The 68697-nt window shown below is 32.0% G+C and overlaps 3 protein-coding genes and 1 pseudogene across 4 annotated transcripts; 3 read left to right on the top strand and 1 right to left on the bottom strand.

Moving 5' to 3' along the window:
* Window positions 1–12949: 12949 nt before the first annotated feature.
* On the top strand, window positions 12950–13261 carry LOC110867250. The gene has a single exon (XM_022116374.1). The coding sequence runs from the start codon at window positions 12950–12952 to the stop codon at window positions 13259–13261; it is 312 nt and encodes a 103-aa protein (XP_021972066.1).
* Window positions 13262–25036: 11775 nt separating this feature from the next.
* Window positions 25037–29121, top strand: LOC110869259 (annotated as a pseudogene).
* An 11428-nt stretch (window positions 29122–40549) lies between these two features.
* LOC110869258 lies at window positions 40550–44184 on the top strand. 2 transcript variants are annotated; one of them, XM_022118550.2, is made up of 5 exons: window positions 40550–41060; window positions 41170–41297; window positions 41851–42349; window positions 43292–43677; window positions 43888–44014. In XM_022118550.2, exons 1-5 carry the CDS (start codon window positions 40865–40867, stop codon window positions 43888–43890), a joined length of 1212 nt encoding a protein of 403 aa, XP_021974242.1. In that variant the 5' UTR covers window positions 40550–40864; the 3' UTR covers window positions 43891–44014. The 2 variants fall into 2 exon arrangements, with proteins under 2 accessions (XP_021974242.1, XP_021974241.1); XM_022118549.2 differs by having other exon boundaries at window positions 40551–41060; window positions 43883–44184.
* Window positions 44185–55499: 11315 nt separating this feature from the next.
* Window positions 55500–58422, bottom strand: LOC110869256 (probable fructokinase-7). Its single transcript, XM_022118547.2, has 7 exons — window positions 58317–58422; window positions 57049–57239; window positions 56755–56967; window positions 56484–56681; window positions 56119–56259; window positions 55906–56022; window positions 55500–55831 (listed from the first exon to the last, which is right to left on the bottom strand). Exons 1-7 carry the CDS (start codon window positions 58336–58338, stop codon window positions 55688–55690), a joined length of 1026 nt encoding a protein of 341 aa, XP_021974239.1. The 5' UTR covers window positions 58339–58422; the 3' UTR covers window positions 55500–55687.
* Between the last annotated feature and the right edge of the window lie 10275 nt (window positions 58423–68697).

Raw genomic sequence — 68697 nt, 5'->3', positions numbered from 1 at the left:
ACTAAAAAGTCGTATCTTTAAAAAACCCGTGTATAGTCGGGTTGAAAAATCTACTAAATAATAAAAAAATTATATCCTAAATAAATGTAATTTTGTATATTAAATACTAAAAACGTCGTATCTTTAAAAAAACCCGTGTATAGTCGGGTTGAAAAATCTACCAAATAAAAATATATATATATATATATATCCTTAAAAATCTCGCGTTTTACTCGAGTTGAATAAACATAATTTTGTATACCAAATAATAAAAAAAGTTATGTTTTTAAATAATTAGGATAACATTTAATATTAATTTATTATTTATATATTTAATATAAGATAATGAGATAAGAGAGGTATTTCTTTTAAAAATATATTAAATTAACAATTTAGATTTGAGGATAATATTTTATTAAAGTATGATAAGATTTAATATTAATTTATTATTTATTTATTTAGATAAATATAAATTTGAGGATACTTCAATGAATGACATGTGTACAAAAGTTGGTTTCTTTTATTATAGTAGTTAGATTGAGCTTTTGAATTTTGTTACAAAGTATTATATCATAAGTGCATTTGAAGTCTCAGCTTTAATGATCCTGCAATCCAAAGTTAAAATTTCTTTGAAATATCATCACAATTATGACTTTAACCCGCGAAAGTAAATGATTAAACAATTCATGAGTAATCGGGTGGGAACTCTGAATATAGATTTATAATATAGTAAACTGCCATAATGGTACCTGAGGTTTGGTCACTTTAGTTCAAAACTCAAACCTTTTTGAATCTGGGTCCATGTGGTTTCAATTTTGTTGTCATTTTTATCCAAAATCAAAATTTGGTCAAGTTTTCAGTTAATATCCAGTTTTTCTGTCGTTTTCCTCCCTTTTAATGAAGTGCAAAATGGTTTTTAACGTTTTATTATAACAAATCAAAAAATCTGACCATTTTGCCCTTTATTAAAAAGGAGGAAAAGAACAAAAAAAACTAGATGTTAACTGAAAAATATGAACAGATTTTCCTTTTGGATGAAAATGACAACAAAAGTGAAACCACAGGGATCCAGATTTAAAAGGTTTGTGTTTTGAACTAAAGTGGTAAAAGTGACCAAACCTCAGAAACTATTTTTATAGTTTACTCTTTATAAATGAGTTTGAGTATGTTAACTCAAACTCATTTCATGCATATCTAGCAGGGCAGAAGTGAAACAAAAAAAAAAAGTGTTTTAGGCTGTTACTTCCATTAATCTCCCGAATTCTATAATAAGAAAATTTTGTACGTATATAATTTGGGTTTTGGGATTATAGACGAGATTGGGTTTGCGATCATGGAATCAAAAGCAAAATAATTTATGTTTATTTTTCAAAGAAAAAAAAAACTTCAAGCTTAAGAAAATTCTTTTTCCCCACTAAAGTTACAGGAATCACAGCAAGATTCGATTTTGATTCTTACGATTTTGTAATGTTCTAACCATTAATTATAAGATTCTCAATTATTTTTTTGTATCAAGTGATTATGGGTCATATATGATTGAATATCAAGGTTTTAACATAGTTGATGCTCATGCAGTTGTCTTTTATCTTGTTGACCTTGAAGTCATTTTTGGTGTCATTTTGTCATAAAAAATATATGAAAATTCGGCGTATTACAAGGCTGGAAGGTGTGGTAGGGGCTTTATCACCGCCACCTCACACAAGGGCTTTAAAGCCCACTCCTTTAACTTAAAGGGTGTGGGATAAAGCCCCCTAATGCCTATAGCGTCCCTTTATCTTGACCAATCCCTCCTCGTTCTTCGCCACAAAAGCTCGTTAACATGATGGAGCTCCCTCCTATGGCGCCCCCTCTTCACTTGCTCGGTATGGGTGTATAGCGCCTAGGGGCGCTATAGATGCTGATCTGGCCTGGGTGACGCCCCCACACCCTCCGGCCTAAAGGACATCCTAAACACTAAAGTTTATCAATTTGTTTTCTAACATAACAATATCAAAACTTGAGTGATTTTTATAATTAGATAATGTATTAGTGACTTTGTTGAAACAATATTGAAACTTGATTACAATTTCATGATTTTGTCCTTACAAAGTCATGTTAATGTAAGATGTGGAAGATGATACAAATAAACCATGTATGAAGAAAATTCAGTAATTACAACTGAAACATAAATAAAATACAAACAATTTTGTGCATTCAAATTCAATATAACTCTAGCAAACCACATATAGAATATTCTTTCTAAAAATATCGACACTTGAGCACTACCCAAGTACCAAAATGTTATTGAATATAAAGAAATTAAACAGCGAAGGGTAGGTATGGAACAAAATTCATTATGAATTAAGTTGTGTCTAAAATAGAGGTGAGGAGAACACTGATCAATGTAAGGATTTTGTCAGAAACAATAGAGAAGCTCATCCACTTGGGTCTAAAATAGAGATGAGCTCGGTCATGTAAGTCTCTAGCATCACTCGCAAGCTAAATTGTGAAGCCTGGACTAAAGACAGTCAAACCGTGTCAAAATTAACCCGTGAAGAAACGTTACAGTTCAGAAGATTCATTAATAGGATCATATCACAAGTAATGTGCAAATAAATTACAAGGTTTCCTAGGCTTGCGAAAAAACCGAATTTGCACCTAGATATGTGGTTTTCTTATTGTCACACCATGGTGTGTGGTGGACAAAGATGAGCTATACGTACCTCATGTAACAGAGACGCAATCCATGGTATCTCAACTATAATTTATGCCAATGCATAATACTCGGTTTCAGTACCTAATCTAACATTAGTGCATGCATTGCTTTTTGGAGCTTTGATTCATAGTGTTGGGCCGAAGAGAAACACATTTATCTGGTAGTAGACTGACGATCACTATGGCATCTAACTCAATCATCATCTAGTATCACATTTATCTAGTAGTAGACTGACGATCACCTTGAAAAGTGACACATCAACTCTCCTGGTGTTACAGTTGAAGTAACCCAACAATTTTGTTACCTACACCAACCCATATAAGAAACCAAAACCCATTGTAGTGACATGCTATAACACCATGACAATCATTGTACTATAATAACTATAATAATAAAATCCAAAACTTAAACCTTGAAACATGAATGGAGTTATTGTTGCATACAAACTTAATCGTTAAGTTTCCTCATAACCCTAAAATAGGGATGTTCATGAGCCGAGTTATTGTTGTATTAATCTTGATCAAAACTTGAGCAAATAGTACTAACACGAGTTGAGTTGGCTCGGTTCGATATTTCCACCAAAGCCAAAAACTTAGCTCTATCCGGCTTGACTTCAACTTGAGCCAACTTATAGCTTGACGAGTTGACTCATCTTCCTTAATTTTGATCCTTTTGTATGGTACCCTTTGTAGAAATATTAAATAACAAGTTAACAAATAATCTTAAATCATACAATACTGAACTTTCAATACACACAAGGTAATGGCCAAACTTATTCAAGCTTGATCGTTGAATTTCTTTATAACCATAAAATAGGGATGTTCATGAGCAGTTATTGTTGTATAGAGCATGATCGGCTCGAGCAAGTAATAATATGGGTTGAGTGGGCTCCAATCGATATTTCCATCAAAGGCAGAAACTTGGCTCTATTCAGCTTGATTCGTCTCAAGCCAACTCATAACTTGACGAGTTGATTCATTTTTTTTCCCAATTTTGATGCTTTTGTATGGCCCTTTTAATATAGAAATTCAAATATAAAAATTGTACAAACAACCTTGAATAATACAATACTAATCTATTAATATACGCAAATGAGTACAAACAACCTTGAATAATACAATACTAAACTATTAATATACACAAAAGAGTACAAACAACCTTGAATAATACAATACTAAACTACTAATATACACAAAAGAAAATGAGCCAACTTATTCGAGCTAGCGAGCAAATTAGTTGAGCCGAGTTAGCTCATGAGCCAAATAGATCATGTTTTATAACAGTGAGTTAACTTCGGCTCAAAATAACCAGCTAAAAAAGCTTATGCATATATATACTGTATTCATTAGATTGTTTACATGTGTTTCAAACAATATTATTAATAAACTTTCTTCTGTTGTTAGCATTTAGTTCTAGTTTGATGATGGTAAAAATAGTTTAAAAGAGAAATTATATTTTATAATCTATATATCAAATTAAAAATGTGAGCAACCCATAATATCATACCCATATAATATCTATATATGACTTAGCTACACTCACATAATATTACATAATTACAAGTTTCATTGCTTTGTGTACGAATTTTTCTTATTACTAAACTTATAGTTAATTTTATACGAATTTTGTTTTTTCTATTATAAATGTTAATGTTTTCATACATTCCGAATATAATGTTGCGACGTACTCATTTTTATTTGATTTTTGGTATAAATTTTACAAATATCATCTACGTTTCAATGTAAATTTTATTCAAAACCGTCAGTTTTCAAAATCGAGTTGTCGCAACCTCATGTGCTTCTCTTTACATGCAACGTAAATTTTATTTCAAATCGAGCTAGGTCAAATATGATATATTTTTACTTATTTTTTTTTTTAAATCCGCTTTCGTGTTTCGTAACGTTCACTTTTACAACACCATCATTTTTCAGTTATTTCTTAATACCCCGCAATAACGTGCTTTTTTTATCTACATTTCCGTGCTCATAATCAAGCTAACCATAAGTACTATTAGTAACCTACTTAAGCCTCCGTCAACTTTCATATTATGTATTAGTTTCGGTAAGTTTCCTTTTTGATGAGTTTGATGCATGACATAATATTAAAAATCTTGATTTGGCCGAATAGGGTCGGCACCATATCCTATCCTCACCCAACAACTTTGTCAACTTTCATCAAATTACTCTATTTTTAACTTGACACATTATTAATAATCACACTAATTATAGTCTTGTGTACCAACATAACTATGATCAATAAACTTCGATGAAAACGACATTGTATCCAACTAAATAATAAAAAAAAGCAAAACACGTGGGCTAAGGAACACCTCTAATGACATAATTTGTTGATAAACATAAACTATTTATAGTCAATTTGTTGATATAATAATGGCTGCTCATTCTCTTCACGCAATCCTTTTTAGTCACCTCATTAACATATATAATTCAATAACTTTATTACTTGTGAGAAAATAAAAGAGAGAAAGTAGATTCTTAATATCAAAATATGGAAATAAAGCAAATTTCAAATTTAACTAGATATATGAGAAAGATTAAGACTTCCAATAACCATAGGTGATAGGACTTGGACCAGTGGAATGAGCATGCACCGTTAGCTAAAAGTCTAATAATCGCTTTAGCCATCAGCTTTGACAGTATTATTGTTATTCTTATATTCCTTGTTATAAGTTATACATAAAATAATATTATCTTCTTCTTTTTTGTTGTTTTTAATCTAATCTTACAATAAAGAAACCAAAAAGGTTATGCTTCACCAACTTCTTCTTTTTTCGAACACCAAATTTGGATTACTACAGTGTAATCGTGCCATCAGTAGAACTATCTGATTATATCTACTATGCAATAATGCTTATAATATATACCGTGTCATCATGTCACCGATAGAACAACTACCTGATCATATCCATCTCTACTAGTCAATAATGTCTATACATCAATTCAGGAGGAAACCTAATAAATCTGGGAAAAACTCCCATTGTGAGAATCGAACACAAGACCTTATAATCCCAAGTCTTATCCCACCCCAAGACCTAGGGCTGTAAACGAACCGAACGAACACGAACAAACCCTTGTTCATGTTCGTTCATTAAGGAAACAAATGTGTTCACGAACGGTTCATGAACACTTACCGAACAAGATTTTATGTTCGTGTTCGTTCATTAAGGAAATGAGCGTGTTCGCGAACGGTTCACGAACACAAATAAATTTGGCGAACGCGACGAAGGATAAAGATAGATGGCCCAGAGAGTAGCACTCGAACTTGAATCCCTTATTGTGAAACGGAGGTCGATCGTATTCGCCGATGTAAATAATGAGAATTGAAAGGGAAATGATGCATAAACAAGGTGAAAGTGAGTTTCCTCATTTCATTGTTAGGGTAATAAAACAAATAAAAGTTTAATAATATAAAAAGTATAAATAAATCAATTAAAACACAAACATACGAACATAAACGAACGCAAATCAACGAATGTTCACGAACACCTTACCGAACGTTCACGAACACAATCGAACGAATGAGACCTGTGTTCATGTTCGTTCATTTAACTAATCGAACGAAATTTCTTGTTCATGTTCGTTCGTTTATTAAACAAACTTCCCACCGAACGGTTCACGAACTGTTCGCTGAACGTTCGCTTCGTTTACAGCCCTACCAAGACCTATGCTAGAATGTTATGGGCTTCACCAACATCTTACAAATAATATCTATAGGTCAAAAGATTTAACTTGGTGACCAGGGTTGGAAGAGAGTCTAGTCGAACTTGATTTAAGACTCTAAGCTAAGCTCGATGACTGCTTGATTGTTTGATGATCTTCCATGATGTAGGGTCAACAAGCTAGCTCGAATATATGTATGTATCTTGAGACTCGCTCATCAGTCGTATATATTTATATTACTTTAAGAATATTGATGTTTAACAATTTATAAAATAGACATGTATATTACATGACAAAAAAAATTAAATACAAATATCTTTAATGTACAAAACGTATGAACTGAAGGTTTTCCTGAAAAAACTTGGTGGCATTTTCGTAATTATTTTACTCGTAAAGTAATTATCAAAATTACTCTACAAATGATCTTGTAGGGTGATTTTATAAAATGATCTTCTAGGGTAATTTTGTAGAGTATCATAATTACTCTACAAATGATCTTATAGGGTAATTTTAAATTGTATGTTGTTTGATAAACTTGTAAAATAATTTTGATACATGTGTAGATTAATTTTGGTAATTACCATTTTACAAAATTACCCTACAAGATCATTTATAGAGTAATTTTGATAATTACGGTATGATAAAATAATTATGAAAATGCCACCGCGTTCTTTTTACTTTTTTTCATGTCTTTTTGTAATTTTGTACGTTAAGCATATTTGTCCGCGAACTTAACTCTATATTACATAGTGCGACAAGTGTAACACTAATTTTTTAAATCAATGAATTTTAAATTTATTTTTGACATAAACTCTACGCAAAATCTCTTTTCTTAATCTAGATGTTTACACTTATCATTGGCACATTGACATGTGTACTTTTACTTTGTTGTTCATAAGCAATCGTATTTTAACATAAACCAAGTTTGAAATCCAAGAGTTATATATTATAGCTAAGTAAGACGAACAACCACTCATACAACAACAAATAAGTATATCATTAATCATTCTTTACTCAGTCATTTTTATAATACGATTATGTTGGTGATTTTAGTTTCACTATTATTATTTTATCATAATTGGATGTACTTTAAACCAAATGAGAAATCATAATAAATATTGATATAAGTTAAGGTGTGTGAAGTACATGTTTGGTCAATACTATTCTGATTTAGGGCACCAAGAAACCTCTAAACTCCTAATGGGCCATAGGGATTCCAAGGGGTACCGCTATGGTGGGGATGGATAAAAAAATGATGGTGAGTTCTGAGTTGGTAGTGATGTGACATGACGTTATGCATTTTTTTATTAAACCACAACACACAACCTTACAACTAAACAATACCAACGTAATCCTTAATATATAGTACGTTACTATTGAGAAGTGGTAACTAAGCTCAATGACTAGTATTAAGTTGCAACTATGCAGCGATAAATGATGGATCAAACGTGAATCAAACTAATTACCATACCTAAAACCGTAAACCAAATGTCTAAGAATTTTACAAGTTTTGAAAATAGACAAGATACAAATCTTAAATGGCAAATTAACATTCTTATTCACTTTCATTATCACACTTAAATATTAAATTAAATTAAAATACTATAAATAACCAACATATTTGTGTTTATAGTTGTTGTACTCTTGACTTTGGGAATTTTTTTAAAAAAATGGATTTTTCTTTTTTAACTCTAAAGTTTTAATCTTTAGCAACTTAAGTCTAAAGTTTCAATCTTCGGTAATTTAACCCCTTTAATTAATTTGATTTTCACTTCTAATTCAAAAGCTTCCATCTTTTGCAGTTTAACCCCTTTGATTTTTTTACTTTTAATCCAAAGCTTTTCATCTTTTCCAATTTAACACCAACATATTTTTACTTTCAACATTGGTCTCTTATACTTTTCATCTTTCGCAAGTTTTCCATTTAATGTTTCGCTTTAAATTTTCTGAGTTAAGACACCACAACATGCGTGTGGGCTTCAACGTTTTTTCATCTATTTTTTCCCATTTGACAGGCCCGTCGCAACGTGTCTATTCCCCCCCCCTTTGATAGGTATGTTGCAACGCACGAGTCAGATCGACTTAGTTATTCTTTTCTATGTTTTGCACACATGCTCACGATCATGTAAGAAACATTTGACTTTCATCTAATATGATATATAACTAACAAATTCCCGTCGCATTGCGGCTGATGATAATTCTAGTTAACTTCAATTTACAAATACACAAACTTGGCATTGGAGCCAAGTTTAAGATTTTGATAATGTGATGGTGTTACACACAAACCCAAGTGCCTTCTATGACACAATAAAGATCTTACCCATGGTAATGGTGTTATGTGAGAATAGAGTTAGTTACATTAGTTAGTTGGTTAATAGTACACAAACTTGGCATTGGAGCCAAGTTTAAAACTTAATAATATGATGGTGTTACACACAATTCCAAGTGCCCTTTATGGCACCATAATGATCTTACTTATGGTAATGGTGTAAGTTAGAATAAAGTTAGTTACAAGTTAGTTGTTACTAGTAGTGTTTAACTGCTCTAAATAAGTGTTGCGTTGTATCAAATCATTAAGAAAATACAATATATTTTTATATCGTGCTTTCTCTCTCTAAATTAGGTTCCCAATTTATTTAACCACAACTCATGATGTCATCCAAGATATTAGGATAACACTCACCTCATCCATGGTAATAGTGTTATCCATAACATAGGGGTGATACTTACCTCACTTATTGTAATGGTGTTGTCCAAAACACTTGGAATCATACACTACACTCATTCTCTACCCATGGTGATAAGGTTGTCTTTAAGCATAAAAAAAATCACCTTTCAAACCAAAATATCATAACTTAATGTTCAAGAAATGGAATTCAGGTCCATCATATAAGCAGTGTAAGAATACCCCTTTAAGAATACATAATATCAGTATATAACAATTTGTGTATCCCTATAAGAATACGTCTTTTGTACATGTGATATGCTTTTGTGGACAAAAAGTTGTCATTTTTATTTAACACATGTGATATGTATTTAATGGTTTACGGGAGTGCTCAGTGGGCAACAACGAAAGTGTACTCAGGGGGCAAAAGTGAAAGCGCACTAATTTTAACGTTATTTTACTAATTTCGTGAAAATAACGTTAAAGGAGAGGGATGGTTAATCATGCATCATGTGGTGACGTTGATAGCCGAAGACAAGGGAGTACATGCTAATCAGCCTTTGTCTTAATTGCTGAGTGTTATGTGCCTTTTATCTAAGGCTTAATGCAAAACTACTTTCAAGCCGAGGGTCTCATTAGAAGCAACTTCTCTATTGCTATGGGGTAAAGGTAAGGCTGTCTACATCTTTCTCCACTCAGACCATACCTTAGCTTTGCTATTTGATGAGATTTACTGAATATGATGATGATGATATGTATGTAATGGTTGTAAAATCATGAATTCTTATCCCTTTGGAAGAATATCCACATAAAACCAATTTAGTTGAAAGCGTTTTGGCATGTCTTTGTTTTGGAAACTTCCGAAAAGATTCATATACTTTTGTTTTGAATTCTAGGCAACCGAAAATATCCTTATACTTTTGTTTTATATTCTAGGCAATAATTCATTTAACACTTCTTAGTTTTTCCATGACATTATAGTCTAGTGTTATCTTAAGGGTGAAATAAGGCTTAATACCATTAGGTCTTGTGTTTGATTTTCACGAGGGGTTTTTTCCAGATTTATTGGGTCTCATCCGGAATTGGTGTATAGACATTATTGCATATGGATATGGTTATGATCGTGTGGTTCTGCTGATGCATGATAATACTTAAGTGGTCCGCCAGTTATCCAAATTTACCGTTTAAAAAAACACGTATTAGCTTGTAAGATGTATATTCCAAAATCCAACCTCTAAGAGCATTCTCATCCAATCCATCAAATTATACATACATTCCATTAAAAAACAACTCCTATATCAATATATTTTCACTAAAAACAAATATTTTTTCTCTCTCATTTTCAATTAAATAATATTATCATTACATTTTTCTCTCTCCTTCACTCACAGCCACTTTTAATATATATTAAAAAATTATACTGGGTGAACAGTGTCCCCCCAAATATACAGATGAACAGTAACATTTTCTCTCTCCTCCACTCACAACCAATTTTTATACCCTTTATAATATAAAAATTACCCCTCACATCTTTTGATGGTTTGGATGAGAATGCTCTAAAACATCAACCAATTACTATGAAAAATATTAAAAGGATCAAACTTTTATTCTAATCGGAGTTGAAATGCATATTTATAACCATTTTCAATCAAAAACAACAAATAAATATACGCAAACTTTACCTCTATATTAGGGAATAAAAAAGCTACCTCTATCCCATTTTCTATCAAAAGTAGTTTTACTGGATTGGGTGCAAGTTAAATTACACATACATTTGGTTCTAGCACTGTATGATTTATAATACATTTCAATTTCTCCCAAAAACTAAAAAAAAAGCATATTATTTTGAACCAATTCTATCTCTTACTTTCCAAACGATTTCCCATACTTTCACTACTTGAGATTCAAAACACTTTTATTAAACAAGTTAAACAACTTTGAACCAATAATACTAACATCATCATTCATCTGATTGACTATAATGTCACATAGTCATCTTTTGAGGCCTTGTCCGGCACCTCCAGTTGCATGAGAGCTGGCAAATTCGTCTCGTTTATGATCAGAGTCTAGGGATGAGCTCTATATCGTACCGGTGTCGAAAGTACCAATTCTAAAACTTGCAAAAAATTAGATACAATATTCGAAGGTAAAAATTGATAAAACACCGTACTGGTAAGTGGTACCGAAAGTACCGATCCTGAAAATCGCAAAAAAAAAACCGTACCGGTATTGAGGTGTACAAAAAAAACCCGGTTTAGGACCGAAACCGGGATAAACCGAAACCAGTTTTTTTTATCACGAACCAAACCGACGGTTAATATACTGGTTAGTATTCTTGAAAAAAAAAACGGTTTAAAAACCGAAACCGGTTCCCGAATCGGTTTTTAACCGAACCGAATCGATTAATACCAGTTATGGTTCCCAACATGTAAAACAAAAAACCGAAACGGTTTTTTTTTTAAACCGGTTTTTTTCTTCACCAAAAAATCTGGTTCAGTTAAAAACCAGACCGGTTAAAAAAAAAACGATTTGTACCACTCTAACTGGTACCAATACCTAAAGTGCTTGGTACGGTACCGGTGATCGGTTTTGGTATCGGGTACCATTTGCTCATCCTTATGAGAGTCACTGGTTTTATCCCACCGTGGAGTCATCAGGCAGTCAAAGCTTCGGACCATTGATGTGTTCGCCATGTAAATACATCTAGGCACGTACACTTTACAAATCACTGAAGTCGTCCCCGATGAGACCCAAACTAGCTATATAAACCAAGCGTTCAAGCAAAATTGAGTTAATCTCGATCTTTAAAACGTTTGACTCGTTACAATAAGCTCCCTTTTTTCTTCAAATTCATCAACTAATTAACTTGCATTAAAAATTTCTTACTTGTGTTTACTTGCTATACAAAGTATAAATCCAAAAAAAAAAAAAAAAAAATAGTATACACTTAGAAGAAAATATTCTTTCCCAAAAAAAATAAAATAATAATAATAATAAAAGTTTGGCACTGGTGGGCAATGATAGGAGACTCAGGGAAACCTGGGTTGGATCCTTGAGTCAAACGGGTTTTACCAGTAATTTCACTGTTGTGCCTACAGGCGGGTGGGTTACCGGGTTTTCCCCAGAATTGGTGGTGGACACGGGTTACTGTCGGAGTATTCCGTTTGTCCAGTGGGTACCCCGAGAGTGCTCAGGATTGATTCTGTTGACCGTTAAAAAAAAGAAGAAAATATTTTTATTTTAAAAAAATGGATTTAGGGATATGCCGTTTACTTTGGGACTAAGTGTTAAGGGTGGGCGGAGTGGGTTCGGTGAGTGGAGCGGGGAGAGGAGTTTATCGCGTGAGGAACCATTGCCACCCCTTCGGTGAGTTCAGTTCGGTGAGTGGTGAGGGCGAAAATTGGTGGGTATTTACCGAGGGTGAAGAGGAGAGATGTGGGTGAGGGAGAGTGATAATGGTGGGTTCCAACCCCTTCCAACCAATAACAAATTTATCTTTTTTTTTTTTTAAATAAATTGTTTACCACTCTCCATGTGTTTAACCATTAATAGTGATTGAGTGCAAAATAGAGAATGGAGTGGGACTTTTTTTTTCACACGAAAAAGAGCAATTACAAAGCAATGGAGTAGGACTTGACATGACATGATGTTATTGGTTAGAAAATAGTTTAAACACTTACCGTTTGGTGACCACTCCCTCCACCCTAACTGTTAACCATAACTAACGGCAGGTAAGTAAAGCCAAAATAGCACGGCATGGTCTACTCTTAACGCCACATACACGGCCACCCAACTTCCTCTATTTCATTTGTGTATATATATACACGCACATAGTTATCAAATTACACAAAAACATCAAATTCACAACAACCATCATCATCATCTGTATATATATTTATATATATATTTGTATATTCTCTGATTTGCTCCATGGCTTCATCAAGAACCCCAGTGAGCTACACCGATGCGGCTCGATGGTATTGCATCATATTCCTTTTTCTTATTGTGTTACTAGGTTCTTTAACCGCAGAAAACTCTCTTATGGATAAAATGAATCCGGAGGTGGGTTCAACGTGTGACGAGATATATGTCGTTGGAGAAGGTGAAACGCTACACACCATCAGCGAGAAGTGCGGTGACCCCTTTATCGTCGAAGAAAATCCGCATATTCATGACCCGGATGATGTGTTTCCTGGGCTTGTCATCAAGATCACCCCTTCTGGTCCCCTTCATAACTTCTAAAGAAGTTTTAGTTTTAATATGTAGCCTTAAAAAACAAACACACAGACACGTTTTGTTCTGTTTTCCCTTGATATTAACATAGTGTAGATTATGTGTTAGAAACTAGTTTTTTTTATATCTTTTTGGAAAAAAGGAATTTCAAACTTTTATAGAAGATTGGATATAGAAAAATTTGTTTGATTTTGGTTCTTGGAATATCTTGTATTGATGGATGTAAATATTGTTGTTTTCATAAAGTTGTGAAATGATGTTTTAGTGTATTGAAACAATAATTAATCACTTTCTAGATGTTTTTAATTTTTAGTGTTATATATGGTCCTAAATTGATCATTCAAAACCATGTTTAGACCATTATGAAAGTTTAAAGGTCAAGTCACACAATAGTTGTATGCCTTTCCTATATTATTGTGACACCTATGATTAAAATTAATTTCTATTGTTGGAGAGCGGCAAAAACATAATCCCAACGTAGGTGGCCCTTGCGAGTAGAGGTGTCTATTGGCAATGAATTATGCACACTATGTGAGGAAGAACCCAAGATTGTGGATTACCTACTTGTGCTTTGCCAGTCTGTGTGCGAAGTATGAAGACAAATCAGCGCATGGTGTAGGATAAAGCCCTAACCCGGTAACCCCATGCACAGTGTGTGAGGTACTCGACTCCAACAAAACTTTTATCAATCAATACATTGAAAAAGAAGGCTATTTAGATGATGTTTTTCAATACTTGTTGCTTTATATGGAGAGCGTGGAATGAGAAAGTTTTCAACAATTGTTTTTTCTCTATTTACAAAGTAAGAGAGAAAATTAAGGCGATATTGTTTATTTGGATAAAAAGTAAGGACAAGATTTTTTTCTCTAGAAGAATTTATGAAACTTTCACTTGCATTTTTCCCTTTGAGTTGATTGTAAGTTGTGTTTTTGTTTTTTTTGTTTTTTTTTTTTTTTTTTTTGTTTTTGGTTTAGTGCCTTGCTAAGCAATCACAATAAAATTATTTTCAACGTTCTAAAAAACCTAAGCAACTATTCGGCAATATACGTTTTTCTTGTTTATTTATGTTTCCATCTTTTATACAATCATTATGCACGTCATTTAGATGTTAGTTTTTAGATATTATTCTTTTTTTTTTTCTAAAAACAAGGACAAGCAATACATTGTTCTTAACTTCTTATAATTATTCTTGTTTTTTTTATGTGACACAAACATTGTTCTTATAATTATTCTTGTTTTTTTTTATGTGACACAACATTGTTCTTATAACTATTCTTGTATTTTCATGTGACACAACATTGTTCTTATAATTATTCTTGTTTTTTTATGTGACACACTTTAGATGTGCTAATCTAATATATAACATCCAAAAATTGATAGAAAAGTTCATGTATTCCAAATATTACACAATTTAAAATTTTAATATACGAGATATTTAAATATTACATAATTTTATAAAGTTTACGATAGCTTATAAGATTTAAAAAGTAAGTAATGGCAGTACAAATAATTTTAATTTATATATTATAATTTAAAAATAACAGTGCTCTTAACTTTTCTCTTTCTTGTTTAATTTTCCAAAATAAAATGCTATAGCATATTTTTATGTTGAGGAATAGAAAACGGTGTTTAAATATTGGGCCTTCAGACTTCCTATGGGCTATGAGTCTTATTCATAACTAAAGGCTCCCAGCCTCTCATTTTTCGCAAGCATGATCCACAACAGACCCAGGCTTATGAGATTAGTTCTGGACTTCTGGTTATTATGAGGCCCAACAATTGCACTTTCTAAATGTGGAAAGTGTTGAAGAAGCATTTATTAAGGTTAAAATCCTTGTATTATCTCCAACCCTTGGAATTTGTCAATTTGTTCACTCCAATAATTATTTTAAATAAGGAATAAATATGGAGAGGTTTTTTGGAACGTTGAATTTTCTTGTGTTAGGACACTGCACTTTTTAAACTGGAAAGTCATGTTGCCCTCACTTCGGTTAGGTTATGTTGTTTTAATCGGATCCACGCTGACTTCAGAGTTTGGCTTGGATCTTCCCTCGGGAAACCATACCGCCGACTGCCACTTGACAGACATTGTGCCACCACAAGAGCGGAACACTCTTTGGCGTAACACACTATGGGACGAAAACCCGGGTGGGCTCATGATAGAACCTGGCACCTCTGCAAAACCCATTGGAAAACCCAAGCCTTTCCACCAATGTTTTAAAAACTGTTTTTTTATACCGTACCGGCTTGGGCTCAAAAACAACTCAGCTAAGTGTATCGGGCGGTTTAACCTGGTGTATCGACGATTTAACCGGTTATATCTGACAATTTAACCAGTGCTACCGGGCAGTGTAAACCAGTGTTTAAAACATTGCTCTCAACCACTAGACCACAAGTGTTGGATATAATATATATGGAGAGTGAATAATGATTCCTAGAGAATCACTATTCACCACCGATATATAATTCTTGTATTTTTGTTTATGGCTTGTAAGTGAAGACAAGAGAAAAAAAATTATTTGATTAAATAAAGATATATATAGAGAATCAGATGTGTGGTGTTTTCAAAATGTGAACAAATTTTAGAGATAAATATGTTTTTAGCTAAATTATATAGGGTAAAGTTCTTGTACAAATAATCTTAACATACTAAACATACAAATTGAAGGAAAACTCAAAAAGACAAGGTGGCATTTTTGTAATTATCAATAACTATCAAAGTTACTCTACAAATATACCTAAAAAAACCTAACCACTCCCCCCACCCTAAAAAAAAAAACCTAAACCCCCCACCCCCCCAAAAACCTAAAAAACCTACCCCCCCACCCCCCCCCCCCCCAAAAAAAAACCTAAAAAACACCTAACCCCCCCCCCCACCCCCCCCCCCAAAAAAAACCTAAAAAACACCTAACCCCCCCCCCACCCCCAAAAACCTAAAAAAAACCTAACCCCCCCCCCCCCCAGCTAAAATGCTAAAAACTAAACCCCCCAAAAAAACCTACAAAAATCTAAAAAAATAAAAAAAAAACACACACAAATTATTTTATTTTATTTTTTAACATTTTTTATTAAAAAATCGCTACTTTTAGTAGCAGCCAAAAAAAAATATATTTTTTTTTTTTGCTAACGAAATGTAGCGATTTTTTAATAAAAAATGTTTAAAAAAAAATTTGTGTTTTTTTAAGTATTTTTGGTTGTAACTTTGATAGTTGGTGGTAATTACAAAAATGCCACCTTGTCTTTTTGGGTTTTCCTTCAATTTGTATGTTTAGTATGTTAAGATTATTTGTATTTGATCTTTTGCCAAATTATATAATGATGGTTAGTTAACAAATATTAATGGAAAACTAAAGTAAACCCATATACATATATGTGTGTATGTATATAATATATATATATATATATATATATATATATATATATAGGTGAAGTATAGGAAGAAAACCCACTTTAGTTGAAAAAACTCAAGAAAACCCTATATAATATTTTTATTTTTTTTTCTAAAAAATAGGGAATGTAACATACTTATATTTGAAAAAAATGTAAAAGACGTCAACTAGTTTAAAAAAAATGTTCAAAATCTGTATGTTACATTTTCTGGACATATATATTATGTAACATGGTATTTTTAACATTTTTTTCAAAAAAAAAAAAAAAAAACTACTCAGCGCTTTTTTTTACAAAAATGTTAAAATATATGTATGTTACATTGCCTATTTTTTTAGAAAAAAAATAAAAATGTTACATAGAGTTTTTCAAGGGTTTTTGAGTTTTTTCAACTCAAGTGGATTTTTATTTTATCCTTCCCATATATAGGAGTCCTCATCCTCATACTCCATGATCCTCCAAGTAATATGAAAAACTAAAGTAAACTCTCATATTTGGGGGTTCACTATTTATCGAGTATCCTATATTTTTAATGTGTTTTGAATGGAAAAATGTAATATATAATTGATTAAAGCACCCACAATGTGGTGCTTTTTGCTTGTTCGTTCCAGCGTTGCATGTGCCACGGACCAACATCACTCGACAGGCCACATTATGGTACCCGTTCGATTCGTTTAATGTTCGGATTGCCGAACCTCCCAAGGACTTCTTTTGTGGGTCCTATTACATTGTGGCACCCATCCGGTTCGCTTCAAGTTCGGACTGCCAGACTTCCCACTGACTTCTTTTGGGGTTTTTATGAGGTTTGTGAGATTTGTACATTGTGAGAAAAGTAGGGATGTTATAGAAGTTTGTAAATCTGATGTGGTGTTGTTTATAAAGGATTTTGAGATTTGTACATTGTTTGTGAGTGAATGACCTATCCACAGAATGATATTGAGTTTACCAAACCCAAAAGAAGAAGCAAGAACAAAGAAGAAACTTTTTTATCGAATAAATATATAATAAACTACCAAGATCAGGGTCTTTTTCACAAAACTTGTACAAGTATGCCTTCCAGGTGGACAGGTAGTTGGTGTTGATTAATTTTATAAAGTAAAAAAGTCACAGTTGGTGATTAGAAGGATCAAACTTGTACCCTTTAAAAACTTCAAAACACGAGAACCAAAATTTGAAGTAGTTGATCAGTAGTTTGACTTTGCTAAAGTCACAGATCATAAATGATCTCCCGCACATAATAGTTAACAAGATTCTCATTCTAAAATTAATAAGTTAACTCAGTTTTTAATCCAAAGAAAGTAGGATGTCGTTAACACCACCCCTCCTCACCCTCCTCTGCCATAGGAGGGCGCTATCCTTGGCTTCGCCAGTTGCTTCGCGAGCACTAAAGGAACAGAATGAGCCCCACATGTTTGTCATCCAATCAGATTCATTTATTTAGTTTATTTATTTAAAGGGGAGCTCTATTGGGCTTTATCTCACACCGTTGATGTTAAGGGAGACGTCATTATTGTTCTAAAACCTACGTGACGCCTCCGCGGCGCAAATGTTGAATGCTCATCTTTAATAGTTATGGAAGTGGAATCATCATCTTTTAACAAATATCCGAATAAAGACTTACATTTAATAAGTTAAATATCAAAATAGATTTTAGCTTCGCCAATTTTTCTCTGATTTAACTTCAAAAGAAGAGAGAAAATTAATAATATATTCAAATTTTTGTTATAGTAATTTTTGAAATTTATTGCATTCAGGTAGGTGCACTTTGCACAACGCATACTAATGAATTATGCCGATCAATAAATTGTGCGGTCTAACTGGATTGAGTTGATAATACGTTTTTTTAAAGGTGTAAATCATTCGAAAATGTGGGATATTGGATTGAGTTGATGATACTTTTAACCTTTTTCTTAAAAACTATTTACTAAAAAATACTTACAGGTGGGGCCTGCGTGGGACCTGCGTGGGACCGACAGTTGGGGCCTGCGTGGGTGGTGAAAAAAATATTTATAATTCATTAGTATATAAATATACACCACTATTTACTAAAATTATAAATATTTTTAACCTGGTGGTGGTGAAAAAAATATTTATAATTTTAGTGTTCTTTAAAAACTATTTACTAAAATAGTATTTTTGTTTATTTTATATTTGCTTTTTCTTTTAACCAACAAAATTAACCTTTATTTTTTTTCCCAATTCAATCAATTCACTTACGTGTTTATTCTTTTATTATACCTTTTTCGATCAATCTAATATATTTTTAATATAATCAGCCTATTAATGTTTTATTCTTTTATTATCCATTTACGCAATATAGTTTTTTTATAATCAATCTGTTAATGTTTTATTTTTTTAATCATATTTTACTTTTATCAAGTCAGTGTGTTTTATCTTTCATCAACATATATTCTGAAAGTTGATAAACATATAGTTTTTTTTTTTATAATTAACCTATTAATGTTTTATTTTTTATCATACTTTTTATTAAGCCAATATGTTTGTTTCTTCAATTATTCAGAGAGTTGACAAAAAATTTAAACAAGGTGTATTTCTTCAATTAACATATATTCAGAGAGTTGACAAAAAAAATTAAACAAGCGGTGTATTTAGAGTTTTTTTTATACAACTAAACTAAAGAGAAGAAGTTAGAAGAGAGTCCAAGGCTTTATAGCCTAGTGTCATTCTGGGGTGGGATAAGACTTTGGGCCTAATAGGTCTTGGGTTCGATTCTAACAAGGGGGTTTTTCCATATTTATTGGGTTTCCTCCTGAATTGGTGTATAGGCATTATGCCTAATGGAGATGGATATGATCGGGTGGTTCCGCTGGTGGCACGATGATGCTCCAGTGGTCCGTCAGTGATCCAAATTTGCCGTTCAAAAAAAAAAAAAAGAGAAAAACAAATTTTCTATCAAACAAAGTCAATTAAATTACTAATACAAAAAAAAAAAAATACAATCAAGAAAATACTTATGAACATAAGATGGGTGGATACGATTGCTCGACCAGAAAGGGTATGAGCAACTGAAATGAGACACACCATCATGCTAATCAAGATTAGAGCTTTGGTCACCACATCCATCTATGATAAATAATTTTCAATAAGTTTTTTTATGTTGATTAAAAGAAAAAGTAAGTAGAAAATAAATAAAAGAAAGTATTGGGTTGATTGGAAGAAATGGTATAATAAAAGAAATAAAATGCAGAAAATGGATTGATTGAATAAAAAAAATAATTAAAAGTTTACTACGTTGATTAAAAGAAAAGGAGAACACAAAATTAATAAAAAACACTATTTTTGTAAATAGTTTTCAAGGAAAACCAAAATGGTAAATAGTTTTTCCATGAACACTAGTTTGGGAGACCGTTGATGTTAAGGGAGACGCTATTATTGTTCTAAAACCTACGTGGCGCCTCCGCGGCGCAAATGTTGAATGCTCATTTTTAACAGTTATGGTAGTGGAATCATAATCTTTTAACAAATATCCGAATAAAGATTTACATTTAATAAGTTAAATATCACAATAGAGTTTATCTTCATCAATTTTTCTATGATTTAACTTCAAAAGAAGAGAGAAAATTAATAATATATTCAAATTTTAGTTATTAGTAATTTTTGCAATTTATTGCATTCAGGTAGGTGCACTTTGTACAACGCATACTAATCAATTATGCCGATCAATAAATTGTGCGGACTAATTGGATTGAGTTGATAATACGTTTTTTTAAAGGTGTGAATCATTCGTAAATATGGGATATTGGATTGAGTTGATGATACTTTTAACCTTTTTCTTACAAAAAAAAAAGTTATTTATTAATAACCTTTAAATACTAAATTAATTACCTTTAAATACCTAATTATTATAATTATGTGTACCTAAGTCTTCAATATTTTACGTCATGTTAGTTTGACTATTTTTGTACTACATTTTGTACTCTTAACACCTTCTTCTATTTTGCAGATTCACTATTTTTGTATTCTCACCATCTTGTATGTTGCATAACTCTATATCATATTTTAGGAGGGTGGAGTTTGCTATTTAGAAAGGGAGTAGCGGCGTAACTTGTTGCTCGTCTACCTGTCATTAGTCTGTAATCGTCTCTGTTTTTATAATATTAATAATGTATTCTTAGAAATAAACGTTTATAAAACATAATCTGATTACAAATTTGATGCAATACCATTTATCACGGCTAGGTTTTTTTTTTTTTTTTTTTTTGTAAATTTTATTTTCAAATCTTTTGGCTATTGTTTTTCTTTTTAGGACATTTATTATTTTATTCATATAGCTGCTAAATAATCAATTTAGAACTTAAAAAATATTTTTTACAAACTCACTATTAAAACCATGTATTTATTTTAGATCAAATAAATATTAAAGTAATTATGAAATTAATTATTTTATAAATTTCCATTTATCATTGTTACTGATCATAAGTCATATCACATTCTGAAAAAAAAACAAACTAAAAGTATTATAAAACTCCATTTAGATTATTTATTTTTAAAGTATGCTCTAATCAACCATTGGCGTAGTTTAGTGGGGGCGGGTGGAGGCAGCTGACCCTCCGAACTTTTTAGTTTTTCTCAGAGTACATGATGTCGTCTTAGTTTTTCTTAGAATTCTTCAAGGCAAAATTATTTTAAATTAATATATTTAAAAAGTTTCAATAAAACTAAAGAGTAACTTCAAATAATAAATTTACAAATAACATATATAAAATTACAAGTAGGAATAACTTGACAAGTATGAATAAACTTAAAACAATAAAAAAACAATTTTAGTAGATTAAAAATAAAAAAAGGCCACATAAATTAAAAACAAAAAAAAATGTTTCATTAAGTTGTGGTAGGTTGAAGGTTGTACTTCTGGACGATTGTATTTAAAACAAGAAAAAACACATTTCGAAAGGTTTTGTACTTGAAAAACCTAGTGTTAAAGCCGGTTTGACATTTTTGGGGAGCCTTGCTACATTTGTTGTTCTTTTTCTTTAATGATGAACCATTTTCGCCTTCCATGTTTTTGTAAGAATATAGATAGAACAGTAGAGAGAATGGTTAAATTTGGGTGTTGAGATTGTATATATTTGATTTGTATTTAAAAGGTTTAGAAAAAATATTTTTTTTTTATTAAACCCATCAACGTCTCCCTCTTTCTATCCTGATAATCGATAAATGATCGTCGGTTTTCGGTGATTTTTCACACCCAAAATCAGGGAATGGTATTACTGGACAAGGCTAGTGATTCCCCGAATTCCCCACGTTCCACTCCGACCCTCTAATAGACACTTTTCATTAAAAAATTGGTAGGCCGCAACACTCATTTTTTTCATTAATAAATAATAATTGAGTAATGATAACTTTCTATTAATTTGTAGGTTTAAGTTTGATTATCTTTTTATCATTATAAGACCATGTGTAGTGGAAGGGGAAAATAATGCCCCCAAGTGTGGGCATTTTACGCCACGTGGCGGTCCAGTCAGCAAAGGGGCATTATTGGGCGTTTTAGAAAAATGGGTGTAGTGGGGATGGGGCATTATTGGGCATTATTGGGGCATTAAATAAAAAAAAAGAAAAAAAAAAGAAAAAATCTTATTGGATAGGACAAGGGAGATGAAATGTGATTGGACAAGGCAAAGGGTGTTAGGGCGTGGTTTATAAAACGCCAAACGGGCTTTTTTTGATTTTTTGTATAAAAAAACGCCCCATGTAATGGTACATGGGCGTTTTCAAGCGTTTTTTTTGAATTTTTTTTAAAAAAAACGCCCCACTACACAGGGTCTAATCATCCAATATAAAGAACTTGAACAAACTAAATTATTAAAAGAGTAAAATGCACAGATAGTCCCTGTGGTTTGGTGAAATTTTACCTTTAGCCCCCAACTTTTCGGAATTACACTCTTAGTCCTTGTGGTTTGACAAGTTGTTACTCGGATAATCCCTAAAGCAGATGAAGGTTACTCGGATAATCCATGTGGTTTGACAAGTTGTTACTCGGATAGTTCTTGTCATTTCACACCCACTTAACCAGAAAAACTAACCTCCATCCGCTTTGGGGACTATCCGAGTAACACCTTGTCAAACCACAGGGACTAAGAGTGTAATTTTGAAAAGTTATGGATTAAAGGTGAAATTTCACGAAACCACAGGGACTATCCATGCATTTTACTCTTGTTAAAAAGAAAAAAATCAGTTTACTTTTATACTATAAACTAAGTGTTATATTATATTTACTATAATTTCAAATTAACATCGCTTTGGATAGTTATATATAAACACGTTATCCACATTTATATTGTTTGGTAACTAATAGGCTAGTGTGTGGACAATAAAAAGTTAAGAATTATTAGAAAAGGCTAATGGTTTGGTTAAATTATAAGCTTGTCTGTGGACAATAAAAAAATAATTATTAAAAAAAAGGCAGAAACTTGGTTTCAAATATATGTAAGATGTGTAACGACAAAGCCCATCTTTTATTTGATTGTTACATCTCAACAACACTCGGGACTCCTGCCTCTTTGCCCCAAAGTTACAATTTTTGTAGCTATAGCTTTTCATTGGTTGTAATTTTTTTATGATTTAAATTTTAAAAACAGCGAGTTTCATCTTTTCCCTTGTAATTTGTTTAATAAGTTGTTAAAAAACATATTTAAAATGTTTTGTTACATGTACCCCTACACAGGGGCGGAACCAATGCCATTTGAGCCGTAGCACGGGCTACGGCTGAAGTCCGTATGCATAGTGTATTTTTTTATATTTTTTTTGGTTTTATACAAAAGATACCCCTAAAATAATACAAGGATACCCATAACCAACCCAAACTTATAAAAGAAGGGAGTCCGATTGAAACAATAACCCAATTGATTAGATAAACCCAACTAACAGATTAGCCCAAAAAAACACAAAAATACGTATGGCGGCATTCTTTCTGATCGTCGCTTAGGTTCTAGAAGAAAATCAAACGTCACAGGTCATCCTTTACGCACTGGTCTCCTGTTTTGCTGCTGCCAATAACATTGGTTCGATAAAAGAATCCACAATCCTGTTGTTTGCTGCTGCGATAACACTGGTTCCGGCCGTTCTGCCCCTGCTTAGGTATTTGTTTTTTAAAGTAAAAGACGATGATGTGATTAAACGATTTCAAACTATGAAAAAAAGAACAAATTTATTAGGTATTTATTTTACTTTAATTATTTATAGTCTTTTTTTTTAATATTTTTATTTATCATCGTCTTTAATTTTGTTTGATTGCACGGTAAAAAAAAATTGAGGATACCCCTGATTTAATGGGCTAGTTCCGCCACTGCCCCTACACTCAATTATTTTTACCGATTGTAATACGTTATCCTCCTTATATAGTCTAACATAAGAGTAACCACAATATGATGTTTTTTATTTGTTTTTACCCTCTAAAATGTCAAATCATCGGGTTTTACTATTGCAGAAGCAGAACTCATTTCTGGCATCCGTTTTTAGGTTGTAATTCTTGGCCCGATCATTGTGCTTTTTGATTATTCAATATATATAGAGAGAGTTAGGTGGGGTTATTTATTCTTTTAAAAACGTGTATTTTTGTGATTGCCAGATAACTAAACATGGTTTTTAGTGTTTTTAGGTTACTAATAAGAATGACCCGATCTCTCTATTAGGTTACTAATAAGAATTACCCGATCTCTCTATTTTTACTCAATTAATGGTACATTGTTTAGAATAGAAAGGGAAATTGGTCTGTAATAATCCCACCTAGACCTTATTGGCCATTAATAATCCCACCCCAGAATATTCTCCCCACCAGTCCCACCTTTCACCTATTTTTCCTACAATGGTCTCCCGTTAAAAAAACTTAACGGAGTTAAGCTTTTTTCCAAATTACAAACATATTTTTAGGGCTTTTGATTAGAATGACGATACGAGTCCATTGATGTAAAACTTGTTTCGAAATGGTGCTCCAAACGATGAAAACATCGCTTCAATTCGGGTGTTAAATTTCCAATTGACCAAAATCAAGTCACTTGGAGCACCATTTCGAAGTAAGTTTTACATCAATGGACTCGTATCATCGTTCTGATGAAAAGCCCTAAAAAATCTGTTTGTAATTTTGAAAAAAGCTTAACTCCGTTAAGTTTTTTTAACGGGGGACCATTGTAGGAAAAATAGGTGAAAGGTGAGACTGGTGGAGGGAATATTCTGAGGTGGGATTATTAATGGCCAATAAGGTCTAGATGAGATTATTACAAGCCAATTCCCCGAATAGAAATTAGGTTTAGCAAACCCTTATCTAAATTATGATACTTTTTTACGTGTAAGTACACGTTGATAAGTTTGCATTAATTATAGCAATATAAATGGAAGAAAAATTGCACGGGATATGGGTAAGTTGGTGTCGTCACAAGAGTTAAGGCATTGTTTGCAATTACATAGAAACGCTAGTGGTTGTTCATCCACTTCATATAGTCAACATCCATTATCTATATCTAGTCATTCTTCCCTTTCAAGTAATAATATTAACATCATTCGATCTCATTTCAATCAAATCCACCATGGATCACCATTGCCTATGGACCTCCGTTTCTCACGCGTTTTTGTTTATATCTGTGATCATCTTCTTTTTCGCTTCTTCTTCAATATCGGAAAAAGGTAATTCGATTAGTCAGCTATTGATAATTTCATTATATTATTAAAAAAGTTGTGTTAAACGTCCTGCTCTTTTATTGTTTTTACTTACAGGGTGACGTTCAGTATACAGGAGGGTATGTGTACCCTCCTTGCATGCTAAACGTAATCCCCTAGTGATTTAACATGGAAGAGGATTATCTGGTTAAAATAATTTATTAATTTCTTACAATGGTTTCCGCAGCACCATATTCGACATTTGCAAAAGACGCCACCCAAGCGCAGCCGAAGACATCCTACGACTACATTGTAGTCGGGGGTGGAACCTCGGGCTGTGCACTGGCGGCGACACTTTCACATGGCGCAAAAGTTTTACTCCTCGAAAGGGGAGATCTGCCCTACGGCATTCCGTCTATCAACACTATTAATGGTTTTGTAGACACACTTGCAAACCTTAGTCCCACGTCCGCCTCGCAGACGTTTGTGTCTACAGACGGTGTGGTCAACCAAAGGGCGCGTGTTCTGGGGGGTGGGTCTGCACTCAACGCTGGTTGTTCACCAGGGCGAGTGCAGACTTTGTTAACAAAGCTGGGTGGGACCCAGCTTTGGTGAAGGAGTCATACGAGTGGGTGGAAAAGAAGGTGGCGTTTGAGCCGAAGGTGTTGGCGTGGCAAGAGGCGGTCAAAGATGGGTTGTTAGAGGCCGGAGTGTTGCCGAATAATGGGTTTACTTATGAACATATATACGGGACTAAAGTTGGCGGTAGCATTTTTGACCAAAGTGGGAAGAGACACACGGCTGCCGATTTACTAGAGTATGCTGATCCAAGCAACATTACTGTACACTTGAATGCAACGGTGCACCAAATACTATTCAAACCCAATGGTAACAACAGTAAATCTACATTCGTCATTATGTAGATAGTAGGCTAGTAGATGGTATTAACTCCTTGCATGTGTAATGTGTCACGTATAACATAGTTGAAACCACTTTTACTATTTTAGTATGGGTTGTTACCTGTGGCGGATCCAACTCTATTTTGTGGGTAGGGGTGTTCAAAAAACTCGTGGCTCGCAGCTTGCTCGAAACTCGCTCGAAAAAAGTTCGAAAAGAGCTCGGCTCGAAATTGGCTCGGTTGTAAACGAGCCAGCTCGGCTCGGCTCGGTTTGTAAACGAGCCGAGCTCGAGCTTGGCCTGGCTCGGCTCGCGAGCTCGTGAGCCAGCTCGATAAGGTTTACATCTTTGATTTTTTTTTGTCCCACATCGTTCAAAAGACAAAAACTAAGAGAGTATCTCCCCTATAAAAGAATGTAAAGAAATTGTACAAAGTGGGTTAACTATTTATACTTGCATATTTAGCCATTTGGTTAAATATAATTGCAATTATGGCCCTTAGTCTATAAAAAGATTCATTTTTAGGGCTTTTTAAGTAGTAAATTTTGCGGTTCTTTGTTAGTTCGAGCTAGATCGAGTCGAGCCGAGCTAGCTCGAATTTTAATCGAGTCGAGCTCGAGCCTCAAATCACAGCTCGATTTGAAATTCGAGCTCGAGTCAAGCCAACTCGAATTGAGTTCGAGCCGAGCTTGAGCCGGGTGGAGCTCGGCTTGACTCGGCTCGTTTAAAGCCCTATTTGTGGGTTCACATGAACCCAATCGGTTTGGAAAAAACTAGTGAGAACTTTGTATGATTTGGAAAAGATAGTGAGAATCTACCAAAACAAACACACTGATAGAAGTTCTTGGATCCGCCACTGGTTGTAACATGTGATGCCGGTAAAAATATTCCTAAATTATCAACGAAAAATTCATCAAAATGGTCATTTTAATTAATAAGTTTGACAAAATAGTTTTGAATGTTAAAATTCACCGTCAACCAATGTCTAGTAAGTGTCTCTTGGCGCAAGTGCGCAACATATTTCAATCTCGGTGTATCAGGTTTTAATGTTAGCGCAATATGATTCCTTCTGGCACATCAGATATATTCTCCTGGAAATTTGTTGTGTCGGTGCAACAAAGTGGGTCACGTGGAAGCTTCTGGTTGGCTAAAACGATTTCCTCAATAAAAAACAAAGAAAGTCAGATAACTTTTTGTAAAAAATAAGCCGAGACTATTTTGTCAAACTTACCAATCAAAATGGCCATTTCACTGATTTTTCCATAGGTAACGTGTTACTTATAGTTACAACTTACAATTCTATTATAATAAGATTTTCTTTTAAATTAAAACAATAAAGAATATTGTTAAAGTGTATTAAAGTAATTATTGCATAGTAATGTTATGACCCCGAGATCTATGAACGTAGTTTTTAAAAGGCTTAGTTTTGCTATTCAAAAAGGGGTAGCGGCGCAGCTTGTTGCCCGTTTACCTACTATCTCCATGTAAATTTATAACTTGTAGTTAATTATAAACATAAAAATCCTATTTTTATTTTATTCTTTTGATATAAAACACAACTCAATTTTTGAATCATAAATAAGTAAAATAGTCATAATTTACACATATTTTAAATTGTGTTTTAATACTTGCTTTTGTGCGTGGTTTTTTTTTTTTTTTTTTTTTTTTTTTTTTTTTTTTGATGTTGTAGAACTAAGAGCTCGAGGAGTGTTATACGAAGACATGAATGGAAAAAAGCACGTGGCACTTTTAAACGAAGGATCAATGTCAAATGAAGTAATATTATCAGCAGGCACACTTGGGAGCCCACAGTTACTAATGTTGAGTGGTATTGGGCCTTCCAAGCATCTAATGGGCCATGGAATCAAGGTGCTGTTGGACCAGCCCATGGTTGGACAGGGCTTATCTGACAACCCAATGAACATTGTACTCGTCCCTTCACGCAAGCCCGTTGAGATTTCACTAATTGAGGTTGTGGGTATTACAAGATTTGGGAGCTTTATTGAGTCTGCTAGTGCCCATATTAACTTGCCATTGCTTCAAGAAGTGGGCTCCAAATTTGGGCTTTTTGCTAACCAGGTGTGTAATTGTAATATCTTTTTTTTTTTTTTTTTTTGTGTGAAGAATAACAAATATTCTAACAAATTTTATAGTTAATATGTTTGATATTGTATTTCAGAACACGAGTCGTAACAAGATCAAAACTTTTTTCGAGCATCGCTTTAACTTGGATCTGTCAGGTCTGGACGCTGGGATAATTCTTGAAAAGGTGACGGGCCCACTCTCTTTCGGGGACCTTGAGCTTGTTTCTAAAAGTCCATATGAAAACCCTAAAGTCACTTTTAACTACTTCAACGACCCTCGAGATCTCCAGGCATGTGTTGAGGGCTTGCAAACCATCGTAAAGGTGTTGGAATCGAAACCCCTGATGAAATTCCGTGATCCTTTTTTACCTGTTAGAGATTTGTTAGCTTTGGTGGCCGCTCTACCTTTGAATTTGAGGCCTAGACACGTAAATGCTCCGTTTGACCTAGAGCAATATTGCAAAGACACCGTGATGACCATATGGCATTATCATGGAGGTTGTCAAGTTGATAGAGTTGTTGATCGCAACTATAAAGTTATGGGTGTTGGTGCATTGCGTGTCATCGATAGTTCAACTCTTTTGTACTCTCCCGGTACAAACCCGCAAGCTACTATGATGATGCTTGGAAGGTATCAACTAACTATATTTTTTTAATTATTATTTTTTCTTTGGTAAAATAGATCAAACTAATAGCCATATCTTTTTTAATTATTTCAGGTATATGGGGATTAAAATGCTTGGAGAAAGATTGGCAACTAATAGCAAGTAGGAAATGAAATATATTTAAACGTGTTTTATATTACTTACTATATATAAGTGGAAGTGCTTAATTACGTTTATTGTTTATATAAGTAGCTATAATAAATATGGGAAAACCCCCCTTGTGGAAATCAAACTGAGGACCTATTGGTCCCAAAGTCTTATGACACCCCCAAGATGTCATAGGCTATAAAGCCATGGGCTATAGTAGGGTTATCTCATTTGTTCAAGTGTGTGATATGAAAAGTTGTACGGTAATTATCATAATATACTTGTCTTTATAGTTATTTTTTTTAATTATCAAATATTTTATTAAAAAATTCTTTTCGAAACCAGGTAAATAAATTAATATTTTTTAACAACTATCACATATGATACTTGAACCCTCAACCTCATCTGAAGTGAAACATTTTCGACACTCCTTGATATAGCTAGACTATAGTCTACAAGCCCTTTGGTGAATAAATTACTCTATCTTTAAGATATTATTATTATTATTATTATTATTATTATTATTATTAAATGAATATATTATGGAATACCATCAAATGAATATTTGATAGTTTTGAAAAGGTCTTATTTTAGTGCTGTAGAATCAATAAAAGAGTAATAGTGATGTGAAGAATGAGAAAAAAGGCACTTTTGGAAAGTCATACATGTCCACATTTGGGCATATGCCAATTCTAAGGATGGTTTATCCCATCACCCAAGTCCATATAAAAGAAACCATAGATAGTCAACCCAACAAAGTCATTAGAGGTTTGAATATGAGTCATGAAGCAAAGATGAGTTACAGGACTACTCTCTATTGGCATGGCATCATATATGCTTTGGTTCATGAGTATATTGATCAATGGTTCTATAATATCATGCCAAAGGAGAGTTGTCCTGTGATTGGTCATTGCTTAATCATATATGTAATCAAAATATGACCAATATATGATGAAGATGTGTAGTGTACACAAAAACTCTTCTTGAATAACTTTCAATGTATGTGCAGCATTCTAATGTAAAGTAAGTGGGTATATATTGTTAAATATTTTAGTGTGATCCAGAGTGCACGCTTGTTTGAGGGTTTATAATTCTAAATGTTGGGGCAGAGCCCCTAACGGGGGTTCCAAGGGGGTATTTTGGACTAATTTTCGAAATGCAAAATAAGCGTATTTTGGACTAATTTTCGAAATGAAAAATAAGGGTATTTTGGAAGCAATTTAATTATTTAAAATGATAACTGCCAACAGGCAGTTACCAGGCCTTTCATCCCCAATTCGAAATTGTCTTTGGTTACACAGTATCTGGTTCATTACGAATTCTACAACACACACATACTACTTGTTCTCGAATGTCTGAGTTGTACCAGTTGAATTATTCGGGAGAACCACCGAAATAATTTGATCTGAAAGTGAAATCACGTCTCTCAGATCATCCGTTGTTACTATTTCCCCCAACATATATGTGATCAAAGTATCACCGAAATTTGCAGTCTTTCATTCTCTTTCCTCGTACCCTTGTGTAGTCTATTTTTATTGGTTTAATTCGTTACAAGTTAGACATACAATTGCAGTTCCTTCACTATAAATCATTTACGCATTTTTTAAGAAACGACTTCGTATTTCAAATATTGCAATTTGTTAGATTTGTAAGAAAATGGGCATGATGCATTGATTTGATACTCCCGGTATGGGCCGTATGGCGGTATGCTTCTTTTTCTCCTATGGTTGGTTTATGCGTTCTTTTTAATTCCTTTCTTGTGCTCAAAGACCAACCAAAAGCCCAATATTTCAGCCCAATTAATTTCTTCAGCTCAAGTTGATTTAAATCGGCCCACTAACCTCGAGGGTTCTTTGACTTTTCGTTTCGTTTTAAATACTTGTATAAACCGACTGGTTATACCGGTTAAACTAGATACCGGACATTGGTCTGGTACGATAAACGATGGTAAAACCCGAATACGGCATGTCTTATGTCCCGGCGGTAAATCCGGTTCTACCGCGCGTTACGGCGGGTTGTAGATAAAATTTGAACATGATTAATGTATTTAACGAGTTGACGCTCCCTGCGCGTTACGACGGGTTGTAGATTATGAAACCTTTTGTTATCACTGTATCAGATGCGCAAAATCTTTTAAGCAAAATGATTTTTATTCAATTTGGTCTACTTCAGGCCTTCACCGCCACCTAATCATTTGTATACACCAATGATTTTTTTAGGTACATGAAAGAAGTCATTATGAATTAACAATTAATTTTTTTGTTAAGATTAAAAAACTAACATAAAAAGTTAAATATTTTCTTAAAATACTAACGTAAAAAGTTAATACCGCTAACAAAAATTCTTCTCTCAATTAGAATTAGAAATAAGAATTTGTGATTTTATTTAAGTTTTCTACTTTAAAAGAAGCCAGGTATATATTTCTCATTATCTACAATTTATGTAAATCATATGAATGAACCATAAATTAATTTATTAAGATCTGCGATTTAAGTAAATCATAGGAATGAAACATAAAATAAAACCATGCAGAACATGAGGATATTATGATTCGAATACACAGTAATATACACACTTTGTATAGATATTGAGAGACAGAGAATTGACACTAATATATGCATTCGAATAACTCAAATGTTTGATACATACGGCTATTTACAGTTATCGTAATTGACAGTTATAACCGTTTTGCGTTTTTACAATTGCAGTGGTTGAGATGGTGGTTGGTTGGCATACAGAATTGCACTGTTTGACATATTTTCAAAGGTGTGTTGGTTAATTTCATGGTTGTGTCTCAAGTTAGTTTTTGTATGTATATATGAAGAGACACATCGCAAGTTGCTTTTTTATGTATAAAATGAAAGTGTGTGAGTAAAATGAACTAAAGGGTGTGATTTTTAAACAAATGAGACATAACCCAAGTTGCTAATTGTATAAGGGTATAGTTTTTTTTTGAACAATTTATTAGTTTTGTTAGTTTATAGAGTAGAGTTGTTAAATAAATCCATTTATTCAAATTACTTTTATACTCTTATAAAAGCATTAAATACATTAGTTAAATATTTTTACCTCATAAAGCTAGCTTATTTATTACTTTTTTTTTGTTTATACGTAAAAATTTCTAAAACATGATCCTCTTGATATTAATAAGATTACATAGCTAGTTAAAAAAATGGATAGTATATGTGTCAAACATTAGGAGAAAGGAACACAAAGGAAATACGACAAACAAAAAACACATGTAAATGTAAATGTTGGAGACAAGAACGCTCCCCATCTCATTTACATTCAAAATTTCGTGTATATTGTTTTTGTTTTCTACGAACTATACAAAACAAAATATATCAAGTCATATGATATGACTAACCTTTCGTTCAACCGCAAAGAGAGAACCTAGGATTGTAGTGTAAAATATTAAAAATAAAGATATTTTATCCTTCCTTAAATATCCTTTTTTCAACATTTGTTGCAGGAATATTTATCGCAACAACATCAACATATTGTAAACCTAGTGGAATTTACAAACTACAAAGCCGATCATCACGCATTGTTTGTCTAACGTTTAACTTCTTAATAGTTAATACTAACACAAAAATAGCTTACTTCACTAACTTAGTTGGGTTATGGTTAGGAAACTGAATACACAAGTTTTATAACCAAAACAGAAATTGGAAATAAACTCATAAAAACATATTTTTGTTTTGGAAAGGCATAAATAACTGATGCCCATGTTGGATCACTCATCGACTATGGGTCCACCGATAACCGATTCTGAACAAAATGTTTAGCTTTTTTACAAACTCTTTAACGCAATTTATGGCAAATAAACCTTTGCCGTTACTAAAACCTTTCGCTATTAAAAGGGTGATACATGAGATACAAAATAGCACGGTCACTTAGCAAAGCACCATAACCGATTTAATTGTTGGTACAGGCAGTGGTGGATCCAACCCTGTTATGTGGATTCACATGAACCCACTCGGTTTGGAAAAAAAATTGTAAGAACTTTGTACGATTTGTAAAAAAAATAGTGAGAATCTATCAAAACAAACCAACTAAAAAAATTCTTGGATCCGCCACTGGGTATAGGAAACAAAGGTCAGGTTTGGTGATATGAGAAAGAAGAGTTGGTGAAGTAGAATTTAAACATGTGTTTCAAGGAATAGCAAGGAGACTAAAGGTAAAGTTAATACACACTCATTGTTTCGTAACTAATAGCTACATATGTAATTAATTACTTAAATGACTATAGAATATATCTCATACGGAAAAAAAATCAATTTTATAATAGAAATTGTAGCAAATGAAACCTATATGGGAAAATTCGTTTGGATTGTTCCCACTTTAAAATGGTTGGATTGTTCCCCTTTTCCCGACACTGTATATATGTTAAAGTTACGAACAAATGGTGATATTTGTATGAATGGGGTGGTGGTTATTTTATCTTTATTTCGTATGCATACATAAATACATATATAGTGGGTTATTTGAAAAGCTTTTTTAATGTTCAGGACATGTGAATATGTGATGCATGTACATTAGGCAAAATAATAGTATAGATAAGACTTTAATTAATTTTTTTAATAACACGTTGTAACAATAAAGAATTATTAGCATAATTTATTGGTATACTTTAAAATGTAGGTGGGTAACACTTCAATTCAATGAGACGTAGAGTAGGGGCCTAAGCCTGTGAATGTATGTATGTTGGATCTGAGACAAGCTAACACACATATTAATGACATCAGACTTTTATAGAAATCAGTCGGTAAAGGATTTAACTTATTTTAAAAAACCGTAATATGAATTTCCATATATAATGTTTGAAGCTTACACAACTAAATGAAATTATTCTTTTAAGTTAGATCCTTAACATTCACATAATGGCGTTTGATTTCTTAGATGTTATAATTGGTTATCCTTTCTAATCAGATTAAGAAAAATCATATTTGATTAAACAATGAACTTTAAGAAAAATCATATTTGATTAAACAATGAACTTGAACTCGAATACATTGCTTAAACCTTTTTCGAATAAGGAATTCAATCACGAACATGAATGACCCATTTTTACCTAAATTCGGTTGTTTTGGCGGAACTTTAGTTACCGTTTATACAAACTAAGGTAGTGCTTGTTTCATAGAATGTAATGACATTGGAATTGAATATTGAAGAATTCATTCGAAATCCCATAAGGGTTAGGTTAACGTACAATGGCACTTATCGTACAAAATGTACGTGATCATCTCAGTCGTACGATCTGGTGCGAATTCACTCTTGAACATGCGATTTGTGCTGAAAAACCAACATGCGAAATTGCTTTATATACCAACATGTGATTTCATCATATTTACCAACATGCGATTTCATCAAAAATACCAACATGCGATTTCCAACATGCTTTATAACATGCGATTTCACAATATCGTACGAGCGTACGATAAGCCCTATTGTACGTTACACTTTTTTCAATCCCATAATGTATTTAATTGATATAATTATTAATGGACTTGGAATGTAAAACATGTAAAATAACATGACTAATTTTTTATCCAGAAAGAAAGAGATCAAGTGACGATTTAAATTCAATTCCAATTCTTTCTTTTATTAAAACAAACAATATAGATAATAGAATCTACATTTCAACTCAATTTAAAATCCATTTCATTCTTGGAAACGTACCTACCTAAGTTTTCTTTATAAAAACTTTAATGCGTTAAAACTTAAAATGATAAATTTAAGAGAATATATAAGTTTCCTTCACATCACAAGTTTTAACTTTTCCTCCGTATCTGGAGATTGAATCCAAAAAAGTCTTCTTCAAAACTCTGAATTTGAAAAGAAAAAACTCCAAAGTCATTCTACACATTAAGATGTTGGCCCTTTTTCTTGGCCGGTTCCTCTCATTGCAGGGAATAATAATTCAAAATAATGGTCGAAAAATACTTTAAAGAAAAACCATAATTGTAGTATGGACCAAGCACGTACACTGTTGATTGTTCATGCATCTGGGCTCCATTACTGATCAATTGTTTGTTTCACTAAAACTCTAAAAGGGCCATTCATATTAAGAGATCCGGCCTAAAGCGAAAACAAGAACCAACCCATTTGAATTACACCCGTAACAAGTAAATAGTTGTTTAGATATTAAAATATAGGAGTAATAGAGTAACAAGCGGTAAGTAGATCGTGTTTGTGGGTTCACAAGTTAAACCCAATACAAACCAGAAAAATTTAAAACGAACCTGAAACTCATATTAGGCACATGAACTTGACATGACATGACACGGATATCCGCAATGAAATTAATACGTTTAAAATGTAACTTTCAATGTCTCTCTTTTATCTTTTGAATTTTGACATAAAATACACATTCAGTTTATGTTATGAGATACAACACTTAAAAAAATCTCTATATATAAACGGGAATACGGGATTAAGCTAGTGAACCCATTAGGTTGATCCAAAACAAGAGGGTTAGATAAACATCTAAGTGACGACTCGACACTTTCCATTTCACTTTGTCATTGTTTCAAATAAAATGTAGAATAAACTAACACCTGTGGTTAATCAAAATTTTGGATTTCGTCCCTAGTTTTTCAAAAGTACACGGATGATACTTGTGGTTTGCACTTTATAACGCATTTAGTCCGCAACTAACAAATCTAAAGGTTTTAGCAGGTCCAAGTTAGGGACTAAGTGTGTTACAAAATGAAACCACATGGACCATCCATGTTCTTTTGGCAAAAGTTGGGGACTAAAGGTGTTACAAAGTGAAAACTATAGGGACCATTCATGTACTTTCGAAAAACTAGGGACCAAATCTAAAATTTTGATCAACCATAGAGATCATCCGTGTTCTTTACTCTAAAATGTACAGTATTTTATGTTTTCATCCATGTTCTATAGCCGACATTATAATCGGGTCCCTTAACGTGGTCTACTACATTATGGTTATGGTTTGAGGGGAGAAAATCGCTTAGAAAATTGCTAAATTGCCTTTAAAAAAAAAAAAAGAAGAAAATAGCTAAATTTTCCCATGTGGCAAGAGGTCAGCAAGTACAATATTTGCATCAAATGCAATATGGTTGCGGATCCCAATATAACTAATCAGATCCACACCTCGTCACATTCCTGTTTTTAGAATTATATTTAAATTTTTTTTTTCTTCCCATTAGGTTTTATACCCTACTAAGTTTATAAGCTTAATGATTTTTATGTTCTTATCAACGAATCAACACAATGTTGGGTTATATATAAGTTATAACGGGTGGAGATACAATAGGAAGTTTATTTGGCTAGGAAGGATAGGAAGTGATCTTTACCATCCATTAAGTTAATCAAGGGCTAAGATTAAATCAAGGAAATTGAAAGTAAGAAAATAGGCGCGTGAGTTTGTTCAAGGGCATTCTAGTCAATCCAAGCCAATAGTTTCTCTCTCCTCCAATCCCCCCCCCCCATTTTTTAAACGTTAATAACTCTTTCATACAACATTATTTTTTTTTATAAAAATTGCATCAAAAAAACGAGCGTTTTTTTATCTTTAAAATGAGTATACTATTGCTATATTTAAAAAAAAAATTAAACCCAGTTGCGTAAAACGCAATAGAAAAACCACGTAAAACGCAATGAAAAAAACCTAAAAAATGACATTTTTCTAAAACGCAATGCACCAAAAACACAAAGAAATGACTTATTTGTAAAACGCAATGGCCAGAAAACACATAGAAATGTCTTATTTGTAAAACGCAATGGCCAGAAAACACATAAAAAAGTGTTTTACCTAAAACGCAATGCACCAAAAACACAAAGAAATGACTTATTTATAAAGCGCAATGGCCAGAATACACTTAAAATGTCTGTTTTCTAAAACGCAATAGACTGAAAACACATAAAAAAGTGTTTTACCTAAAACGCAATGCACCAAAAACACAAAGAAATGTCTTATATGTAAAACGCAATGGCCAGAAAACACTTAAAAATGACTCATTCTAAAACGCAATGAACTGAAAACACCTAAAAAATGTGTTTTACCTAAAACGCAATGACTAAAAACACTTAAAAATGTGTTTTTTTCTAAAACGCAATAGCCAGAAACCACATAAAACTCTCTTATTTCTAAAACTGTCTGTCACTGTGAACTGTCTGAATTGTCTACGAATTACTGTCTTCGAATTATTGTCAACCCCAGCCAGGGGCTCTGCCCCTTGGACCCCGCCAGGGGCTGCCGCCCCTGGGACCCCGCTACCGGGGGCTGCCGCCCCCGGACCCTCGCAAAGATCGTAAAACGCAATGACTAAATCAAAAACCCAGATCATGAAAATGAAATTAAAGAATTTCTTACATGGATTGAAGCCGATTTCTTCATCAATTGATGAAATTTGAATGATAGAAACACTTATCAACGCTCGAATCGAACGAATCGAGTGATTATCTCCAAAATCACCGGGAAAACGAGATTTTTTTTATGAAATTAAACTGGGTTTTCTTCAAAAAAAAGCTGAAGAACACGTTGATCGGGTTCTGAATCATTGATTGGTGATGAAAATCGTACTATAATGTAGTGATTATTGAGATAGAAAGTGAAGAAATAGTTGAAGATGGTGGGTTTTGAAAATGGTGGGTTTTTGAATTTACTGGGTTTTGAAAAAGGAAGAAGAAGGAGTTGGATTGACTAAAATACCCTTTCTCTTTATTTTAAAATTTGCCACATGTCATAATCCTATGGCTTTCTATCCTTCCTAGCGAAAATTAACTTCCTATTTGATCTTTTCACAAGTTATAACCGTTAAATATCTAGGAGTTTAGGATCTAATCTATGGCTCCATGATTCTTCCATATTATTTTGTTTTAACCATTTATAACTCATTATGAATTTAACAATATCAAGCACAACTTTGTGTTTCAACTTTCAAGCATTAAGCATAATATATTATATATTATCAATTTCTAATAGGTGTAGGCTTTACAATGTTATAACATGTGCTTTATCTTTATTTCATATATTCATCACTTATACAACATGTTTTTCTATTAGACTCTCACTATTAAAAAACTATTTTGTTTATATTAATAAGTTGCATGCATCAATTTATATACTATTAATTGGTAACATTGTTCGGCATTAAAACTTGTATTTTTAGCTTATAAAGTTGGACATTGCTTTATGATAAAACCATGTACTATAGTATTTATTTATTTATATACTATTAATTGGTAACATTGTTAGGTTGGGATGAGCACGGTACCCGTTCGGTACCGGTACTGAAAAACGAGAAAAGTGGGTACCGGTACCGAATACACCGGCCGTAACATGGAGCTCATGTATAATGTTTAGGGGCTGTTTGGTAACTTTTGAATGGTTACGTGATGAATCAGTAAGAGGTCTAAACTATTAAATGCTTAAGCAGTATGAGGTCTGAATTATTAAGAGACAGTATAATGCTTAACCATTCAAAGACAAATGTCTGACCAATTCAGATTAGAGGTCTTAACCATTGAGACTCAGTATAATAATTAATCATTCATATGCAAATGTCTGAACCATTCAGATGCAAATGTCTGAAACATGACATTTACTCACGAAACAAACAGTATGAATCATTAGTGTTGAACCAGTTCAGACCCTCATTAAGAGATAGTAAATAAACAGCCCCTTAATTATTAACTAACCCATGCCGGCAGAATTTGTAAGCCCCAACCGCAACGCGACGGGGTCTTGCATCTAGTTATATTTAACTAGTATTAAGGCCCTGCGTTGCAGCGGTTGTCATAAAATTGTGTTAAGTAGTAGCAATACTATACCAGTGTCAGTGACCACCAACACCGAAAAAGCTCGTAAAAACAAAATAAATAAAAACGGGGAAAAAAATAACGCCGAGCGAAAAGCAGACATAAAATATTTGAATCACGCACGCTCGTTGCTGAGAAATTAAACCGAAACGTAAAACATAGAAAAAATAATCAAGTTCATCCAGGACCCGCGTGTTGGACGAACTTGTCAAACGCATAAAAAATAGATGTGAGGCGACGGGCCAGTCAAACAGGAAAAAATATACGAAAAAATGTTGAACCCCACACGCACGCACGTTGCGGTGCGTTAACTCACAAAATTTAGAACGAAACGAAAAACTTGGGAAAGATGAAAAGTATGGTGGATCAAAATTGAAAATAAAAAAGAGTTGGGATTAAATTGTAAAAGATAGAAAACTTTGGGTTAAAAGTAAAAAAACAAAAGTTTAAATTGCAAAATTGAAGTAATTTATTAATTTTAGATAAAGATAAGGATAAAAATAAGTGATATCTATATATTGGTTATTAATTAATATTAATATTAAAAGAAATTTATTAAACAAATATAAATAAAATTTATAAGGTTGAAAGAGAGAATGACATGTGGCATTATTTGGAGTCTTTTATTATAAGTTAGATTGTGACTTAATGTTGTGTTTCAAGCATTAAGCTTAATATATTATCTTTATCCCACAACTTTCAAGGTTAATAACCCAATTACATGGAATAAACTAACGTCTAATTTCTTTTTTTTAAGCATCTAATTTTAATTATCAATATCTCATTTTCTTTAATTATAACTATTATACCCCTTTTTAACTCGTTATCAAGCCATCTTAGAGAATAACACCATTATGGGTATGTTTGGCAAAAATAGCTGGTGGCCGGTGGCTGAAAGCTGGTGGCTGATGGTTGTAAGCTGGTAGCTGTAGCTTTTTAGATATATTTAGGTGTTTGATAGAGTAACTGAAACTTTCAATAAGATGACCAAAATGGACATAACTAAAAAAACATAATACTAAACTTAATCACAAACATACGCACACACACACACACACACTCATATTGTATATTGATCTACCAAGATATTCTTTATACACACAACAAGTTCCGGTAATCGATAAAGTCAAAATTTTCACGTGTAAGGGAAGAAATAACGTACCATAAAATCGGTGATGAATGAGACGATCGAAGAAAAACGTAAGGGAACAACAACATACGAAAATCGTGTATATATGATCAAAGAATTTGTTTAAAAGATAACTAAGAATTTGATTTTATTGCGAATTTGTTTCAAAACCCGACTTTTAGAGATGAACTCCACAAGTTTGTGACTTCGACTTATAAGGGATCAAATGTAGGAGATGGAGACGACGATGAAGGGGACGACAATGATAATGATGATGAAATGATCTGGCTTTATGTTTTAGGTAATTTATGATGTTTATTACTTAAATTGTTCCAAAACTAATGTCCAACTTCTAACACTTTTACTTTTGATTTTGGATTCAAGTGGTTAAAACCACTAGAACACCGAGACTCAAAACATTATAAAATGAGTGGTTAAAGACTTATTGTATTAAACATTTTAATTTTGCACTCAAATAATTAAAACCATTAAAACAGATGAATAGTGTATAAACAATATAAATGGAATCATTTAAACCAACACGTGGAATATAATTCAAATGCAATTGTATAGTTAGATACCTCTTCTTTCTCTCTCTCTCTCTCTCTCTTGGCTATATCGTCGTCACCTTGGCTGTATTTTATTTTATAACTTAGTGAGAGTGAAAGTCAGAGTGACTGAGGATAATACAGTTCAGTAACTGATACTCCGTCTTTTACGCTCCTACAACCACCACTTGTCCATTTCATTTTCTTCTTTCTTTTCTACTCCTCATCATTGCAACTACACTTCTCCACATTATTATTGTATTCAATTCACCCTCCTTCATCATTTCTTTCATAAATTTCAAAACTAAGTAAACAAGTTGTTTTGGGTTCAAATCCTGACTAGTGTAGGTGTCGTGATTTTAAGAGTAGAGCGGAGGAGATTGTGTGTGTTTTGGAGTTGAAAAAAACATATGGGGAAACCTTGGCTACTATACAAGGTTACCGGTTCCGGTATTTGTCATACTAGTGGTTCATCAGCTTCCACAACCAACATAAAGTCCAACACAATATCAAGCAAAAGAGATGGTTGCATGAGTACCATTTTTCATATGTTTCATCAACCTTCTTTCATCAATACCCCTCAAGAATCCACCATTATCCTCAAAGGTATATGTATATATATCCTTGTCTCTCATATATACTCACTCACAAGCTTTGGAATTATTATTTGTGTTCATTTTATGCAGAATTTTATTTTTATTATTTTTATTTTTAGGTATGGAAGCACCAAGAAACAGCTTGGAGTTTGAGGAACAAAAACAAGAACAAGAACAAAAACCCATGGTTAAAGAAGTTGGTTCATTTTCATCTAAACTTAACCAAGAAACAAACTTTAACATCCCTGTAAGTTTAAATATTCTATTATTGGAGTTACCGCATACTATACTTACACCCTCGCTTTCTGATCTCACACTGTGACACGCTTTCTACGACAGGGACGGGCCATGGTGGATCCAAAATTTTTTTCTAGGTCTCATTTTAGTAGATTTTCACTAATTCTCACCATTTTTTTTAAATCATACAAAATTTTCACTGTTTTTTTTTTCATTTTTTCCAAACCGAGGGGTTCCCGGGAACCCCCAAAACACCACTGGATCCGCCACTGGGGACGGGCTAGGTAGAGTGTTGGGTGGGTGGGCACACCACTTGAAAAATCTCGATCGCACCCCTTGACAATTTGGTTAAACCTCTCATTCGCACCCCTGAAAATATTTACTGAGTCCGCCACTGCTAGTAGGGTTTTAGATTAGAAATTAGTGATGTGGTATAGCACACCCCTTAATAAGGAATAATGTAAAGTAATACATGATGGTAGAATGGTTGTTGGATCCATAATAACTCATTAAAACTACTTAATCCAATGTTTTTTTTTTTTTTTTTTTTTTTGATATTTCAGATGGGTGGAATTCAAATAAAAACAAAGATAACAAGATTAACAGAAGATGTATCATCAGAATGTAGCAGCACCTCACCTAGTACAAAAACACCTAATCTTGTTGCAAGATTAATGGGTCTTGATCTTCTTCCAGACTATTCATCTCCAAGATCTTCTTTAACTTCTCCAAGACCATCTTCTTCCTCTTATAAAAAAAATATTACCCGGTCATTACCCGCGACACCGAGGATATCGACGGCTGCCAGACCGTCTACGGAGAACGATGATCATCATCATCGCCTTTCGCTCCAAATCATTGATGAGAGTACAAGCGAGTATGCGAAGAAGATTGCAAAACAAGTAAGGGAAAATATTAGTAGGAGAGTTGGTGTGGATATTACAAATAATGTGAAGAAAAGAGAACAAAGAAGAGATGAGCATCTTGTAGTGCTCAAACCAAAGAGACAATCACAACCATTGACTGCAAAAGCCACCGGTAAATCAAGAAATCTTGATCAAGGTATGTATCATCATAAAAATTTTCAAAAATTATACTTTTTGTGTATCTTTATAGTTTATATACTAGATTTTTTATTGAAAGAAAATATATTACAAAAATTATCAATTTTACGCGAAATAATTAAGAAAATAACCTTGACTTTTAAGAATAATGATCGACTAGAGCCCGACATATGTCGATCTGGCACTAACACGTGTGCTTATTCTAATATTGCTAATAAGTGTCATCCTTCAATCAATGAGGATGACCTAAAAAATAGATTGGATCATTTGGCGCGACATATTCAAAATGACGGAGAAGATTCTATCATTTTGGCGCATCATATTCATATACAGATACGTCAGAGGCCCCACAAATTTAAAAAGAATTGACTTTTCTTAAACCTAAAGGTGACGTAGATTATTGTAATATTGCTAATAAGTGTCATCGTCCAATCAATGAGGATGGCCCAAAATATAGATTGGATCATGGCGCGACATATTCAAAATAACGGACAAAATTCTACCATTTTTGTACATCATATTCATACGGCTACGTCAGAGGCCCCACTGAAAAGAATTGACATTTTTAAACTTAAAAGGTGATGTAAGAGATTTAGAAGTGGCGCCCTAGATTTCACTAGGGCGTAGAAGGTTTTAATCAAGGGTGTAATATGTTGGTGAGTGCGATGACACATGTCCTCGTGTGATTGGAGGAAATTATTGAAAATTAAATATAAAAAAAGTTAATAAGGCTATTTTATAATTTAAAAAAATCAAGTTTATTCCGTTAAGTTCCATTTTCAAAATTGGATATTTTCGTGATTTTTTTTTCTCTCACTAATCCCACACCTGTGTATCTTATTCTCACACTCTTTCTTACTCTATCTCTCTATATATACATATATAGAGAGAGATAGAGAGGAGGGTTATGTGAATATTAACACCATTTTTTTAACCTCAGGGCATAGACGCGGAAAAGAAAATGAACCATTAGCACTTTCTTGCTCACCAAGGATGAGAATCATGAACATTGAGAACAAACCCAATTCAAATTCACCAAAATGTACACCATTAGCATCATGTTCAAAAGTTATCAAAGGTCCAACATCAGCAACCACAAAATCACCGCCATTGATGAAAGTGGAGAAATGCAAGAGAATTACAAGTGAAAAATATGATATGAGATTGAAAAATATGCACCGACAAGAAGAACCATTTGTGAAGAAATGCAACAAGAAGTCAACTCCATTGTCAAACCATCTTGTGAATGTCAACACTACAACAAAGTTCACCTCTTTAAAGAAAGAGATGGTGTCCACTTCCTCAACAATATTTCCTCAAAAACAAGTACTTGCCTTACCTAGTACAAACACTATCTTGTCGATTTCCCTTGTTCGAGTTTGTTTTATTTTTATATATTTTAGGTGTTTTAGGAAAATCATAAACGTTCATATGAGGTTTTTAAACTTGTTTGAGTTTTAAATAGTCCGTTAGTTAATGAAGTAGACTTGATTAGAGTTATATACTCACTTTTTGAGTTTTGTTATGTCAGCGTAGTAAAGGACTCCTTAACTGGATGGTCAGGGCTATTGCGTTTGAGGAGGAGGCGGTGGAGCTGGTGACGGAGATTGAGCGGGACGTAGTCGACACGTTGGTTGATGAGATGGTAGAGATAATATGGCACGTTGGATAAGGTCACGTGAGGGGTCAAAAAGAAAAAAAAAAATATTTGGCAGCTAAAATAATGGCTTAAGAAGAAGGGACACAAAGACCAGCAAGACCAACAAAAAGTCATTTTTAAGATTGTTTCTTTCATTTTGTCAACCTCGTATTGTATCAATTATATTATATTATATCAATATCAATTATCAAGTAACTCTTTTTTATAATATATATGATTATAAGTCAAAATCTTTCTGATTCAATTTTTAGTTGTGGATGTTGTTAAATCTATGTACATTGAACAAAATAAATCAAAATTATAAAGCAGAAGTAGAATGCATATGATTATTATTATTTTTATTATTAGTATTATTACTACTAAAGAGTACAAAAATACAAATTGAGAGTTATTTGATTATATTTCTGTATATTTTTCTGAGCTTGATTAACTTATGGTTATAAAATGGATTGGAAACCTAAAAAAAATCGAAAGACACAGTATTTTTAAAAGATTGTAAATAAATTAAAATATATTTAAATAGTAAAATCTTTCTTGGTGATTAGGAAGTGAAGAGGGTGAGGGTGAGGGTTGGATTCAAATACAAAACTACTAGGTTAGAACCCCGTGTATTACACGGGCTGAATAAATATAATTTTATATACTAAGTAATAAAAAAGTTACATCTTTAAAAACCTGTACATTGCAAGATTGAATAACCACGTGTACTTACATGACTTAAATACGAATAATGTAATCAACTAACACACACAATTATCAATATATGTTTTTAGAAAAAAAATGAACTTTGATGTAACATTTTACTTTGTTTTTTATGTATTATTAAGTTAAATTAGATGCTTGTGTATTACATAAGTTATAACATTTTACTTTATTTATTTTTTTATTAATAGGTTAGAAACTTGTGTGTTATACGTGGTTGAATCAATGTAATATTAAATAGTTATTAATAAGCAAAAAATAAAAGACAGATTTAAGAAAAAAAAATATTAAATATATAAGAGACAAGCAAAAAAAAACGAAATAAAATAATTATAGAGCAATAATCATTGAAATTATTATTAATAAATAACCCGTTATATTAATCAATATATTGATTGACAAAACGATCCATTTGTATTAATTATATAGATAGATTATTCAGATGTTTCTTAGCTAAAAGAACATACAAAAGTATGTAGGAATAATATATGTCATGTAAATAAGTGAGGTTGAGAGGGTTAAAAGAAATTACATAGTTAGTCCAAATGTTACAAAATGAAAAGTTAATATCCTAGAAGGTGATTTTAAACTATTAGTACCTAAGTCTGTTATTTTGTGCAAACCACAGAGACTAACTATATAATTAACTCGTTAAAAAAAGTCGATGGAGAATACTGAAAATCACATGTATTAATATTTTATTTATATAAGAGTTAATTACATAGTTAGTCTCTGTAGTTTGCACAAAGTATGTAATTAACTCTTTATATAATTTAAAGATAATTTTATGTGAAGTGAATAGATTATTTTTATATATCTTTGAATTTTAGTCCCTGTAGTTTGCACAAAGTATGTAATTAACTCTTTATATAATTTAAAGATAATTTTATGTGAAGTGAATAGATTATTTTTATATATCTTTGAATTTTAGTCTTATCATTTATTAATATCTAGATAATGAATATTTTTAATTATAAAAATAAGTATTTATAATTAAGTAGGAGATAATTAAGGAGGAGATAATGGATATATTTAATTATATAAAAATATGTATTTATAATTAAGTAGGAGATAATTAAGGAGGGAAAAGAGGCGGGAAAACAAAAAAATAGATAGTTCCAATGAATTGACTTTATTTTTTTTTATTTTATAATTTTAGGATGTTTATCCCATGAAATTCATTGTTATTAGAGGTTTGTCTCGAAATTCAATGTTATTAATGACAACCTATGAATTTATCATGTATGTTCAATCAAAACTATCAAGAGTAGATTAAAAATAATAAGTATTTACAAATAATAAATTATATCATTTTCACTAACTATATAATTAACTCGTTAAAAAAAGTCGATGGAGAATACTGAAAATCACATGTATTAATATTTTATTTATATAAGAGTTAATTACATAGTTAGTCCCTGTAGTTTGCACAAAGTATGTAATTAACTCTTTATATAATTTAAAGATAATTTTATGTTTTTTTTTTTTTTTTTTTTTTTTTTTTTTTTTTTTGAACTGCAAATTTATAGATTATTTTTATATATCTTTGAATTTTAGTCCCTGTAGTTTGCACAAAGTATGTAATTAACTCTTTATATAATTTAAAGATAATTTTATGTGAAGTGAATAGATTATTTTTATATATCTTTGAATTTTAGTCTTATCATTTATTAATATCTATATAATGAATATTTTTAATTATAAAAATAAGTATTTATAATTAAGTAGGAGATAATTAAGGAGGAGACAATGGATATATTTAATTATATAAAAATATGTATTTATAATTAAGTAGGAGATAATTAAGGAGGGAAAAGAGGCGGGAAAACAAAAAAATAGATAGTTCCAATGAATTGACTTTATTTTTTTTTATTTTATAATTTTAGGATGTTTATCCCATGAAATTCATTGTTATTAGAGGTTTGTCTCGAAATTCAATGTTATTAATGACAACCTATGAATTTATCATGTATGTTCAGTCAAAACTATCAAGAGTAGATTAAAAATAATAAGTATTTACAAATAATAAATTATATCATTTTCACTAACTATATAATTAACTCGTTAAAAAAAGTCGATGGAGAATACTGAAAATCACATGTATTAATATTTTATTTATATAAGAGTTAATTACATAGTTAGTCCCTGTAGTTTGCACAAAGTATGTAATTAACTCTTTATATAATTTAAAGATAATTTTATGTGAAGTGAATAGATTATTTTTATATATCTTTGAATTTTAGTCCCTGTAGTTTGCACAAAGTATGTAATTAACTCTTTATATAATTTAAAGATAATTTTATGTGAAGTGAATAGATTATTTTTATATATCTTTGAATTTTAGTCTTATCATTTATTAATATCTAGATAATGAATATTTTTAATTATAAAAATAAGTATTTATAATTAAGTAGGAGATAATTAAGGAGGAGATAATGGATATATTTAATGGTAGAGGATCCTGTAAAAAGTGCTCAAAGTGTGAGAAGTGTAAGAAGTGTATTATAACACTATATATAATACTATATAACACCATATAAACACTGTATAACAATATGTAACAACATATAATACCATATAACACTATGTTACACTATATATCATTATATAACAAATATAACACTATACATCTATCATAGACATGCTATCAGACAACCTATAGTGTTATATTTGTTATATAATGATATATAGTGTTACATAGTGTTATATGGTATTATATGTTGTTACATATTGTTATACGGTGTTTATATGGTGTTATATAGTATTATATATAGTGTTATAATACACTTCTTACACTTCTCACACTTTAGGCCCTTTTTACACTATCCTTACCCTATATTTAATTATATAAAAATATGTATTTATAATTAAGTAGGAGATAATTAAGGAGGGAAAAGAGGCGGGAAAACAAAAAAATAGATAATGACAACCTATGAATTTATCATGTATGTTCAATCAAAACTATCAAGAGTAGATTAAAAATAATAAGTATTTACAAATAAATTATATCATTTTCACTAACTATATAATTAACTCGTTAAAAAAAGTCGATGGAGAATACTGAAAATCACATGTATTAATATTTTATTTATATAAGAGTTAATTACATAGTTAGTCCCTGTAGTTTGCACAAAGTATGTAATTAACTCTTTATATAATTTAAAGATAATTTTATGTGAAGTGAATAGATTATTTTTATATATCTTTGAATTTTAGTCCCTGTAGTTTGCACAAAGTATGTAATTAACTCTTTATATAATTTAAAGATAATTTTATGTGAAGTGAATAGATTATTTTTATATATCTTTGAATTTTAGTCTTATCATTTATTAATATCTATATAATGAATATTTTTAATTATAAAAATAAGTATTTATAATTAAGTAGGAGATAATGGATATATTTAATTATATAAAAATATGTATTTATAATTAAGTAGGAGATAATTAAGGAGGGAAAAGAGGCGGGAAAACAAAAAAATAGATAGTTCCAATGAATGACACGTGTCCATTATTGGTTTACTTTATTATATGTATATAATTATAAAAATAAGTATTTATAATTAAGTAGGAGATAATTAAGGAGGAGATAATGGATATATTTAATTATATAAAAATATGTATTTATAATTAAGTAGAAGATAATTAAGGAGGGAAAAGAGGCGGGAAAACAAAAAAAATAGATAGTTTCAATAAATGACATGTGTCCATTATTGGTTTACTTTATTATATGTATAGATTTGAGTTAAGATGTTGCTCCTTAGAAGTCACTTTTTCGAACTCACCAAATACAAATTGGTGTAAAAAATTTCTATGAAAAAACAAAATGGCAAGTGAAATAGAAAACCATATCTTTTTCAAAATTTTAAGTTATATTATCGAGGGGGCTATCTCCCATGTATTTCCGTGAAGGAACCACTACCCAAGATATAAACCAAGGAGACCAAGCCGACACGTTTGTCCTAAACTTTGGACGTTTTGTCTTAAAAAACTGCTTTTAATACTTTTTTAACAGCCAACAAATTTTTTAAATTAGCTATTAGTAAAATTCACCATATTAGGATATACTCATTTCTGAATCGGGATAACCCTCACTTAGGAACGAAGCCAGTGAACACTCGGCCGAAGGTACGACAGTGCAGTGAGGTAAAACCCGCTCAGTTCAGGGATCGAACTAGCGATCTCCACCTATTCGCCTAGTCTTCCATCATCAGCAGGTGCCGCAGAAAATAATGTGGATGACAGGAATCAAACTTGAGTCACTTAGAACACCAAGTCTCTCTCCATTACCACTCCACCACCATCTCATTGGCAAAATTAAGTGTAAAAGCTTTTAATACTAAACAAAGGACTTCGAGTCTTCGATTCATACTTTTTAAATAAATAAAATTCTATTGTCAAAATTAAGTGTAAAAGATTTGTTAAAAGCGGATTTGATGTAGTTTAATGTTGAGTTTTATCTTGGGTTTGTTTAGTTATAAATTCAATATTTTTAACGACAAACTAACCTACTAACTAAATAGTTTAATAAACCACGTATCGTTCTAATTAAGCTTAGAAAAAATCAGACACCTTACCACCAATGTAATTTTAATGTTGGGTGCATATAAGCGTTCTAATTAAGCTTGGAAAAGATAATTTAATTAGGAAAAACCCAAACTGAAAAAAAAAAGCGGCCTATGTATGTAAAAGAAATGGAAAATAATTTAGATTAAAACATTTGACACTGTTCAGAATTTAAATAAAAAAGAAAAATGAAAACGTTTTCGAGGGATATAATTGTCTTTTGAAATATTGGCTCATACGATAAATGAATCATTATGAATGCATAGAAAAATGTTGGAACGTGGCATAGTGTTAAACTGTTAATTACCTTTGACCGGCACTGCAATTTATGATGTCAAACAAGAGCCCAAAGGTTTGTCAGTAAGGGTGGACGGTATGAGGACCGTCCTAGTTTCGACGTGGCTCGGCGCCGCCCAGGAAACCAATTCTGAAGGCCCGGCGTTGTCGAATTCGTTGAGATAGGGACGATGGAGACGGGCACGTAAGGACAAAATTTGTTGCATTCCCTTCTCTCACACACATATACATACAACATATACATATATATTTTAGGTTCATCCCCCATTTCCTTAGCTCCATCCTCTTTGCCCCATCCTCACACCCGATCTACGTGACACTGACATGGAAGATCATCCTCTAAGGATGAGCCTCTCCCATACCGTATAGCCTAATATTGGAGTATCTCAAACTAGCAAAGTATATTTATTAGTTAAGATTTATATATCTTTTCAATCGATATTATTGGTACACAGGCTGCAAAGGGCACCTTCGGCAAACCCAATCTAGTTTGGGAACACCGTCTCATATGAATTGGGTAGTACATTTGGCATAAAGAATTAGGTTCGCGAACCCAAAGGGGAAGTCGAAGAGGAAGGGGGGGGGGGGCACACGTTCCTTGAAAAAAAATAGTGTATTATTTAGAAAAAAACCCTTAATATATGGCAAGAGTAAATACGGGATCCGTCAATGTTAAAGAATGGCCCTAGCACCTTTTTAAATTTATAAAACACATCGCTTTTAAAAAATATATGTATAGTGAAAAGTATTTAACTTCAAATAGAATATCATCACGGACATTTGTACCTTTCATGAAGACCCAATGCTATCATGATGGCCATCTCCAATTACGTTACCTCCCAAGCACACATCATAATTGGGTCTTAGTTTTTCAAGAATCTACTTATTATAGAGCCGTCAAAAAGATTTATTAGCACGATACCTTCGTATGCTTGATTTTTTTTTTTTTTGAAAGATACCTTCGTATGCTTGATGTTCCTTGCAAACCCGACTCGATCAACATGAAAAGGTATTCCTATTATTTTTTTAGGGTGATTAAACACAAACTCTACCACCACAAGTGTAGACTAGATATAATGTCACACGATACAACCCAACCAGGGGCGGACCCATTCTTTGTGGATCGGGGTCATGGGACCCCAATGTTTTTAGAAAACGTAGTAGAGTCGGTATGTTAAATTTTTCAAGGACCCCCTAAGAAGTAAGAACTTACAGATGAACCCATAGTATAAAAATTTAACTTCTTGTAGTAATAAAAATTTTTCAATGGTTCAATTCTTATTCATCACGTTTTTTTGCTAATATTTTATAATCCAACAGGTAAACATATTTTCTGTTTATTTTTTTTTGAGTTTTGTAATTTTTATCACAGTTCTTATTTCTGAGCAAAAGATTGAGATGTGATAATATGTACAATTTCAAACCGTTTACCTATCCTAATGTTTTTCTAACAACAAAATTGATATAAGAAAGATAAGCATTCTGAGTGATCAAAGATAAAACTTAATAATTGTTCTTGAATTTCTCTTTTTTGTTAGATATTTGATGTTTTAAGATGTAACATATAAAACTAGAAGATATGAAGAAATATTTTTTGTTACCTTTTTGTTTATATTTCTATACTAGGTTAAAACCCCGTGTATTATACGGGTTGCATAAATATAATTTTATATAATAAATAATAAAAAGATATATCTTAAAAAAACTTGTATATTGCACGTGTTGAAAAAAATATGTTAATAAAAACAGTTACAAGACTTATCTTTTAAAAAGAGTAAACTTTTGTTTTGCTCCTCGTGGTTTGGTCGTTTTAACGGTTTTACCTCAGTCATTTAAAAATAGTCATTTTTCTCCTATAGTAATTATTATTATTATTATTATTATTATTATTATTATTATTATTATTTAATATGATCATAATAAAAAGTTAAAAACAAATGTTTATCCTTTTCTAAATATTTATTCTTATCTAATATTTTTGTTTAAAATTATTATTATTATTATTATTATTATTTAATATGAGAGATAAATAGAAAAATAAGGTGAGAAAGCTCCATGGAGTGACATGTGTCTAAAAAAGATTTTCATTTATTAGTATAGAAAGATATATAGTCAAATAATGTTGAGGAAAGACCTATTGTTCTTTATTACACTCCTCGCCTGACTCGACCCGAATGATAATCGACTCGAAAATTCTAACGTTGGGTTATGAAAAATCTTAAGAATTGAAAAAAGCAGACCCCGCTGAAAAAAAAAATATTGAGTCCGCCACTGAACCCAACCCATATGAGGTCATAGGAGCCATATGATTGGACAATAAATGGTCATAGGGCCATACAAATTTGTTAGTGGTCACATTAATCTTTTTGTCTAAGTTAACAAGTTTTACGGGTCGTATGATTTAATGTACACCAATTCATACGAGCCCTTATATGATCCATATGCGCATTTATACAAGTCATATGTGCCCGTATGAGATCATATAGGTCGTATGATACACCGGCGATATTTTTTAGGGTTGATAGTATACAAATGCCACTCTCTAAAGTGTAGACCAGATCGAATGTCACATAATATACGAGCCATATGATAGAAGGTGAAATGTTAAACGAGTGCCTAAATTATAAACCATCAAAAGTTAACCATGGACAAACCCGTATGTATTTCAAACCAGCACGTCATATATCGATGTGCTTCGGTTTGGTTGGTTTCGACCACGTCATATATCGATGTGCTTCGGTTTGGTTGGTTTCGACGGTTTATGAATGCTAGTGTCAGAACATTCAAAATAAGTAAGAGGGTGTTGTTGTACGTCCATAGTCATGCATGCATTTACCACGAGTTACAAGCATACTGCCAAAACCCTATTTCCCTCAAGGACAGATTTAAGTGCCAGTCTAGTCTGCCACTAGTTACACCCAAAGCTATTTATTTTCTTACAAACTGCGGCTCCATCTTCCAGAAGCACAGCTGGTAGTTTTAATTCAAGGCCAGAATATGAATGCTGAATAGTAAATAAATTTCAAGGACAGATTTTAATTTTTTTGGTGAAAACATTGATTGTTGAAGAAGACCTTGTGGTTTTGAGCATGCTAATGAGCAGGAAAAGAATCTAGTACATACAGTGATAGGGTAGGTAATTATCTACCAGATAAATCAATGTAAGATAACAGATTGTTGGTAACTCAAATTACATTATTAATTCATCATTTAAAACCAAGGCGCAAAGTGAACCGAGACAACAAGGTTTAAAACCAAGGCGCAAATCGCAAAAGCGGGCTACTCCCTTTGATTGCTTCTTTTCATAATCTGTAGAGGTATTATACGAAATAGACATCCGGCTCGCTCTGATGGTCAACTATCGTGAGGTCACTATAACTTATAATACTTGTGTTATATTTGTGTTATTATTAACAATTGTGTACTAACCCTATAGTGAGGTCCAGCGTAACGTAGCTAACGTTGCATCTACCGGACCGGAGGACTTGTTGACACACCCCTAACTGGGCCTGCCCCAATAAGGTTAAGGGTCCTTTATGGTGGCCCATGGGTCTTCACCTCCTTTTTAGGGCATGACAATGGTGCCTTAACCATACCTTTTGTAATCGTAATGGGAGTCGCCTCCTGGCAGTACTTAACGTCCCTCAAATTTCCCTCTCTCATTTGCAGATCTAGAAGTTGAAGGCGAAGACAAGGTGTGGCTCTCGATCTCTTCCTTTTTACTTGTAGAATTAGGGGTGTGCAAAGTCGGTTAACCAAAGGTTCGGTTAATTGAGAAGTATTAACCATAACCGATGGTCGGTTAACCATTGTTCGATTAACCATTGGTTATGGACCAGTTTCGGTTAATTACGGTTAGTTATCCGATATATATAAAACTTGTAAAATATAAACTCATGAATATAAAACTTGCAAAATTATATAGATATAACATGCATATTGGTAATGGACCTATGTACATAATAAAATAAACACAAATGGACCATCAATTGGACTAAAACTTGCAAAATTATATAGATATCACATACAAATTGGTAATGGGCCTATGTACATAATAAAATAAACATTAATGGACCATCAATTGGACTAAAATGTTAAGAAAATTGAGGGAGCCATGAACTTATAAATAATATTATATTATAGTTGAGAGTTTAGTAAATTGATTAAATCAGTTAGATTCGGTTATTTTCGGTTTTAGACTTATAGCTTCGGTTTAGTTATTTCGGTTCTGTTAATTCTGTTTTATGCACACCCATATATAGAATCGCAATCCAAAGCCACACAACTTAGATTTGTTTCTTCAACGTCTTATAATTATAAAGAGTTAATTACAAAGTTAGTCCATGTGGTTTTGTAAAAAGTAACATACTTAGGTACTTAATAGTTTAAAATCACATTCTAGGGTATTAACTTTTCATTTTGTAACATTTGGAGGTATTGGGTAGGGATATGGTAAAAAGTGTCTAAAATGTAAGAAGGGTAAGAAGTGTTTTAAACCATTGGATATTTGATCTAATGGTTGAGATCAATAGGGTATAAAAATGTAAATTGTGTTTTAATTAGAGGGACCTTATGTAAAATTGAAGGGCAATAGTGTCTTTTTCAATGTTTCAAATATGGTAACCGTATTCTACACAACCAAAAACACCTACATTCACTCCTTTTTCCTTAATTATAGGAATTAATTACCAAGATCTAAATCGGAAGCCTCTTTGTTTTGTATAAGATTCAATGTGTGGTGTTTTACGTTAAGAAGAACTGTAATCAGATTCATGGCGTAGTGTTTTATCTGGAGACATTGTTCATGGTGTGGTGTTTTATCTGGAGACATTGTTCATGGCGTGGTGTTTTATCTGGAGACATTGTTCATGGCGTGGTGTTTTATCTGGAGACATTGTTCATGTTGTGGTGTTTTATCTGGAGACACTGTTCATGGCGTGGTGTTTTAAACATCTGGAGACATTGTTCATATCGTGGTGTTTTATCTAGAGACATTGTTCATGGTGTGGTGTTTTATCTGGAGACATTATTCATGGCGTGGTGTTTTATCTGGAGACATTGTTCATGACGTGGTGTTTTGTCTCCAGATGTTTAAAACACCACGCCATGAACAATGTCTCCAGATAAAACACCACGCCATGATTCAAGTCATGGTGTTTTATCTGGAATCCCAAGCAACCTTCTATGAATATAACACCATACAACTTAATAGAACCCGTTTCATACCAAACATTATATAAAACAAACTTTATCAAATAACTCATGTTTTTTCATGAAAAAAAATATAGATGAAATCCATGAAAACACAGTAAGTTTTATTGTATATTTTTCCTCAACGCAATCTGTATATAAACGACACCATACAAACAATTGTTTTATGCAATAAAACACCACACATGAACCTGTATCGCTTCTTCCATTTGTGATTTTCGTAATGAAAAAATTGCTCCAAAATTGCAGAGAAAAAAAATACTTTTGAACCTGAATTAATGAACGAAGATGATATAATACTAGTTAATGATTGATTCTGATGATATAATCTCCTAAATTAACTCCAAAACAGTTACACACAATTAATTGATAAGAAAATGTAAATTACTAATGTACCCTTTTGAATTAATTAAGAAGAGGGACACTTGTCATTCCAAGATTATTTCTTACACTTCTTACAAAAGTCTCACTTTTTACAGAATCCTCTACCTGGAGGTATTAACGTTATTTGTAGGTTTAAAATCACATTCTATTAGTACCTAAGTATGTTATTTTGTGCAAACCATTGGGGCTAACTATGTTAATACCCTAGAACTTAATACCTTCAAACGTTACAAATTGAAAAGTTAATACCCTAGAAGGTGATTTTAAACTATTAGTACCTAAGTATGTTATTTTGTGCAAACCACATGGACTAACTATGTAATTAACTATAATTATAAACTATATATCTTATTGTTATTGTATTTTATAATAGACATATATATAAGCACCAACAATATCATTTCATATCTAACACATGGCTACAACCTACAAATAAGTTACACAAGTACATAACAACATTCGGATTAACTTGAAACATTTCATAGCCACATTACTTGTATATTTTGATCAAGGAAGATTAATTGGGTCCTAAGCCTTCTTGTTGCAATATTTGGTGAACTTCTTCTTTCGTTGGCATAGCCGGTATCGCTCCTTTCTTTGTCACAACAAGCGCTCCACATCCGTTTGCAAACACAAGCGCTTCACGCAATCGTTTTTCATCCTACTCAAAACACATTTGTCACATGAAATCAAACAAATAAACATCAAACTGACCGCAACATGTCAAAAGGTTACCTCAAGTAGACTTGTATCGGAAGCTAAAAAGCTCAAAATCCCGCTAACAAAAGCATCTCCAGCACCCGTAGTATCGACAGGCTTCACTTTTACACCATCAACTCTACCCTTAAACCGCTGCACAACCAACCGCATTTGTTAAGTTTAATGATCGACCAAGGAAACATCGAATCACTAGCCGCATTTATTCGCTAATATTAGTATATATCTTGCCTTAGTGTAATATCTACAACCTTTCCCTCCTTCACTAACAAGAAAAAGTTTAAGATTCGGATGAAAAAGCTTCTTCAACACCACGTCATCATCATAAGCATCGTCACCTCCGGTCAAAAACGTAATTTCATCCTCACTTACCTGTACAACTTCTAACTAATCATCCATATAATGTTGTTATAAACTTTATGGGTGCTACTTTCTACACCCCCCCTAATTACTTTTTTCACCTCCCTCCTCTCACATACTTACAGGTTGGGTCCGCGTGGGACCGACAGTTTTCCTCTCACAAGGGGGTATAATCAGGAGGGGAGGGGGGTGTGTTTAGAATCAGCCACTGTAATATGCCCGTAAAATATACGTACCTTAATAACATCCGCTTGGTCCCACACACTCATTATACCCTCACGAGCAACATCCGATGATGGCCATAATGGCAATCTCAAATTCACATCGTAAGAAAGGATGCTACCTGATTTCTTGGCTATATCCATTGCGGCTAGATGGGTTGATTTACACGGTTCGTGTATCAAACTAATCGAACCAAAGTGGAATATTTTTGCCTATGGTAAATAACAACTAATTAAGACCACCAAAGAGAAACAATTATGTAGTAAAAACCGAAAACATATATACCTGTTTGATAAGATTCACATCGAGTTCTGATTCTCGGAAGAGCATATCCGCACTAGGATTTCTAAAGAACAAAAACTCCCTCTCCCCGTCGGATCTTAGGCTAACGAAAGCTAACGTGGTTCTAGCTTTGTGGTCAAATCGCATCCCGGAATTGTTGACTTTGTTTTTCTTCAAAATGTCAGCCAACATGTACCCGAACGGGTCGTCTCCCACCTAAAAACATGTACCGTATGCTAATTTAAATACTAGTTATACTTCATTATATAAATAAGTTTGAATTTTATAAAAATATACTTTTCCTATAAATGCTGAAGAACCGCCCAATCTTGAAATACCGACAGCAACATTAGCCGGAGCACCACCGGGTGCTTTCTCGAAGGCGGTTGCTTCGGCAAGTGAGACTCCGCTAACAGACGACACAAAGTCGATCAACATTTCGCCAAAGCATACAACAAGGTCTCTGTTTGAGTGATCATTTGAACCACCTGAGAACGCATGAGAGTTGCTTTATTAATTAAAATAGTTTTATTTATGCCTAAATCACTTGTTATAGGCCAAATTTAACATAAACTCTGCCAAAAATAGAAATGCCCTCTATTTTTGGTAGAGTTTGAGGAATATGAGGTGATTTTATTTATAACATAAACTCTGCCAAAAATAGAAGTGCCCTAAATCACTTGTTATAGGCCATTGAGTAATATACCAAAATGGGCCCTGAGGTTTAGTCTCTTTTGCCATTTTAGTTCAAAACCCAAACATTTTGAATCTGGGTCCCTGTGGTTTTAATTTTGTTGTCATTTTCATCCAAAAGCAAAATCTGGTCAACCCCGGTTAACATCCAGCTTTTTCAGTTAAAATCTGTTCAGATTTTTTAAATTATCATAATAAAACGTTAAAAAATCATTTTGCCCTTCATTAAAAGAAGAAAAAAGACAAAAAGTTGGATGTTAACTGAAAAAATATGACCAGATTTTGATTTTAGATGAAAATGACAACAAAATTGAAACCAAAGGGGCCCATATTCAAAAGTTTTGAGTTTTGAAATAAAGTGTCAAAAGTGACTAACCCTCAGGGACCATTTTGGCAGATTACTCTAGGCCATTTTACCATTGAGGAAAATGACAAAAGATCAGGATTAAAATTGAGGAATATGAACTGATTTTATTTTTGGACCAAAATAACAACAAAACTGAAACCAAATGAATTCAGATGCAAAAAGTTTGAGATTTGAACTAAAGTGGCAAAACTGCCCAAGCCTTATGGAACAAATGGCAGTTAACTCTTAAATATATTATCAACTATGATAATGACATAACAATAAACACTAACTAACTAATGATATATTTAAGCTTCAATACAATCACCATATGATATGATCCAACAAGAAACTTCAAACTAAATCACATGATCAATTAAGTTAATTAAAGAAGCAACATATCTCAGCAAGCAAGGATACGCATATAATAATCATATCATATCATATCCGAAGATATTTTCATTGACATATTAAACATAGAAACGAAACCCGTAAAGACAGACAGAGGATGATCGGAAGGAAGAACCTGTAGTCCTGTTTTCTGCCATTATATTTTGGATCAAGAAAGAAATACAGAAGAAGAATCAGATTATTAATTCAAAGATGATGAAGAAGATAGAAAGAATAGTAAATGTGAGTAGAAATATTGGGATCAAATTATATTTCAAGAAAAAATGGTGCTCGTGACGATAATGACCGACTCAGATACGTGTCATAACCTCAATTAAATATCGATTATCACTTTTTATCTTGACAAAAACATGTATTATTTAATTTTTCTTAAACCGACAACTACATACCTTATAAACTCACTCGTAAAATATGTCCCACGAACCCTCGACCACATAATCATTCATGAATACTCTCATTGGTTTATTGAATGAAAATTTTGCATTGTCTTAAAATAAAGATATAATCAGGAACACTGTATAAAAACATTATCAAAGATTTCTTTGTCTAAATCAACAATATTTCGTAGAAATTTATATTTATTTTTAAATTTTATTCACGCTTTTAAATCTTTTACACATCTATACTATATAATAAAAGAAACCACTTTTGGGACACTTGTCATCATATTAGACCATCTCTTATAGATAATTATAATTTTAGTTTAATATTTTCTAATTAATTATAGATAACCCTTCTACTAAATATTATTTAGTTTAATATCTCTTATATTCTCCTACTAAATATTAATAGTTTAATATCTTATGGATAATTATTAGAGTTAATTGCCAAAATCGTCCCTGAGGTTTGGGCATGTTTGCCATTTTCGTCCAAAATGACTTTTTGTACCAAATAGTCCCCCACGTTTGTAACTTTTTGCCATTTTCATCCAAATGCCTAACTGGGTTACAAACGTGAGGGGCTATTTGGTACAAAAAAAATCATTTTGGACGAAAATGACAAACATGCCCAAACCTCAGGGACGATTTTGGCAATTAACTCTAATTATTATTTAGTTTAATCTCCTTCTCATTTATAATATTATTTATTTGAATTAATTATATTTGAACTTTTTGTTTAGTTTGGTATTAAATAGATTTTACGAAACTTTTTATTATTTAATACAGATATAAAATTAGGTTTATTATAGATATAACTTTTTATTATTAGATATATAATATTAGATTTATTCAATTCGTACAATACACAGGGTTTTTTAAGGATATATCTTTTTATTATTTAGTACAGAAAATTACATTTATTCAACCCGTGTAAGGCGCATATTTTTAAAGATGTATTTTTTTATTATTTGGTATATAAAATTACATTTATTCAACCCGTGTTATAAATTAGGTTTTTTAAAGATGTATTATTTTATTATTTGGTAAACAATTGTACATTTATTCAACCCATGTAATACACGTGGTTTTAAAGATATAACTTTCTTATTTGGTATATACAATTACATTTATTTAACCCGTACAATATGGTTCTTATAGATATAACTTTTTATTATTTAATATGTAAAATTATATTTATTCAACCCGTATAATAAATGAGGTTTTTAAATATATATTGTTTTATTATTTAGTATATAAAATTTATTTATTTAACCCCATATGGTTCTTATAGATATAATTTTTTATTATTTAATATATAAAATTATAATTATTCAATCCGTATAATAAATGAGGTTTTTAATGATATATTGTTTTATTATTTAGTATATAAAATTTATTTATTCAATCCCGTGTAATACACGGGGTTATAACCTAGTTATTCTCTATTTATATTTATATTAGGTTAAATAATATTATTCTTTTTTTTTTATTTTGGTTCTTTTTTTTTGCACTCACGAAATACTGAGGAATGAAAAACGAGTACCTAAATTTTGTTCACTTTGAGTTAAGAGATCAAGTGTCAAATTAGGTGAAACTTAAATTTTTTTTTCTCTTTAAATTACTCGAATAAGGTTGATATAAGGAATGAAATGTTAATAAAAATCAATCGATTACCCTCTCTAAACTTTATTTGTTATATGACGAGTAATATACAATAACTTTTGAGACATTAGTTATATATTTATAAATAATAATTTATATCTGTTATGAATGAGTCATTTATTTGGTGACTCTCCACATACATAACTCTTATCTTTTCAAGTTCTTTTTGTATTAATGTATATGCCTAAATATATAGAGGCATTTGTATATGGTGAATAGAGATTAATGAATAAGAATTCTCCATGTTCTATTCTCTACATGATTTTATAGTTTTGTTCTCATGTTCATATACTTATATATTAGTTGTTAATAGACCATTGTTTTACAACACGTTATCAGCACGACGGTGTTTTTGTCGAAAAAAAAACCATAGCGGTAGCGATTCTCTATTGTTTTGTTCAAGTTAATATTGCCTACTGGAGCCACCAACTGCGAGTCTCACTTGACAACAGCTATCACCAACATCCCACCCATCGCTCGTTTGACGGGGCGTTCCATTCCGCAATCACGAACCTATCTCAAGTGGCAAATAAGGTAACAACATAAAAACTTATTGCTCATAATACATATACACATCCTGTTGATATGCATTGACGAATTATAATATTATATTGATTTTAATTGAATTTTAATTTGGAAATGGGAGTTTGTTGTATGGGACAACTTTGATTCAATTTATAACAATCTCAAAAGATTATTTAAATAATGGAGACGTTATACCGTTGTATTTACAATTTTAGAGGACTATTTAAGTTTCAGTTTTTGATATAATATATTTCTAAGTGCAAAAATATTGATATGTTGTTATTTAGTATATTTTAATTTATTGATAAGACAAAAAATGAATTGAGGACATATACCCCAAAATATTGATTTCGGTGCATACATAAAAGATATAGTTAAAAAAAATTACCCATTCATATTAGATACCGTATTACTCATTATTTTAATGAACAATATGTAGGCTACTTCTTAATTTATTTTTAGTGCTTGGATAAGAATATATGAACACAGTGGTAAAAAAAATGAATTTAGATGGTTGCATAGAAACACAAGAGCATACACCAAGTAATTGGATTTAATTAAATTTGCTTCTTGTTATGGTGATTTTGATTATGTTGATGAGTTGGTATCTTATTCATAAAGTTGGATCAGATAGATGTTATATATGAATATTTGAAATATTTGCATGGTAAGATATTATATTTATAGCATTGAGACCCTTGTGATACTTTTACGATTATATGGAACTACATAATTTATTATTGTATAAAGTAAAAAAAAAGGTGGGCTTATTTACTAGTAAACAAATGATGATATGTTAAAATCATAGTTTCAAATTAACATGACAGATATGTATACGTGAGATTTTTTTTTTGTTACACTATAATTAATTATACCATGATAATTTATTTAAAAAAAGTTTTATGCTTTTTAATTGATCGAAAAGAATATCTTATCTCATAAAGTTTTACTAGTCTTATCTCATAAAGTTTTACTACTCAATCAAGGACATAATATATACACTTTTTCTGCTAAACCCCAAGTGAAGTCCTTTTTATTCCTTTAACTGAAATTATTTGCTTGTTGGCCGTAAAAAAAGATAAAATATTAATGTGGATCGTAATTAATTGTTTTAATTAGTCATTGTTAATATATAGCATGCTAAAGGACTTTTGCACAATTAGATATAAATGAGTTATAATGTGGATCGTAATTAATTGTTTTCATTAGTCATTGTTAATATATAGCATGCCAAAAGACTTTTACACAATTAGATATAAATGAGTTATATGTGTAGTGCTCATTGGAAACATCACGTGATTTAGTTTTTAATAAAGTATACAATTTATAATGCAATGTATTATTATTGTTATAGCATGATTATAAGAATAACATTTGGTATTTATACGAGGATTATACTAGCATTTATAACAAATTTTGCATATAAAAAATTCATGTAATTGATTCCTATTGCTAGATATCATTATTTGTTATTAGAGAAACCCTTTATAGCGATGTCGGTATTTCTCATGCATTCATTAGGCTATGTCATAATGTTTAATAATTTAATTTTTGATTAACTATTATTATTGCTTGTATAAAATAATGACCATTGCTATATGATTCATATGTGCAATATAAGATTGTTTATTTGATGTCATTAGTTTTTTTTAATATCAATATTTGAGAAGAAAAAAATTGAGTACGTTATGTAGTTCATCAATATTCCAATTTTCAAATAATAAATGATCTGAGAACTTGAAAGAGATATATGTTTAAGTTTCAAAGTAAGTAACGAATATATATAAGATGTCTTTGTGATTGGTTATATCATATCTTTGTGATTGGTTATACCATGATAAGTTATTACCTAAATTATATACGTTTGCTTATTAGTGATGAAAAGGTTTCTTATTTCATAAAGGCCTATTATAAGTTGTTTTTATATGATGACATGCTATGAGATCATGTATTGAATGATTTGTTGCTATCTATATCTTGTATTCTATATGCTATCATTTCTTTGCATCGATAATATTGAATGGAACGATTAAACCAGATCATGGTTTATTGTCACTCTCATGAAAGAGGAGAAATATGTGTAGATTTGACACCCAAAGTGTCATACTCCATGTATCTCATTATCAAGTTTTAAATGGTCGTGAGATGTTAGACCGGTAATATTATATGACTCGGACAACAAAGAGAGGGAAAATCGGATAAAACAAACTTTGTTTGTCAAACCTCAAATATGATCCTAAGGTAGATATATCATTAAAAAGAAACAAAAGGTTCTAAATGAATTTATATTTATATGTTCGAGTAAATAATGAAAACCGTGAAAATTGTTTGGTTTTACTTTGATCCATGAAATGAATATATATTGATCATTATGATCATTGAGAAAAATACAATGATGGTCATGTCGATAATGAGATCAACCATTAGAAATTATAATGAGATCGACTACAATAATTGAAATGATAGTCATGATGAGATCGACTATTAGAATTGTAACAATAGTCATAATGAGATTGACCACCAAAAGTGGCAAACTAAGGAATGACCATATAACATGATGGTTTAAACTTTGAAGTTATAATACATTCTCTTATATCTTACATTTTGTATTACATGCGTGCAAGTAATACATATGCGATCATAATCCAAAGGTTTACGGATCATATGTATTTAGTTAGTTGGCATGACCGGTTAGACCACACCGAGTCATTAATGATGATGTGAAAAGTATCGAAGAATCAGAAGATTATCTTGATAATTATACATGTCATGTTTGCTCTCAAGTGAAGTTAAGTACTGATCAACAAAAGTAGGGTGTGAATCTCCAAATATTCTGGAAATGATAATGGAAATAAATATACAAACATGATACCATTTAGTATTTTAAAATCGATGCATCGTCTAAATGGTTATCAAATCCACAACCTGAAGCTTGTGTGATTGTGGCTTAGCTAATGTGACAACAAGCATATTAATCCAGATTAGTATATTTATTTGATAATAATGAATTTGATTCACAAATTATTAACAATCGTTGGAATAAGTGTTATTGTTGAGATAATCACTAAACGTCTACTATTGGTTACAAAGCCAATGATCATGAGAGGAGCAAAAGTTCATTTAGGTACATGTAATTTTATATATAGTACCATCAATTCACATCAAGCCAATAAGTGATAGTTCCCCCCATACAGTTGGTTTTTGGTCAGGAACCAAAGATGTCTCATCAAAGATTTTTGTTGTGCGACATATATTGAAACTCATCCACCACACCGCACAAAGATGGGACTTCTAAAAAGTTTGAGAATATGTTGGGTATAAATAATCGTCTATGATTAAATACTTAATGCCATTAGTGAGAAATTCGTTTATGGCTCATTTGTTTTCACTTTAGTGAATGAATGTTCCCAACATTAGGGGGATATAACAAGCAGTTGGAAAGTGAAAAGTGAAATGAATTATCATGTCATCTTGATCCTCAGACTATAAACTATGAACTAGAATTTTAAAGTATAATTCATTTACCAATAGTAAAGAACAAATTACCAGACAAGTTCACTGACCTAAATAGAGTGACTAAGTAAGTCACATAATCAACTGCTTATGCTCCAATTATTTTTGTAATGCGTCTTATGAAAGTTATGTATCACTTGATACTAAGTCATCTATTTATGTGACTTATGCGATCATAATCCAAAGGTTTACGGATCATATGTATTTAGTTAGTTGGCATGACCGGTTAGACCACACCGAGTCATTAATGATGATGTGAAAAGTATCGAAGAATCAGAAGATTATCTTGATAATTATACATGTCATGTTTGCTCTCAAGTGAAGTTAAGTACTGATCAACAAAAGTAGGGTGTGAATCTCCAAATATTCTGGAAATGATAATGGAAATAAATATACAAACATGATACCATTTAGTATTTTAAAATCGATGCATCGTCTAAATGGTTATCAAATCCACAACCTGAAGCTTGTGTGATTGTGGCTTAGCTAATGTGACAACAAGCATATTAATCCAGATTAGTATATTTATTTGATAATAATGAATTTGATTCACAAATTATTAACAATCGTTGGAATAAGTGTTATTGTTGAGATAATCACTAAACGTCTACTATTGGTTACAAAGCCAATGATCATGAGAGGAGCAAAAGTTCATTTAGGTACATGTAATTTTATATATAGTACCATCAATTCACATCAAGCCAATAAGTGATAGTTCCCCCCATACAGTTGGTTTTTGGTCAGGAACCAAAGATGTCTCATCAAAGATTTTTGTTGTGCGACATATATTGAAACTCATCCACCACACCGCACAAAGATGGGACTTCTAAAAAGTTTGAGAATATGTTGGGTATAAATAATCGTCTATGATTAAATACTTAATGCCATTAGTGAGAAATTCGTTTATGGCTCATTTGTTTTCACTTTAGTGAATGAATGTTCCCAACATTAGGGGGATATAACAAGCAGTTGGAAAGTGAAAAGTGAAATGAATTATCATGTCATCTTGATCCTCAGACTATAAACTATGAACTAGAATTTTAAAGTATAATTCATTTACCAATAGTAAAGAACAAATTACCAGACAAGTTCACTGACCTAAATAGAGTGACTAAGTAAGTCACATAATCAACTGCTTATGCTCCAATTATTTTTGTAATGCGTCTTATGAAAGTTATGTATCACTTGATACTAAGTCATCTATTTATGTGACTTATGCGATCATAATCCAAAGGTTTACGGATCATATGTATTTAGTTAGTTGGCATGACCGGTTAGACCACACCGAGTCATTAATGATGATGTGAAAAGTATCGAAGAATCAGAAGATTATCTTGATAATTATACATGTCATGTTTGCTCTCAAGTGAAGTTAAGTACTGATCAACAAAAGTAGGGTGTGAATCTCCAAATATTCTGGAAATGATAATGGAAATAAATATACAAACATGATACCATTTAGTATTTTAAAATCGATGCATCGTCTAAATGGTTATCAAATCCACAACCTGAAGCTTGTGTGATTGTGGCTTAGCTAATGTGACAACAAGCATATTAATCCAGATTAGTATATTTATTTGATAATAATGAATTTGATTCACAAATTATTAACAATCGTTGGAATAAGTGTTATTGTTGAGATAATCACTAAACGTCTACTATTGGTTACAAAGCCAATGATCATGAGAGGAGCAAAAGTTCATTTAGGTACATGTAATTTTATATATAGTACCATCAATTCACATCAAGCCAATAAGTGATAGTTCCCCCCATACAGTTGGTTTTTGGTCAGGAACCAAAGATGTCTCATCAAAGATTTTTGTTGTGCGACATATATTGAAACTCATCCACCACACCGCACAAAGATGGGACTTCTAAAAAGTTTGAGAATATGTTGGGTATAAATAATCGTCTATGATTAAATACTTAATGCCATTAGTGAGAAATTCGTTTATGGCTCATTTGTTTTCACTTTAGTGAATGAATGTTCCCAACATTAGGGGGATATAACAAGCAGTTGGAAAGTGAAAAGTGAAATGAATTATCATGTCATCTTGATCCTCAGACTATAAACTATGAACTAGAATTTTAAAGTATAATTCATTTACCAATAGTAAAGAACAAATTACCAGACAAGTTCACTGACCTGAATTTACATAATAATCATAATATTCTCGAGAACTTATTTTAGATGACTTAGTATCAAGTGATACATAACTTTCATAAGACGCATGTAAATTCAGATCTGAATACATATACATGTTGTATATGTTATTGAATTGAATATAATTGGAACTCCCCATGAGTATCCTAAAGCATTTGAGTGCTTAAGAGGTTAATTGAAACACCTTATGGATGTAATTATTGTGCACCAATACTCCAATAAATATACATAGAAAATGCGTACCTGGTTGGTATGGCATCTCAATGTACACAGTGTACAAACATGGTACAATATGGATTTTGAAGATAAAAGTAAGTGTTCATGATATTTTTGCATATGATATAGATATCTATGTGTTAAAAGGGCAAAATTTATGTAGCAAAACTTCTAAAGAGTGAAAGCACATGCATATTTGGATAAGATGGAAAGAATTCCCTCATGGATTGATAATGCTAGAAGCATTAATGATGTAAAAACCGCAAGAACGTATTATATGAAGTTGACAAAATACGTATGGACTAAAATAGTTGGGTCGAGTGTTGTACAACTCGAGATATTCGCATAAAGAGGGATATAAGTTTAATTAAATTAGCCATGTTCTATGAACATTCTACTTTTAAAAGTTCACTATAATCGCAATTTACAGTAATGATTCTAGGCATCATTGAGAGAAATTGTTGAGCTTTTAGAGGGAGAAATTTTGAATGATCTTGGCACGGTCTAATTAGTACTCGAATTGCAGTTTGAGTATATATGTAATCATATTTTACTAATCCCTCAAGTACATCTAGATGATGATGTTTGGATATTTTAGTATGGACATAGTTGAACCTTAAAGTATGTTAAAGGTTGTTAAGTCATTTTTTATAAGAAATGACTATTATCATCTCCTACCAAAGTAGGGATTCTCATTCCAAAAGTACCATGGCTAAAGTGCAATTGCGCATTAATATTTCTTTCTATCTATGCATGCTATGTTTTTCTTATTTGAATCTATCAACATGATATAGCACATGTACAATGAGGAGACATTTGAATGGTAAAGCAGATATGTCGATACCCTAAAGGTAAGAATGATATGTATTTATATTTTACTAACCTATGAAAACTAGTTTCGTTAGTCTTGTAGATGTAAAGAATGTAACACAACATAGAAGTGGATCTTATGGTATTTGTTTGCAAGAGGAAGCACTAGAAGTCTCACAAGAAGATTTTACAACATTACTCAATATAAAGTATTGCACTTCAAGACATCAAACAACAAATTATTCTACAAAAGTTTTGAGTAACATTCGAGGAAGATGGACACATGTTACTTAAAGGATACATATTATAATGAAGGGGAGATTTTTTCAAGTTGCACTCTTTTTCCCTTAACTAAGTTTTGTCCCATTGGGTTTTCTTAGTAAGGTTTTTAACGAGGCAACATACCTGATCCAGAAGTATCAGAATAAGAAAATACGTGCTGCACTCTTTTTCCCTTAGCTGAGGTTTTGTCCCACTGGGTTTTCCTAGCAAGGTTTTTTAACGAGGCAGTATCACCAAGCGTATTAAAGGTATGTGGATAGTCAAGGGGAGTGTTATGAATGAGTCATTTATTTGGTGACTCTCCACATACATAACTCTTATCTTTTCAAGTTCTTTTTGTATTAATGTATATGCCTAAATATATAGAGGCATTTGTATATGGTGAATAGAGATTAATGAATAAGAATTCTCCATGTTCTATTCTCTACATGATTTTATAGTTTTGTTCTCATGTTTATATACTTATATATTAGTTGCTAATAGACCATTGTTTTACAACAATATCGAGATAGTTGGTAAACGGGCTATAAGCTGCGTCACTACCCCTTTTTGAATAGCAAAACTAAGCCTTTTAAAAACTACGTCCATAGATCTCGGGGTCATAACATTACTATGTATGACCCTTTGAACTCGATTAAGTAGGTCCACAGCCTCTGGCGCGAGAAAACCAAAAGTATCAAAAGCAAATGGGATAAACACGTGCTGGTTATCAAGGCACGCTTTCTCATGCTTGATCACTTTACCCGAAGTAGCCTTTAAAGCAGCCTGGCCCACTGTGAAAGCACTACTCCCTAAGCCCACAAACGGGGAAACCCCTGTTAGACCACACAGGCGTGTTTTCCTCCTACCCATCCAAAGACCAGAATGTCTGCTGGTCGAAGGGTATATCTCCCTTCCAACGGGTCTGTTAAGAAATTAACGGGTGCCTCTTTATTAGCAGAAAT

Source organism: Helianthus annuus, chromosome 7 (genome assembly GCF_002127325.2).
Source record: "Helianthus annuus cultivar XRQ/B chromosome 7, HanXRQr2.0-SUNRISE, whole genome shotgun sequence".
Lineage (NCBI taxonomy): Eukaryota > Viridiplantae > Streptophyta > Magnoliopsida > Asterales > Asteraceae > Helianthus > Helianthus annuus.
Note: the sequence above shows the minus strand (reverse complement) of the source record. Positions and strands in the feature narration are given on the sequence as shown.

Excerpts from the sequence above, each read along its gene's own strand:
- LOC110869256 (XM_022118547.2), bottom strand. The coding sequence starts at position 58,338 with ATGGCAGAAAACAGGACTACAG. Across the intron at positions 56,260-56,483 it reads ACCAAGCGGATGTTATTAAG|GTAAGTGAGGATGAAATTAC; the intron begins GTACGTATATTT and ends GAAGTTGTACAG. Across the intron at positions 55,832-55,905 it reads CCGATACAAGTCTACTTGAG|GATGAAAAACGATTGCGTGA; the intron begins GTAACCTTTTGA and ends TGTTTTGAGTAG.
- LOC110869258 (XM_022118549.2), top strand. The coding sequence starts at position 40,865 with ATGGGGAAACCTTGGCTACTATACAAGGTTACCGGTTCCGGTATTTGT. Across the intron at positions 41,061-41,169 it reads ATCCACCATTATCCTCAAAG|GTATGGAAGCACCAAGAAAC; the intron begins GTATATGTATAT and ends TTTTATTTTTAG. Across the intron at positions 41,298-41,850 it reads AAACAAACTTTAACATCCCT|ATGGGTGGAATTCAAATAAA; the intron begins GTAAGTTTAAAT and ends TTGATATTTCAG.
- LOC110867250 (XM_022116374.1), top strand. The coding sequence starts at position 12,950 with ATGGCTTCATCAAGAACCCCAGTGAGCTACACCGATGCGGCTCGATGG.